Source organism: Vitis vinifera, chromosome 12 (assembly GCF_030704535.1).
Source record: "Vitis vinifera cultivar Pinot Noir 40024 chromosome 12, ASM3070453v1".
NCBI classification, from domain to species: domain Eukaryota; kingdom Viridiplantae; phylum Streptophyta; class Magnoliopsida; order Vitales; family Vitaceae; genus Vitis; species Vitis vinifera.
The window spans coordinates 12042923-12115011 of NC_081816.1; the positions used below are offsets into that span (position 1 = coordinate 12042923).

Below are 72089 nucleotides of genomic sequence, written 5' to 3' on the forward strand. Positions count from 1 at the left end.
CAAGACTATAAATTGTCATGATTCACCAATCTACTATACTGTATGAACTCTTAACCTTAAGAGGATATTGAGTTTGTGCTAAAATCAATAGAAGACTTTGATCTATGGGTGAGACCCTAAAGTGGTCATATACCCTATGGGTTGGGTCATTATTGATGGAGGTTGGTGACAATAAGTATTCTTAATAAAGGTGTCATAATATTTCATGAGATTGAGACAATGTGTCCCCTCAGGTGATCTAAAGGACGTGTGATCATGAAATCTGTGGCCACAGTAATTCCTTTAGTGGAATTTGACATATGCTCCTTAGAGATAAAGTATGTCAGTTGATCACATAATAAGTGGGATTTGTAACTCAAGTATTTGAAAGGTAATCTTAATAGGTGATAGCACTACCTTGTTACATTATGGACTTCAGTTCATGAGAAGTTTGTATGCAGTGGATACTAAGTCACGAAATTGAGCTTCATCTCGTTGCTATTTACATAAGGTACTGTAGTACAATTGATTCTCTTTAGTGGAATGTTGAATCAACTCCAAAATTAGATTATGAGAGAGCTAGTACTCCTATGGGTCCCAGTGATTCACACTCTAAGCTCATATACCATGATGACACAGTTTATGAGGGTTAGATTGACTTTAGGTTTATTTTTGTGCATTAAGACGTTTTGGTAATTATACAAGGTCGCATAGGGAATAAAGAACAAAGTTTTTGGATTTGTTTAATTGATTAATTAGATAACTCTTTGTGGTTAATTAATAAATTAGGACCCATTTTGGATTAGATTAAGTGACCTAAGCCTTGGTGGGCTCAAGTCACTTAAGCCTAGTGGGGGAGCCTTATAAATACCCCTTAGGGGTTAGGGTTTCCATCACTTTTTGATGTAAGAGTTGTCTTCCACCCCTAAAGAGAGAGAGAGAGCCTAGGATTCCTCCCTTCCAAAGCCCACACTTTGGAGTGCCAAGATTGTGGTTCGGGTCATCGGGCGAAAGATCTTGGGTGTATGAGACCTCCAAACTCTTCAAGCTTCATCTTCATCAGATGGATTTTGATTTAGGAACATGCAGATCTACATATGAGTTTCAAATCTCTAAATCTTAATTCTAAAATGGTTTTGAAGCCATTATTTTCCACTATGTTGGATCTAGAGACCTCGAGGGATAGATGCATGCATCCTACAAAAGCCTTAGAGTGGGTAGGTTCTATCATGTTAGAATCCTTATAGGGTGGTGTGCTAACCCTATTTTGCAATTCTATGGTGAAATAAGAAAAAAAAAAGATTCTTGGAAGTATTTGTTTTGAGATCCATGACAACATAGTAATGTCAAATTTGAGTCAAAACTGGGATTATTTCTAGTAAGTTTCTTAAGGTAAATCACATATGGTTTTGAAGTTTAAGAAGTCAGGAATTTAATAATTCAAATGGTTTGTAATTCGGAGTTCAAGCAAGGGAGATATGACCATTTAAAGTAAGGTTGTACAAAGAGCATGTTGTTACGGGATTACATATGGGTCCAATTCCTTTTGGTTGTTTAGGCTCATTTTTTGTAGCAATTGGGCTTTTTAGGGTTTTTTTCAATTTTTATTGACCTTAATCTATGGTTGCAAGGCTATTTTTGTAATTTAAATTTTATCCTTTTTTTTAATTACCAAATATGCAATAGGATCCCTAAAGGCCATGAGAAATATTTTTATTTAATTATTCCCTTGTTTTTAGTATATGTTATCTTGATTAATTGCATATGTGACCTTAAGATATTTTGGCATTTTTAATTGAAAATAAATTTTCATGCATTTTTCAAAATTGGAAAACTTATTTAAATTGGAATGTACATGGTTAGGAAATTTTATTTTAAGAAAAGATAAATTGGAAAATGATTAAGAGCTTTCTTTCCTTTTTAAAATTAATTCTTAGAGATTTTAATTTTATTTAAAATCTTCTTAAATCTTTAAGATATGTAAGAATAAAATCTTTCTTTTAAGGAAAAACTCTCATTTTTTCAAATTTTTTAAAATAATATTTTTCCTATTTTGCACAAGATTTTGATTTAAAGAAAATAAGTTAATTTTGAAAATTCATAATAGATAATTTAATAATTAAGAAGTTACCAAAATAAGTGTTAAAACATAAAGAAAATTATTTTGGTATTCTTAGTAAATTTTTATAAAAAAATTTCAAGATTATTTATTTAAATTGGTTATTACTATTAAGAATGTTATTCCTTTTGGAGCTATCTACTTCTTTCTAGGATAAGTGGTCCTACAGGCTCTCTCCCCCTAAGAGAACGAGAACTACACCTATATATATGGTCCTCTAGGCTCTCTTCCCCTGAGAAAATGATGAAACCGTTCTATATGAATATAGATAGTTCAAGGGTAAGGAATAAGGTAGCAATTCTTTTAGCATAGGAGTTTCGGTTTAAAAAATAAATAATGGATTTGGAAAATCTCATGATAGAGAATTTATAATAAGAAGGATTGCCAAAATATTTTTGGAAACTTTTAGTAATTTAATGGAGATATAAAATATTTTAAAAATATTTTCCAAAATGGATTGTTTAATTCCTTTTAAGTAAATAAATATTTTTGGAAATTTTTCATAGAGAATATTTTATTCATTAAGGAATTACTAAAAAGTTATGTTTTTTGTAATATTTAATGGACTAAATTATTCTAAAATTTTCATGGGAATATTTATTAGATTCAAAAGGTGTAAGGATAAGAAAGTAAATTTTTGAGGAATTTTGATATGAGAAGCTAAAGTTCCTTTCTTAGATAAGGCACTCTCAAGATTTTCAAGATCTCATAAATTGATAGTTTCCTTATTACACTAGAGTTTCCAATTTGGAAAATAAATATTTTGGAATTTTTATTAGAAATAATTTATTATTACCAAAACGCTTAGTAATTTTATGGAAATAAATTTCTTTGAAACATTTCTTAGATAAAATATTTATTAATTGAATTTGTGTAAGAGAAGGAAAATTCATTCTCCTATTACACTAGGTTTTCAATTAAGAAATAAATATTTTTGGAAATTCTCATAGTAGATAATTATTTATTAGGGTAACTACTAATGTTTTAAAATACTCTTATTTATTTCAAAAGATTAAGTGGGAGAGGGTCTTTAGCAAACCCACGACTTCTATTGTCGAGCCCATCTTGATTTGAGTTCATCACCACTCCTACGATGGGTTAACTTTAAGAATCAAGAGATATAGACTCTCCACATGGATGAGACTAGATATGCCTGCAGTGGAAGCGACCACCCCCGCAGTAGGGTTCCTTACTTGGTAACAATGATAGTTCAAGGACAATGGTTATACACTAGACATTGGATATGATGTGGTTGAATTGCATGACTTAAAAGGTATGTTAATCTTACTTTTAGATACCTTTATGGTTAAGGTGGGAAGATCAATCTGAGATGGTCTCTAACTAGTAATAAGGTCATAACCTACCCTACGTAAGCTTGATTCTTATAATACTAGGAAACCTTGCAAAATGACATGTAGGGAAAAACCCTAGTGAAGGAAAAATAGTAGAATATTCTTTTGGACTGCTATGATTGCCTTGTTAAAAACCTTGCCAATAAAACCTAATGTGACAAAACCTGGACAAAAGGAAAAAAAGTATAGTGTAGTGATATTCTTGTCAATTAGCTCCCTCTCATGTTGACATAATTATATTTTCTCTAATATCTCGGGATGAAGATCTTTAAGTCGACGCATTTCAATATTATATATGAGCTACTTGAGTGTTGCAGTTGACAATGCCTTTGTGAATAAGTTTGTTAAATTGTCACTTGATTTTACTCGTTGAATAATAATTTCACCACTTTTCTAGAGTTTATGAATGTAAGAGAATTTGGGCAATATATGCTTAATTTTATGACCCTTAATACATCCTTTTTTAATTTGTGTTATGCATGCAATATTATCATCATAGAGTATTGTCAAATTGTCTTTAATGGAAGATAGTCCTCATGATTCTCAAATATATTGGATTACAAATTTCAACCACATATATTTTCGACTTACTTCATGGATTGCAAGTATTTCTGAACAATTTAAAGAAGCAGCTACCATTGTCTGTTCTATTAATCACCATAATATTATAGTATTACCATAGGTAAACATATATCATGTTTTAGACCTAGCCTTATGAGGATTTAAAAGATAATCAATATCTACATATCCAAATAGTTCTGATTTCACTCCTTTTACATAAAATAAACTCATATCCATGCTTCCACAAAGATAATGCAATATTAAAATATCAATGATTATAAGCTTCTAGTTTGATTATATAAAATATGACTTACATAGCTTTTGGTTATGAAGTAATAGTCAATAAAGATTGTTTTCATAACTTTTGGTTATAAAAAATTTTCTTCGTAGCTTCTGACTACTAGAAAATTAAAATATCTACAATTACAAGCTTCTAGCTTGATTATATAAAATATGACTTACATAACTTTTGGCTATGGGATAAAGTAAATAAAAATTATAATAATAAAAATAGAATACAAGGACATATCAACTTTTATATTTGGTTTGAAGAAAATAAGGCTACATACTTATAAGAAATCTAATAGATTAATTTTTCTCTTTTTCTATGTACCCGAAGTGTCATGTTGATAATGTGTTGTAAAATATAAGAATTGGAAGAAGAGAAAAAAAAAAAAAAAAAAGAGAATAACTTAATTATTGTATCTCTTTATTAATTCATAAACCCTTATTTATAGGCTAAGGGATAATACCAACATGGTAAGAGTGTAAACATGGTAATAGTGTTGTCACCCACAAACTGCCATAAATATTTATAACATATTATGATATTTGAAATAATAAACATTTTTTCTAATAAATCAATTTGTCTATTTCTTATGCATTAATTATGTATATTCTTATAAGTTGCTTTTACAATTACCTTAGTGTTAGGGTTGATCGTGTTAATCGTTAACTTGAGGTTAGCTCAAATTAAGAAACATTCAATCCAATCTCTAACCTAAGGTGCTCAATCCAAGTTCAACCCAACCTTATTTTTCTAAACTTGAGTTAAATTCGAGTCGGTCAAGTTAAACTTGGATTAGTCAGATTGAACTTGGGTTGATTGGTTGATTAGGTTACATGATTCAAAATCCGTCCCTGGTGGTTTTTTTTTTTTTTTTTTTTAAAAAGAAGAAGATTTTTTTTTTTTAATTTTTTTTATGTTTACCAAAATTTAAATAGTAAATAAAACAAAATTTCAAGATAATAAAAAAAAGTAAAAATAAATTTATATATCTTTCTAAAAAAATAAAAAAGTATATGCTATAATTTTATTTTTTTTTAAAAATCTAAAATATGAATATTATTGCATAGGATATAAACGTTATAAACATTAAATCAAGTTTGGGTTGTTCGAATCTTGACTCAAACCCAACCCAAATTAAGTTTGGGTAGAGAAAACTTAACTAAAATTCAACCAAGTATTGAAAATATTTGCCTAAATCTACCCAAACATCTTGTTGGATTTGTTGTTAAGTCAGACCAACTTGCCGAAGTTGTACCCCTACTTGGTGTACATTTGTAGTATTCTTTTATGATATCCACAATTTATTAGTTAGTTCCCTTCATTGATTTAATAAAGACCTATTTAGGACTTTGTAGATGTATCTTTATGATACATTTTCGATAAGTAATTTACACTTAATTTTCACATATTTTGTTTTTCCTTCGAAAAGGAGTCATTAGGGTTTTATTTCTTAAAATAAATATAACTGACGAAGTCTTAACTTTTTCAAAAATAATTTTTTCTCCAATAAAAAACAAGTATTGTCATCGAATGACATACATGAAAAATGCAAGTCCATATATATATATATATATATATATATTATTAAAATTATATTATCATTAAAAAAAATATTTTTAAGAGCTTGGATCAATTTTTATTCCACTGATATTTTTTATCTAAAATTTTATCGGCATGTTTTGAGGCATCCTGATTATCCATAAAATTTAATCATAGATGTATTCGTAAAAATCTATATTTTTGTAGTTGATCATTAGTAGCCATTGAGATTGAAAAATGTATAGAGAAAAGACTCCTAATTTAAAAAAAATGAAAGAATGTTTGAAGTTTGAAAGTAGAAGGGGGTGCTTTTAAAAAATTAGAAGATTGTCTGGCCTCTACGAATCCAAGAGTAATAAATAAGCGAGCCACCATAGCAAATCCTGATTTGAAAAGGAGAAGAATAAAAGAGGCGGTGACGCACTCTACTGGTCCATCTACTCTTTCCTTTCTTTTGAGCCTCTGTCCGAAAACCCTAGCCTCTCTACCAAGGCCCCAAGGCCAACCTTTCTACGATTCAAAGTCAGGTCTGAGTCTGTCATCGTTCTATATCTCCTCTTCGTCTTCTAAATCTTCTGTTTTTCATTACTTTTTCCTCTCAACATCAAGTTTAGTATTTCAATTTTCGCACCACATTTTTCTTTGAAGCTATAATAAAGACTGATATTTGGGAAAATTCAGGGGCTTTTTGGGATGGCTTGCATGTCATTGAACAGCATTGGGACTCGTGGATTAAGAACTCTCCACAATCTTCATCTGTCTTCAAAGCCATTCCTACCAAGTAACTGCAGCATCTTTGGAACTTCATCATCTTTCATTGCAGGAGCTTCCATTTCCACAAAAAATCGCCCTATTCCTTGGGAACTTCGCCATTTCAGTGGCTCCGCAGCTTCTTTATCAACGCCATTCCAATTTCATTCTGTCTCAGTGAAAGCAGAACAATCTGACATTGCCTCTGGTAACCAAAATCCTAATTTTTCTAATGGTATTTACTTTATTGTGGGTTTGTGATTAAGGATATTATCCCCATTAAATTGCTTTATGCCTTTTGTGAATTAGTTGTACTGTGGGTTTTGTTTTTTCCTTTTTCCTTTTTATTTTTTATTGGGCCATCATGGGGTTTTGTTAGAATTTACCCTTCTCTTTTGATGCTGTGTTTGAAACTTGCTTGAGCTTGATTGTGCTTAGGTTTATATATTTTTGTTTTTTGTTTTTTTTTTTGGGTGGAATCAAGGAAATACTTTCTTTCAAAGTTAACAGTGTCTTTATTGTTGTGATTTTTTTTTATATTATTAGTCTTACTTGTTTCTGTCCTTTTTTTTTAAAAAAAAAAAAAAAATTCACCATTTTCCTGCATTTGATGTTGAAGTGAAACTGCATTTGGTCACAGTTTCCTATGATGAATTTGGCGTTAGCTCCCATACAAATTATGCAAATGGTTTTGGTTTTTGTGATCTTTTTCCAATTTGAACACTTTAAATTGAAATTTTTTTGGGATAAGAGCCCTTCAGTTAGGCTAATTTGGAACAAAATTTTCAGTTGTTGGGAATGTTGGATTCGGAGTGTATGAACACAGCATAAAAATTATTCATTCAACCCACCCATAGATCATAGTATTTAAAAATTGTACCTTGATTTGAAGGCAGAAGATGTGTTTTGGTTGAGCTGTTTCAATAACCAAGGATCATCCTCCTCAAGACTATTATTTCATACACAAAATTGTGTGTGGGCTACCTCCTTGAGCAAAGATTTTGTTTCTCCACATCATCCATTAGTTAAAGATGTCAGTCTGGTACATTTTGTTACTCCTAAATGTCAGTTAAGAGTTTAACTGCATTGTTGGTCTTCTAGCCTTTATTTAGATTTTTTTTATTTATTTATCGGCATACACAAAAGATATCAAGAACACCTAGCAAAGAGACACACCAAAGTACACAAGATGTATACAAAGGGTGCCAAGACTCCTAGCTTTACTTGCTCAAGGCTAACCAGACTGGATTTTCTTTCACTGAAATATGAAATTCATGATCCTTATTACCCCTTGTGAGCTGGGGAATGAGGCCATTATACTTATACAAGGCAAACAATGCAAGATTAATGTTAGATTTAACTTGCTTCCTCGTTCACCAGCGAATTCTCCCACATATTTAATGATATATTAATTTGCTCTAAATTCTTTTCAAGCATAGGCAAAGCATTCACAGAGGGGATACCCTAGTCTTTTTGTAATAGAATATAACTTATGAAAGTGAGTTTAGAATGCCATAATTTCTTTCCGTTTGACTGTGAAATACATAGAAAGGTGGCTAGATCCAACTATTTCATGGTTCATACTAATTTTGTATGAGTAACTACACAATATATTGAGTTGACTGTGAATCCAACTTCTAGTATTTCAATGTATGCATTGCGAAAGTGGATCAATCACCTAATCAAGCATTTCCCCTCGTCATTGGATCATTTGAAAGCTATTGAATTTTTTCAGAGTTGCATGTTTGATTCTCACATTAAAGAAAATATCTAGAATTGTTGGGAAGGAAATGTCTAGACTTGTGCCATATTGGAGGCTTGTTATTGTGGCAATTCCTATTTCCCTTCCAAGTGAATGTAGTTGTACCCGTTCACCTGGCATAGCCAACTCCTTTCTTAACCTGTTATACTTCCATGATGATGTTCTGCACATGCACTTATTTATTGCTTTTTAATCTGCTGGTATCGTTCGAGATTTATTCTTTACTATAGCGTATTAGATGGCTAAATAAGGTTCTGAATAGAAAATTCAGTGAGGCTGTTGGTTTGATGATGCACATTTTATTGGCACTTAGAGAAAATTTACTCAGAAGGGGCTGAATTCAGTCAGAGGAACATTATTGACAGTGAATGCAAAACATGCTCAGCAGTAGAGACTTTAAAATATTTCAACACTTCTAGCTTTTGTTCTACTCTGTTGTCTATCCAAACTTCCAGAAGATTTAGACAGGCTGGGCTATGATTCAATTCATTGTTTGTTAACACTTGCGTAATGCAGATCTGTATTTGGATGTAACCTGACAACAAATCCTAAATTTCAAAGACAAAGCAGGTCTCCTTTTAAAAATCCATGACACCTGGAGTTAGAAATTTAAATCCCATATCAAATTGAGGCATCTAAACACAAGCTTGTGGCTATGCTAGGAATAAGTAATTTTGAGGCTTGAAAGCTATGTGTTAGGCTGTAGCTAAAACTATCAAAATTGTTGTTAAAGTGTCTCTTCCTTTGCATATGCATGCATTTGTTTTGTTCTTTACAAATGGGTATACTCTTTTTTTTTTTTTTTTTAATCAATAAAACTTTGGAATATTGATTCAAGATTCATTGTATCTGATTATTCTCTTAAACATATGAGACAGTGTAACAGTTGGTTTCATGGCTTATTCACTTGTTCATGCTTCATCATTCATTGATCCATCTCTATTTATTGGCTCTGTTGAAGATAGGGTGGTTGTGCTGGTCATTGGCAGTGGCGGAAGGGAACATGCTCTATGCTATGCCTTGAAGCGATCTCCCTCTTGTGATGCAGTCTTCTGTGCACCTGGAAATGCTGGGATTTCCAACTCAGGAGATGCCACTTGTATTTCAGACCTTGACATCTCTGACAGCTCAGCAGTGATCTCCTTCTGCCATAAATGGGGAGTAGGACTAGTTGTTGTGGGGCCAGAGGCTCCTCTTGTTGCAGGTCTCTCAAATGATCTAGTTAAGGCTGGAATACCCAGTTTTGGCCCTTCATCGGAAGCTGCTGCGTTAGAAGGTTCCAAGAACTTCATGAAGAATTTGTGTGACAAATATGGGATTCCCACTGCTAAGGTCTGTCTGTTTATTTTGATCTCAGTTACACAAGTGTGATGATTCCTTCCTTTTGTGCCCCCCCTTTTTTTTATTTATGAAAATCAGAGCATGTTTGCTTGTTGCTGGCATTTTTATCATGAATATGAGTATGTCAGCTTGCTTCTATCAGTTTTGATCTTAGTAAGGAGATGATGGGTATCATTTTCTTCTCTCTTTGTTTTTTAGACTTTAGTACCCACAGCGATTGCTTTCGGTTTCATATTACCGGAAAGTTAGTGCGCTGCCTTAGTGCCTGTGTAGGTGTCAGAAAGCAATTTACTGTAATTAGGCTATAAGACTTTAGATTCTCCATGACTAGAATGTTATTTAGAGTGCGTTTGACAGTGATTTTAGGAAGTGTTTCTAATCTTTCTAATGCTTGAAAAATAAAAATTTTAAAGTATTAGACAGGGTTGAAATACTTCCTAGAATCACTGTCAAACGCACTCTTAGATTTAATCTTTAGTCAAAGAGACTGATTCTCTAACTACAATCCTGGACTGAGGTTAATTCTGGTGGTAGGGATCTCTTCTGGACTTTATTAGCAGTTTCAGAAGCATTGTGAGGTAGTGAGCTTTGGACCCTCTTTTCTCCTTCTCTTCACCTTCTGTATTACATTTTGCTTGGGGCAGTCCAAGACTCCAATTCTATTCCATCTTTTTAGATTGTGATCCCCCTGGTGCTCTTTTGGTATATTATCTTTGCATATAAAAAGGTCCATTCTAATTAATCCTTGACTAAGTGATTTTCCTCACTCCATTTTTCTCAAATTAACATTTATTTGCTTTATCATTTATATGTCAGCGCATCCCCATAAAACACTCCTTACTAATGCTTTAATTGATTGCTGCAGTATCAAACTTTTACAGACCCTGCTGCTGCAAAGCAGTATATTCAAGAGCAAGGGGCACCAATTGTTATAAAGGCGGATGGATTGGCTGCTGGAAAAGGAGTTATTGTTGCTATGACATTGGATGAGGCATACGAAGCTGTTGACTTGATGCTTGTCAAAGGTGCTTTTGGTTCAGCTGGTTCCCAGGTCATTGTTGAAGAATTTCTGGAGGGAGAAGAAGCATCCTTTTTTGCTCTGGTTGATGGAGAGAATGCCATACCTCTAGAATCTGCTCAGGACCACAAACGAGTTGGTGATGGTGATACAGGGCCCAATACTGGTGGGATGGGGGCATACTCTCCAGCACCCATCATAACAGAAGAACTTCAGTCTTTGGTCATGAAATCCATAATTATCCCTACAGTAAAAGGAATGGCAGCAGAAGGTTGTAGGTTTGTTGGAGTTTTGTATGCTGGGCTCATGATTGAGAAGAAGTCTGGATTACCTAAGCTAATCGAGTATAATGTGCGATTTGGAGATCCAGAGTGCCAGGTTAGTCATTGATACTTGACTCATGATAAAGCATATATTCTAAGTATAGTCATAGCACATCAGCTGACCATTTGATCCATGTGAGGGACTGAACCTGTTGGCATATGCTATTCTCTTGAGAACTTAATCTTACACATGAACGGTTATGAATTTGGTTTCTTTCTGTGTACGTTGGTGCCATCAAATGGTTATTAGGATTTCTGAACGGTTAAGAATTTGGTTTCAGTCTGTATGTTGGAATATTGGAATAGAGAATGGGAATGGGAAGTCAATTCCATTCCCATTCTTTATGTGTTTGGATTGGTCTTTAGAATGGGAATAGGAATAAAAAAATTGATTAGCATGAAAATCAAATCTCACTCTCACTAGGATTTTGATTCCGCTCTCCTACATGGAATTGAGATTTACCATCATCACCATCCTAGTTCTGCTCCTATTCTCACATACCAAATGCACCCTACATGTCTTTTTTCTCTTGGGATTGGGGTTGGTGGGTGGGTTGTTGCATACTCAGTCTACATGCTTTGAAAATGCATTTGCATGACCTTGTGTAAATGACAACCAATGGAGAATTGAAGTATATAGACCATTGGCATAATTTTTCTTGATAAATGATGGTGTATGCATTGTGTTATTAGGTTGATGGCCCGTTTATTTTTATTTATTTATTTATTTTCATGATTCCCAGGTGCTAATGATTCGGCTGGAGTCTGATCTGGCCCAAGTTCTGCTTGCAGCTTGTAAAGGAGAGTTAAGTGGGGTATCTCTGAACTGGTCCCCAGGGTCTGCCATGGTGGTGGTAATGGCAAGTAAAGGCTACCCTGGGTCCTATGAGAAGGGAACTGTGATTTCCAATCTTGACGAAGCAGAGCTTGTTGCTCCATCTGTCAAGGTGTTTCATGCTGGAACAAATCTCGACTCAGATGGCAACTTCATTGCTGTTGGGGGTCGCGTTCTGGGAGTTACTGCCAAGGGGAAAAATCTTGAAGAGGCACGGGAGAGAGCCTACCGAGCCGTTGAGGAAATCAACTGGCCAGGAGGGTTCTACCGCCGAGATATTGGTTGGAGAGCGCTTCCTCGCGGCCAATTTGCTACAAAATTGTGAAACTGGTTCCTTTACTTGGAATTTTGGGGAATAATAATGATGGTGGCAAATTGAGAAACAAAAAATGCTTAATGTATTAGCAGAGTAAAATAGAATTGGGTCTCAAAAGAAATTGATTCTACTAAAAAGAACAACACCACTTGAAATGAAGAATTCAGCAACTTCTCAGAAACATGATTATGAGAATGAATGTGGCTGCCACACTCATTTATTATAAGAAAGAGAGATCTGGAAAGAAGTTGTTTTCTTCTTGTGTGGATGCCTTGTGTTCGCAGAGCCTTAACGAGTTTTTTCCTTTCTCAATTCTATCGAGGAAGCTCCTTCATGACATGCTATTCTGTAGCCCTGGGTATAGGCTCCATGAGCTGCTTTGCATTGAAACATTCAATTATGGCACACTGCAACATGCCATTCTAAATATACTTGAAAGCAAATATTAAAGATGTAGAGACGTTCAACTTCTAATCTAATGAGATTAGTTCAAACTTCATCCAAGAACCCAGTTTGACAATACTTGAAAACAATTATAGTAAAATACTTGGATCGCCATATTCTCGAGCAAGATATAACAGGCTAACAGCCTCATTCTTTCAGTTTGGCATTCAGCTTTCACTTTACATCAATCCAAATGCAAAATCATATCTAAAACAAAACATATCAAATGTTATACTTTTTATTATTATTGAATGAAGAAAACAAAATAGAGGTTAGGGTGTTGTTTGTTTTTTTTAATTTTCTAATGAAATCAACTTGCCTTCAAATTTTAAATCGTTTGTTTTTTATTTTTATTTTTTTAACTTATGATTTATTTCTTAAATTTTTTTACTAAATAGAAAAAATCAAATATCTTAACTTTATCTAAATGCTAAAAATAACGTATTGATTTTTCTTTACTTATTAATACTTAATAGAAATAAGATATTAAAAAAACAAACTTAATACTTAACACTATTAAGGATTATTTAGTTTTAAGTTCTATGTAGAATTAAGTCAAATACAAAACACCACCTAAGGGCATGTCAGTTCAGCAAAGAACAAAATTTGCAAGTCAGGAAGACCACATCATTATCCAAGTATCATCTTCTTGGATCATTCTGATAGTTGCTCACTGCAGCATTCCTCATGCACTCTTCTCCCTGCACAATCACACCAAGAAATAAATTTTAGTGTTGCTTCATCAATCCATGACAGGAGAATGTTCAAAGCCCCATCTTTTCTTCTGGGGTCTGCCACTACAAAAATAGATAAATAACTAGTCATTCCTGCCAGCCATTAAACTGTTCAGCTTCAATCATATTTAAACTTCCTTTTCCAGAAAATGTAACAATTTTTTTTTGTTTACTCTGTCACAAGTTTCACATACCTTCACTTCACAAACGGCACCCCAGAAGGCACCAGTTGTGCATATTCCTCATACTCTGACCCAAAAAACTGCCTCAGGAAAAACTCCTCATATGGTATTCGTTTATAAAAGAAGTGCCAGACGATAATTGCAAATGCAATTGTGGAGATGGGATTACAGAGCATTATCTGAGTGCCAACAGACCATATGAGAAAACCAGAATATCCTGGGTGACGTATATATCTATAGATTCCATGAGTTACCAATTTGTGATCCTCTTCATGATAAACCTTGATAAGATGAGTGAAGGACCGCCCAGCTGTTAAAATTGCTGTTTTCCTTATGATTTCCCCAATTACAACCATTGCAAGGCCTGAGTTGCTTATCCACCAAATTTCCTTTAACCCGGGAAATAAAACAATTTCAGCAAAGTACTCCAGCAGTGAACAAACCATTGCCAGCAAATAAGCTTTACTGATCAAAAGAGACTTGAGAGTTACATTCGACCTTCCATGAATGTTGACTGCAATGACATATTCAGAACTGTGAAAGAAAATTATCGCCAAAAACATTTGAGATAACTGTCTGCAAGCTGTGTAGCTGAAGTTTTCTGTCATTTTTGTCAATTAAGCAAATCAATTTTACTCTGATGGACTATAATGAGATATGGAGTATCAAGCTCTCACTGAGGGACAAGGATGAAGAAAATTTCTGGGGTTTACTTCAGACCTGAAAATACTTTAGAGCTGTACAATGACAATACTAAAAGGTGGGCCTTCAAGTCACCATAAAGATGCTTCAAGAATGTCATTTCCTGCAAAAGAGAGATCTAGTTTAGGATCTAGAGAACTGTGCATAAATTGTTAAGACATATTGCTGGAAGCTTTTAAATCAGTCCTGACATGGAATGAACAAAGTAGGCAGCTCAAAAACACTTGCTATTAGAGGAAGAGTGCGTTTGGTAGTGCTTCTACAATACGTTTCTAGCCTTCCTAATACTTGAACAATAAAAATTTTTAAGTGTTAAAAAGATTAAAAACACTTTCTAAAATCACTGCCAAACGGGCTCGAAGAGTGTGTTTGGCAATGATTCTAACAAGTGTTTCTAGCATCTTTAATAATTGAAAGATAAAAATTTTGAAGTGTTAGAAAGACTAGAAACAGTTCCTAAAATCACTGCCAAACACGATTCTAGCATCTTTAATACTTGAAAGATAAAAATTTTCAAGTATTAGAAAGGCTAGAAACACTTCCTAAAATTATTGCTAAACACATTCGAAATCTATGTGATCACTCAATAACATGCTTATCCTCTTTCTACAAAAAAGAAAAAAAAATGCCTAAAAGTCACATCATTGCTAAATTTTTTAGATCAGTTAGGAAAATCTATATTTGGAAACACTTCCCTTTATTTCAAATTGATGAGTTTACACCAAAAACATGCTTATTAGCATTTCTTAAACGAGAACATGTGCCTGTTGTAGAAACAATAACATTTTTTCTTGAACTTAAGCAAGACAGGTGATCACCAAAGTTTGATTTCCATTGAACTTATTGAAATTGATAACCTGGTGACACCCATGAGTGTTTGCTTGCTTTATATCAGCCTAATCATCTACAAAGTGGGATAGATTGAAGATGTTGGTAACCTAGCTAAAATGGGAAAGATTAAATTGAAAGGTGTTTCAAACGTGATGGATGATGAATCCTAACCAACAAACTGAAAATTATTTGCTCAACAGTCAAGAAATGATATCAACAATATAAGCTTATTTAAAGTAAGAATGCCAAGATGGATGAGATGTACCAGAAGAGAAGGCAAAACTGGGAAAAAACACATTCATATGAACTGAAAGCTAATAACAATTGAGGACAATACTGAAGACAATTGGTTGAGATGGTTTTGGTCATGCCCAACTAAGATAAAAAAATGCTAGAATTATAAAGTTTCATACTGAAGGGACTACAAGCATAGCATTAAACAGTAGGATGGCTCAATTAAAGTGTTCTCCAAGATTGAGAATTTGATGCATGCATGATTCAAGAAGATGATTCATGAACATCAGCTTGAATCAATCAATGGTATCTAATAAGTCCCCTGCTGTTCACAACAGTGCCTTGACTTTCAATATAAATTGACCGATCAAGATGTGGGAGGGCTGAATTGGATAGATATCCAGCTCAAAAATCTTAGACATATCCATCTAAAATGAACCCTAAATCTAAATCCAAATCCAAATCCAAATCCAAATGCAACCATGAAAATAGTAGTGATACATCTACATTCCATGCAGAATCAAACAACAATTTACCCTAATAATATTTGCATTGAATCGGATACCACCCAACAGAATCTTGAAAAAGTTCAGTGAAGAAGATAAAAGGACTAAGATAGCATTACTCTGCCACCTGATGTAAATGGAAGGGTTTGACGTTCAAATCAACCACACCGAAGTTTTTCATCAAATAATTTTCTGGGTTTTTCTTCAAGCACTTTGAAAAGCACCATTCAAACGCTAAATTTTCAGGGTGTATCATCAAAGAACTAAAACCAAAGAAAACTCAATCACGATCAGAAATACACATAGCATCACCAGCCAACAAAATTCATTTGATTCAAAAGGGAAACAAACAAAATCTAACAATTTTAACTCGAAACATGAAAGAAACACCTCACCTTCTCCTTCCAAATCTCAAAAAAAAGAAAAAAAAAAACTTGGGTTAGGGTTTGAACGCAAACCCCATCGAGGAGAGAGCAGAGACGGGTTTCAGGTTAAATCCGAATCCAAACTGGGGATTGATTTGCACTCATCCCAAATACACACTAAAGTAGTAAAGTGTGCGGATATATAGGAATCAACTTCACTGATTATTTTTAGTCAAAAAATTATTAATCATAAGCCGTTACGGACGTTAGAAATTTAGAGACTCTTGGTGTATGATAAAAATAGAAAACTATTTTTAAAGATTTCTAATTTTGTTTCCACATTGTTATTTGAAAATAATTTTCAAAAATAAATTAAAATAGACAAACTTTTGGCACACAAGTAGAAGTTTTCTAAATTTAAAAAATTTGGATATATATAAAAATTTTTAAAAATTACAAAAAGTAAAATTGAATATGATATTATTCTCTTTCTCCCTTCATAATCTAATACTAGTATCATAAATCTTAAAATATAATATTCCTTTAAATTACTTGTACTTTTCTAAATTTTTTTAAACTTTTCTAAAATTTTTTATTAAGAAAATAAATTTCAAATCAAACTAATAAATAAAATTTATTAATTTTCAAAAATTATTTGAAACTCAAAAATTGATTTAATTAATACTAAAAAAATTATGGAACTCAATAACTTTATATATATATATATATATATATATATATATATATATATTTTGTTAGACAAATAAACTTCAAATTAAACAATACTTAATACATTGAATTAATCGAGTATATTAATTTTTAAAAATAATTTAAAACTCAAATAATAAACCAATTAATATTAGAAATTTATGAATAAAAAATAGTTTATAACAACTTTATTGTTTCTCTTTTATATAGAATTTTTTTTTTATATATTTTTTTCTCTAGTCAAATGAACTTCAAAGTAAACAAAACTTAATGCATTGAATTTATTAACGAATCTAATAATTTTTAAAAATAATTTAAAATTCAAAGTAAACCAATTAATACAAAAAAAATTTAGACAAAAATTGGTTGCGACTTTATTGTTTTTCTTTTATATAGAATCATTATTTTGTTTAACTCTTTTTTACTAGGCAAATGAATACCAAATTAAACAAGACTAGTAATTTTTATTTTTTTTATTCTTTTACGATAGATTCATTAATGAGTCTAATAATTTTTAAAAATAATTTAAAGCTCAAATAATGATACAATCAATACTAGAGATTTATAGGCAAAAAAGTCTAAAATGACTATTGTTTTTCTTTAACATAGAATCATTATTTTCTATTTTTTTAACTAAGCAAATAAATTACAAATTAAACAAAACTTACTATGTTGGATTTATTAACGAGTCTAGTAATTTTTAAAAATAATTTGAAATTCAAATAGTAAACTCATTAATACCATAAATTTATGGACAAAAATCATTAGATCATAATGACTTTTTTTTTTCTTTTTTTTTTTGTTGCACATCTTTATATTTTTGTAAATTTTCTCACTATAAGGATGAACTTCAAATCAAGTGATACTTTGTAATGAATTTATTAATGGGCTTAACAATTTTTAAAAATAATTTAGAACTTGAAAAATAGATCCAATCATTAAAAAAAAAAAAAGATTAAAATTGATATATTATTAGTCATGACTTTACTGTTTCTCTCATACACACAAATACATATTTTGAATTTAGGTAAATAAATAAGACATAATTAATAATATTCTTTAATGAATTTTAAAATTTTTAAGAATAATTTTGAATTCAAAAAATTGATTAAATTAGTTGTAGATCAAATCAAAGCATTCTAAAATGTTATGTACATGCAATAAAAAACTTGACTTATTTACATATTAAAAAATTTAAACTTTATTCATTCTTAATAATATAAAAAAAATATGAAGATTGTAGGAAATCTTCATATTACCTTTTGAAAAATCCAGGATCCAATAAAAAATTGTTTCACTGTTCAATTCTTCACCCTAGGTCGCGAATGGAACCATTGTCAAATCGGGAACTATTTCGTTTCACAACACAAAAACCGTTCACCTACTCTATAGAGAACTTTTCTTTTTAAGTTCTCTAGTTTGAGAGAGAGCGAGATATATATAGTGGGATGGTTTCTGGGCAATTTATATTAGTTTCAACTCCCCGAAATTGCTCACCCAGATCTCTAATTTGTTGGATTGGGTTGGGTCAGCTTGACTTGGGCACCCACCTAACTCCAACATCTCTCACTTGCACAAAATGAGTTTATACAACCAATCAATAATTAAGCAAGTCCATTCTCTTAGGATTTTTAAGGTGATTCATACAAGCAAATGGGTCATGTGACCATGCGAGCACATCTACAATTTTGAGAGCTTATAAAGTTATGTACCTGTTAAGGATACATAATAGCATAAGCCCAAAATTATGAGTGAACAATTATAATCATGTCTCATTGTACCCCAGATTTATTTAGTTACATTTTAATGTATAGACTTAATCCCTTAAAGCTGCATACTACACAACATTATAAATGTATTCACAACTATATTAGCTACAAAAACAATATAATCGGTTGACCGTGAACACATCTTTATCAATGTAACTAAAAAAAAAATCGTGTAAACTTATGTCTTTTAGATTCAAATTAATTGCTTGCCCAATATGTCCCATAAGGATAAATTATTTTAGTTCTGTTAGAAACATACCAAAGTAGTAACATTAATTTGTCACCTCAAAACATAGCCAAAAATACAAAGAGTACAATAGTGGGCTATTATAATTGTACTAAACACTAAGGATCTCACACAGTGAGAATGTAAGGATGAATCGCTCACTTTCCTTATTAGCCACTTTCAAACACATGTATATGAAAATACATGTTATGATGGTTTCTCTTCACTTAGAGAGTGTATGTCAAATTACCACTATATAGACCTCAACTAAGAGCTTCATACCAATAACTCGTTTGAGTTTCACATCTATGGTTCTCCTAAAACCTTTTTTGTTAAAACTCAAGTCTAGTTCAAACAAGCAAATGTAGTTGTGGGCGATTACATTCGGTCAATATGTCATTTATTATTGACCTCATCTTGATGCTTAATTAAAGTGACACTTATTATCTTTGTATACTTTTTGCTAATTTATCATTATCAGTATACCATGTCTCATCCCAACTCATAAAGCATTGATTGGGGCGATTGCTCATGTGAGAGAGCCAACCTCTGCCTGTTGACATACATTTAAGAGCATATATGCATAAGTACCATGTACATACTCAATGATATGAATAACGAATACTCATTTCATTTGATCATTAACAAAATATCTTATATCCAATCAATAATGATCCATGTCATATAATCAACATAAATTATAACCTACGCAATCCTAATGACGTTACATGTACAAAAAATATGTCTCTCGAAATGGATTTTGTGAATGGATCAACAACCATCTCACATGTAGGTAAATATTTCAGGATCACATCATTTTGTGCAATGATATCTCTTATAAAATTATCCTTAGTATCTATATGCTTAGTCCTTCTATGATATTTCAGGTCCTTTACATAAGCGATTGCAACTTGACTGTCACTATAGACTGTTGTTGGCCCAAAAACATCCTTGACTATTCCTAAGCTTTTCAAAAATCATCTCAACCATACAACTTCTTGTGTTGCAGCTGAACAAGCAATAAATTTAGCTTCCATGGTTGATAAAGCTATACAAGTGTGTTTCTTGCTTCTCAATGAGATAACACCATTGTTAAGCAAGAATATATATATCTATATATATATATCCAAATGCTAATTTACGCTCATCTAGATCACCTACCCAATTGGCATCTGAATAACCCACCAAACGCAATTTTTTGCCTTGATAACAAAGAGAATAGTCCTTTGTGCCTTTTAGATTCCTAAGAATGCTCTTTATTGCTTTCCAATGCATTATTCTAGGATTTTCTAGGTAAAGACTAACCATCTTAACAACATAGTAGATGTCCAGTCTTGTGCACATTGTAGCATACATTAGACTCCAAACAACATTGGAGTAGGAAACATTACTCATTTTCTTTTTTTCTTCTGGAGTCTTTTGACTCATTTCTTTGCTTAAGTTTTCACCTCTTGCAAATGGAGTGTCAATGGGATTGCAATCTTGCATGTTAAATCATTCAAAGATTTTCTTAATATAGTGTTCTTGTGAAAGAGCCACTAGTTTGTTAGAACGATCTATATAGATCTTTACTCCAAGAATATAAGATGCTTCTCCCATATCTTTCATCTCAAAATTAAATGATAACCATCTTTTAATGGTTTGAACAAACTCCAAATTATTTCCAGCTATAAGTATATCATCCACGTATAAAGATAATAACACATATTTATCTTTAGTTGTATAATGTAAACACAATGGTTCTCATCAATCATTGTGAAATCATACGAAGGTATTGCATAATGAAATCTCAAGTACCACTATTTGGATGATTGCTTAAAGCCATAAGTCGATCGATTTAACTTGCACACTTTGCGCTCTTGGCCTTGGATAATGAAACCTACTGGTTGTTCCATATAGATTTCTTCATCCAATTCTCCATTAAGGAAAGTTGTTTTAACATCCATTTGGAATAACTCTAAATCCATATGAGCTACAATAGCTAGAATGAAGCCAATTGAGGTAAACCTAACTACTAGAGAGAAAGTTTCCTCATAGTTTATACCCTCTTGTTGGGTATACCCTTTAGCAACTAATCGAGCTTTATAATTTTTAATGGATCCATCTACCATTCGTTTTATTTTAAAAACTCATTTGTTCCCAATAGTTTTTTAATCTAAAGGCAGATCAACCAAGTCACAGACTTGATTTTTTCACATTGACTCCAATTACTCTTCCATTGTTTTTCTCTATTCATCCTTAGTTGGACAAGTAAAAGCCTTTTGAACTAACTTATGCTCAACATCAACATACTGAGTAACAATATGAACTCCCCCTTCAATCTCAAATCATTGTCGAGGAATAATTTGTCGACAACTTTTTCTCAACATCGACTCTTTTATTGTACTTGTTATAGGTACTAGTTCACTTCCACTAGGTTCAAGCATCAATTATTGTTTGAGTGTAGATCTTATGTCAAGATCCATTATTTCATAAAGATATAAATCTATATCAATTTGATTCGTACGTGGGAAATCATCTTCTAAAAATGTAACATCTTGTGATTTTAATTCAATTACTATTCCATCTTCATGCTCACCTATCAACACATAACCATTAGAGTGTTCACTGTATCTTATAAAGATAAATTTCCTTATTCTATGACCTAATTTTCCATATTTATGAGAAGGATTGTGAATATAAGTCATCGACCCCTACAGTTGCAAATTGGTAAGATTAGGCTTTTGATTATTCCATAACTCATATGGAGTAGATGCAATAATAGCCTTTGAGGGTACTCAATTAAGTACATAAGTAGCAGTTAACAATGCATCTTCCCAATATGAAATGGGAAGATTTGCTTGAGCCATCATTGACCTAACCATGTCTAACCATGTTCTATTCCTAATCTTAGAAACTCTATTTTGTTGTAGAGTCCCTAGAATAGTGAGTTGTCTACTAATACCCTTTTCATCACATAAATTTTTAAATTATTCTAACAGTATTCTCTACCTCAGTTTGTTCTTAATGTTTTAGTTTTTTTATCCAACTGATTCTCAACTAAATTAATGTAGTGTCTAAATTAATCTAATACTTATGATTTATGAGAAATCAGATAAACATGACCATAACGAGTAAATTCATCTATAAATGTGATGAAGTACAAGGCGTCATGCCTTGCTCTAACATTCATAAGACCATAGATGTCAGAATGGATCAATTGCAATGGTATTTCAGCTCTAACTCCTTTTCCGAATGGTTTTCTTATTGTCGTACTAGCGAGATAGTATTCAAAAGTTGGGACATCAATTTTAGTGAATTGACCTAGTAGATTTTCTCTAGCTAGTCTATTCATTCTTTCTTGTCCAAATGCCCAAGTCCAGCATGTCATATGCTCACATTATCACATGTATAGAAGTAGTCATCAACGAATAATAACTATCATTAGTATTAGACAATACATAATTATCAATGTTAAGAACCATAAAACCATTTAGAATAAATCAAAAACCATAGTATGTTGTTCCCAAATACAACTCCATTACCTAATCATAAAAATTCAAATTGAAACCTAAACCAAGAAGGACTAACACAAAGACCAAATTTCATCGAATATCCGAAGCATAAAGAACATCATGTAAGAAGGGTATGTTCTCTGTGTAATTCCAATTTACATGTTCCAGTACCCTTGACCTCAACTTTGGAGTTGTTTCCTACATAGATCCATCTTATATCGAAACTAATTCATCGAAACTCTACATATGCTACTCGGTTTCTAGCTGAGATCTGATGACTGCCTCAACTTTTGCTCATTAGTGAGGACATGTCTAGATGTTTTAAGCTCTCTTATGATTCTTTTCATCTCCTTGAGATGTTGTTTCATTGTATGGTTCGGTCGCATCTTATATTTTCCAAATTTCATTTCAAGTTATCTCAACTTTGTACCTGAAAGTCTACCATACTTTTCTTTTAGAGCTTCCCACATCTCTTGAGTAGTTTGGTATACCTCATACTCAATTAAGAGATAATCTTACATACAACTTAACAACTTAATGTGAGCTAAAGGATTTTTTTTCTTCCAAGCCACATAAGCTTCCTAATCTCTTCTATGTTGGGCAAAGTTCCCTTGTTTAGGTTCTTACATGATATGATTAAGTGTTTCAAGAGCCTCTTGCTCTTCAAGGATATACTAAACCTTGCGATGCCAAATCTCATAATTATCACCATCTAGTTTCTCACCCATATTTAGTTCTACTATGATGTTCTTAGTTGCAGTCGACATATTCAACTACATAGAGATATTGCACAAATTTTATAAGTTGGTACTTTTACGAATATCGATACTCATACTTGCTCTAATTATCTTTTAATGTGTAATAACCTTAATGACAATTCACTATGTTCCCAATCAGATTCTATATACAATTTTAATTATTACGAATTAGAAATAATCTATGCAAGCATTACTATATATATAATTTATTTAGGCAATAAATTACATATATTTTCTTCAACCTAAAACTTCCCACTCAATGAAATAATATAGTACAACTAGCATGTGTTGACAATATATTTATAAAGAACTAAAGACATGTGAATAAAAAAGATATACTTATTCATCAATGAGATAAATATACATGTCATGTCTTGCATATCAAAATATTTACATTTGGTGTACAAAACATAAAATAAAATGTAATATATAGAAGAAAAACTAATCTTCTCTCTTGAAGCTAAAAAAAAAACAATATTTGGATTATACACAGTGTCTTCTATAACTTTAGAAGTTGTTTTCAATAACCATAACCCTTTAAGATTTTTATGCCTAATAGAATTTGAAAACCTCACACTTTGTAAGTTATGAGAAATAGAAAGCATTGTTGTTTGTCTAATGACATTCTTCACAAAACATATTTGCCAATGTTCCTTAAAAAGAGCTACTAAATCACAAAAAGACTTATGTGTGAAACCTTGAGGCCCTTCTTGGACGAATTCTCATATATTTTCTAAAACTTTGGCCTCAGGTTCTATTAATGACATTTGTCAAATTCATTTTTAATAGCCCGACTGAAAATATATTCCACTTCCAAACTCTTGATCATCTTAACCACATGATCCACATGTTCATTTATAGAATGGCTAAGGTCCCTCTTATAATTCATAAGCGTATCTAAAAATAGCCAAGGTCCTTTATCCCTTAATACTCTCCTAGTTCTCTTCATTCGTACCATTTTGTACCTGACAAAAAAATTTAATTTAATTTTAATGAGTAACATATACTCATACTTTAATTAAATATTTGAACAAATAAAAAATTTAATTAGAAGGACACAATTATATATATATATATATATATGTGTGTGTGTGTGTGTTTTATTGTCCCTCATTATTTTTATTATTATTATTTTATGAACAAATCAACATTCATCATTTTGACTAAAGAATCATGTTAGATACCAAGTCTTTAGTCATGGTCTAACTATACCAAAAGGTAATAATTATATTTGAAAGTGTTGGTATTCTAGTGCTAATAAGGAACTCCTTACATAGGAAAGACTCAGGCGCGAATCCTGGGTGTAGCATCATATTCAAAAAATTTATATTTTATTATCTAAGGAGTCCACAGTGTCATATATATATATATATCCCATAATCTACATTTTATTTCATTTTTATTGGATATTATTTGGATTATCCACTAGTGGCATGGTAGGGGTGGACTCCTGGGCAGGTTCTGTGGGATTATAGTGTCATCTATATATATATATATATATATATATCTACATTTTATTTCATTTTTATTGGGGGTGGACTCCTGGGCAGGTTCTGTGGGATTATAGTGTCATCTCATCATTTAAAAAAAAAAATTATATTATCCAATTTCCATTTTATTGGATATTATCTGCATTATCGGATATTACTAATAAACTGCATTATTAGATACTATCTTCTTTGCATTTAATCGCAGATATCCAATTTTCACGTGCATCCACTACATCCACCATTTTTTTTTAATTTTTTTTTACTACATCCACCATTTTTATTTTTTATTTTTTATTTTTTTATTTATTATCTTATTTTATTTAAGTGAACATTGTTCTTTCTAGAAACAAATCATAATAGGAAATAATTTTCTTTTCGGAAACAAATAAAAAATGAGCATGAAACAAATGAAAACGCTTTGATACCAATGTAGGAAATCTTCAGATTACCTTTTGAAAAATCTAGGATCCAATAAAAAATTGTTTCAGCATTCAATTCTTCACCCCAGGTCGTGAATGGAACCACAGTCAAATTGGGAACCACTTCATTTCATAGCACAAAAACATTTAAGAACTTTTCTTTTTAAGTTCTCTCCATCTTTCTTTTATGAGAAAATAAAAGTGAGCTAGAGAGTTCAAGAGAGCGATAGCGAGACCTTTATATATATATATATACATTTAGTGGGGTGGTTTTTGGGCAGTTTCAACTCCCAGAAACTGCTCCCCCCAGATATCTAATTTGTTGGATCGAGTTGGGTCAGCTTGACTTGAGCACCCACCCAACTCCAACAAAGATGTTAATATCCTTATGTTTCTAGCATATACTAAAATAGTTTTTTTTTTTTATTAAAAAAATTATTATTTATGATTTTATTACAATATTATTATTCATGTTTTACTAAAAATTATTTTTTAAATTTATTTGTAATTTAAAAAATTATTTTCATTTCTAATAAGAATTAAATTAAATTTATATTACATAAATTGAATTTTCAAGTATATATACATATATATATAAACAACTTATCCAAACATCTTTTTTTGTTTTTTATTTTTAAAAACACATGCCAAACACCCTTAACCCTTATTTTTATTAAAAAAAAATAAAATTAGAAAATGGTTTTTTTATTCTTTAACTTAAAAACAATTTTTAAAAACAAGTTTAAGAAAATATGGCCAAACAAGGCCTTATTTATCTAATTTTACCATTTTTTGTTTTTAAAAACTAAAAAATAATAATAATAAGGTTTGTTTAATAATGCTTTCTATACTTGTCTATAAATTAGTTGCTTTTAAGTTATAAAATAATAAATAAAAAAAATTGTTAGTATTCCATTAAAAAATAAGGGTATTTGATAAATTATTTTTCAAAATTCAAAAAAAAAAAAGAACTCTTTCAATAAATTGTTTTTTTGTAAAAAAAAAAATGTAAATTCAATTTATATAATATTAATTAAATTTAATTCAAATCTTATTAAAAGTTTACAAATAAAATAATAAATAAATAATTTTTAATAAAATGTAAATAAAAAATATTATAATAAAAAATAAATTATATACTTTTATAAAAAAATATTATTTTAAGAGATATTATAAAAATATGGTATTATTATCTTCATAGAGACATAATTGATTTTTTTATTAAAAATAAAATATATTAATTTAAAAATAATAATGATTAATAATATCTTATTTGTAAATAAACCAAGTTTAATATTTTAATATGAAAATAAACCAAGATTTTCATTACATGTATGTATTTAGTACACAATTATGGAGAAAATAGTTTGAACTAGTTTTGATTTAGTTTGCAAGTTATTAGGTTAGTTTTTAAATTTAAAATTATTCTTAAAAACTAGAAAAATCATTTAAAATTTTAAAGCATTAAATCTTTGCATAGGATCCTCTTCGGCTTTTATGTTCTTCATGCTCCTTTGTGGTTGACTTACTATTCAACTTTGACATTGACTTTTAAGTCACTTTTGGAGGGTTTTTTTGGATCCATGGTGTGACTTTAGCAATACCCTAGGTCCTTCTCCCTTTTGTTTTTATAAATTCCCAAGGTTCGTTTTAGGAGTGTTCTTATTTTAATTTTTATTTTTTTCAAGTTTAGGTTTGGTTTAAGAGGGTTTTTAAAGATAATTGAGCTTTGGGGGAGATGAAGACAAGTGTCCAAATCTCTACAATTCTTTGTCCTATAAAAAAGGGTTTTAGGAGTTTATTAGAGATTTTTTTTTTTTTGAGGGTTTTGGATAAGGGATACTCTGTCAAAATTGAGAGAATAGGAAGAAAAGCTCTTTTGGAAAGATTCTTAACTTGGAAGCTTACTTGAAAAACATGTTTGGTCACTTGTGATAAGAAACTTTGTAAGTATAACTTAATTTCATTTTTTTTATCTCTCATTTACTTTACTTTCCTTTTTTCTTTTGGTTCTTTGAGGATATGTATTTGTTGAGTGTGGATATTAGAGGCCACACATTGGATTGTTGGTTATTTATTCCAAATCTATGGTTCTTCTCTCATTTTCTTGATTCTCCTTGATTGTTTGAGGGATTGCTAAATCTTTGATTTATCTTACTATACAATGGTTTTAAAGTTTGGTTTGATTTGATTTTTACCTCTTATGAGTTTTTTTTTTTTTTTTTTTTTTTTTTTTTTTTTTAAGGCCATTCACCACTTATAAGATGAGGCTTTGTTAGGATTTAGAGTCCTTATTTTCTTTTAATTTTCTCTTTTTGGGAATTCGGTTTTCCTCTTTATTTTAATGATTTTTTGAATGCCTTTTTGATTAATTTTGAGAGCCACAAGTGTTTATTTATTTGCCAAAGTGATTTTTTTTATGGAAAATAACTTTTGAGGCATCTTTTAGTTTTTTTTTTTTTTTTTTCCCCCTTTCAAATTTGATTGTAAAGCTGATTTTCAAACCCTCTATGGTTGAGATTTCAAGTATTCTTAATGGTCTTTTTCATAACTAAGGTCAAACCTCCTTCCATAAGCTTTGATCTCACTATTATGCTTGATAAAATTGATAGATGTTCTCTTAGTCTTAATGGGTTTTTAAAAAAGTTTTTTCAAACTAACATTTAATAGACCATTTTTAACCTTTTTGAATTTCATGGTCAATTGGGGTTTGAAATTATGGTCATTTAGATTCAACAATGGGTATTGTGTTCCATGATATATAATGGATGCTTTCATATGATAATATCCTTATCTATAGGTATTTTTTTGTGAATTCAACACTTTTTTTTTGTCACGTGTGAGTGTTAATTTGACTATTCATGCCTCTTATGAGTTCAAATTCATACTCATTTGAGGGTTGAGAAGGAGTGAATGCCCTATGGATTTGTACATGACTCATTCTTTTACCTTATAATACTCATTTTTCAAACCAATGATTTTCAGATTTTATTGATTTTTGGGACAAATTAATCTAAAAAAATTCAATTTAATGAGATCATTTATGATCCTCATTAGTTTCTTTCTATGATCTTTAAAGGGTTGGGGATATGAGTTAGTCCATGAAAAATAATTTGGGCATTGGTAAAGCTCATATTCTTAATATTCAAAAATCGCTCACTTGCTGACTTGCTTTTAACCCTTGAGATATTTTTATAAATTCAAACTCCTTGACTTGTCCTAAAATATTTTTGAGACTTGGATGATGTTTTAGACTTCTTAAATGTATCAAAGAATTTTAATTTTTGATTTTTTTGATTTTATTTTTTATTTTAAAAAAATAAGGCCATCTCCAATCTTGTTGAGTAAATTGGTTTTTCCAAGTGTCAAGATTCTATCTACCTGTGAATTTTTTTTTATAAATCAATTATAGCTCAAAGGTTTAAAACTGTTTTTTAGCTTTGATTTCATTCAAAAATCATTTTTCAAATTTAAGAATTAGTTTCATTTTTTTTTTTTACTTATTGTGCTAACTTGAATCTAGTGTCATGAAATGTTCTTTGAAATATGGGTTAATTGGTGAATGTTTAAGCTTCATAAAAAATTTTAATGTGTTGTAGATACTTTTGACGAGTTCTACAATTTATGTTTTTATTTTATCTCACCTCTATACTTGTCAAACAATTCCACGTTTGCATGACTTGTTATTTTGCTTTATTTTTTAGCAATAATATGTTTAATGAAATATGAGATAACTAGTGAATGCTTAAACACTTTAGGCTTTTAGATTATATTGTAGACATTTTGAAGATGTTGTAATTTTTTTATTTTTTTTAATCTCATCTCTAACTATTTTATTAAGATTTATTTCGTAAGTACCTACTTGTTGTTTAATTTCTATATATCTTGTATAAACTTTCTAATTGAGTCTCTGTTTACATACTTCTAACCTCCTTTAACTCTTGGTTTGTATTGTAGACATCTTGTATATATTAGAAAAACCTTCCTTTATATTATATCTCCTCTCTAGCTATTTCAATTATACATACTTGTTGTCCTAATTTGACCCTTGTGTATGTTTAGTGTATCTTAGCTCGCTTTGATGCTAGATTAGTCATCTTTGCTTCTTGATTTTAATTATTTATATTTTGTATAGATTTTTTTGGCTCTTGTTTTGTCATTATATCTCTTATTTGCTTATGAATTAACCCTCTCTTTCTATGTAAGTGTGCTTTCCTATTTTGGGTATTATTGAGGTACACTTCCTCGTTTTCTTCATTTATTCCTTTGATATGCATGTCATGCTTTGAATATTTGTTATCTTTTTCTCTCTATCACCATTACCTTATTGTATATTCTTGTTATTTTCGTATTTTGGTATCCATTGATCTATTAGTCAATTGTTTTAGTTTCCTTCACTTGTTTGGTAAAGAGGGCTTAGAGATATTTTACCTTATAGTACCTTCCCAAGACCTAGACTCAATTTTTATAGACATTTTTTTTTCTCAAAATGAGTCACTCTTAGTGTTTTATTTCTTATTTTTGTAAATAAACAAAAATAAGAGGCAACTTTAACTTCTTTTCAAACATCAATTTTTCACAATATAAAAACCAATCTAGCCATCGAATGAGGATGCATATGAAAAATGCTAGTGTACAACCTCATTAGATGAGAAAATTCATAAAATATAGTTATATGCATAAGGAAAATAATGAAGTTATAACTCATTGTATAACAATATTGATTTATTATTTCTGATAATGATTGGATATGTTTTCTAGTACCAAATTATTTTTAAAACTTATTAAATTCATTAATAAATTAAACACATTAAGTTTAATGTTATTAGAAGTCAATTTTTCTATAAAGAAAACTTACAAAAATATAAGAGAAAATAATTAATTTATTTTAAATCAATTTTAGTCTATGACTTTCTAGTAGTAAGTTTGTTGTTTTTTAAATTCTAAATTATTTAAAAAAATAATAGGCTTGTTACCAAATTCAACGTACTAGGTCTTGTTCAATTTGAAATTTATTTGTTTAGTGAGAAAATTCAAAAAACATGGTTCTACACAAAAAGAGAAACAATAAAGTTATTTTAAACCAATTTATGGTATAAAATGGTCATTATTTGAGTTTCAACTCATTAAAAAAACTATTAGACTTGTTATGGAATTAAAAGCATTAAATCTTGTTTGATTTAGAGTTTATTTGTCTAGTTAAAAAATTTGTAAAGTATATGATTTTTAATATAATTAGATGTGTTTTTTAATACCATTTAGAGTTTATTTGTAAAATTGTATCTATCAGATATGGTTTCATTTGGAGATTATTTGTAAAATTTCATTTAAAGTCTTTTTGCTTAATAAAAAAAATTAGAGAAATTAAAATGAATAAAAAAAAAACAATTGTAATTGAGGAAAAAAAATATATTTTAAGATTTTCAATATTGGTTGGTGGAAAGAGAGTGAAAAAAAATTGTATTCTACTTTATTTTCTATTTATATTTTTTAAGGTTTTTTTTTATTTCTCCATGTATTAAAAAAATAAGTTAAAATAACAAGTAATTGGGCCCATAAGATTTTAAAATAGTTTTTTTGTAGCCTTTTTAAATCAGACAAATCTAAAGCTTTTGTTTTTCATTGCTTCTCCTTCTCAACATCAAGTTTAGTATTTCAATTTTCACACCACATTTTTCTTTGAAGCTATAATAAAGACTGATGTTTGGGAAAATTTAGGGTCTTTTTGGGATGGCTTGCATGTCATTGAATAGCATTGGGACTTTTGGATTAAGAACTCTCCACAATCTTCATCTGTCTTCAAAGCCATTCCTACCAAATAACTGTAGCATATTTGGAACTTCATCATCTTTCCTTGCAGGAGCTTCCATTTCCACAAAAAAATTACCATATTCCTTAGGAATTTCGCCATTTTGGTGGCTCTACAACCTCTTTATCAACATCATTCCAATTTCATTATGTCTCAATGAAAGTAAAACAATTTGTGATGAATATTAAGATTTCCAATTACCTTCTGAAATGTCCAAGATCCAGATTGGTTGTTTCACCAGCAAAATTTCTTGCCTCAAGTCATGAATGAAACTATGAATACGAGAATCATTCGTATCTCACAGCATAAGAGCCTTAACCTTCGTTTCACAGAGAAAACTAGGAATAACTTCAAGAGATGACCTTTTTGTTTCTTTAGAAGAATTATATTCTTACTTTTTTTTGTTTCCTAGAGAGAAAAGAAAACATATTTCTTCTCTTTGTGGTTTTCAAGGAGAGATAAGCCAAAATATCTCTCTTTGGTTTTTTAGGAGAGAATTCTCACCGAGAGAGTTTTCACCCAGAGAGAGAAATAGAGAGAAATAAGATAATTAAAACTCCCAGAAACTGTTTCCTCATTTTCTCATTTATTTAGGTCAGGTCAGGTCAGCCCACTTGGGCACCCAAACCCAACTCTAACATCTCCCACTGACACAAGATAGGCTGAACTAGCCCAATCACTCATCCAAGTCCATTCTATTCCACTTTTGAAGGTCATTCATACAGGTAAATGGATCATGTGACTATGTGAGCACACTTGCAATTAAGGAGCTTTTAAACTTATGCACCTGTTAAGGATACATAATAATTCAACCTATATATATATATATATATATATATATATATATATATGAGTGAGCAATAATAATCATATCTCGCTATACCCCAACTTATTTAGTTACATTTTAATGTATACACTTAATCCCTCGAAGTTGTATATCATCCAACATTATAAATGCATTCATAATTATATCAACTACAAAAGCAATATAACTGATCAACCATGAACACATCTTTATCAATGTAACTAAAAAAAGTCTTCCTTATGAGCTCATGCCTTTTAGATCCAAATTAACTGATTGCCCAATATGTCTCATAAGGATAAAATATTTCATTTTCGTCGGAAACATACCAAAGTAGCAACATTAGTTTGTCACCTCAAAACATGGTCAAAAGTAAAAAGAGTACAATATAGACTATTATAATTGTAATAAGCCCTAAGGATCTCACACAATGAGGATGTAAGGATTAATCACTCACTTTCCTTATTAGTCACATTCAAACACATGTAGTATGAAATACATGTTATGGTGGTTTCTCTTTACTTAAAGAGTGTATGTCAAACTACCACCATACGAACCTCAACTAAGAACTTCACACTAGTAACTTGTTTGAGTTTTGCATCTATGGTTTTCCTTAAACCTTTTACACTAAAACTCAAGTCTGGTACAAACAGGCAAATGTAATTATGGGTGATTACATTCAGTCAAGATGTCATTTACTATAAACCTCATCTTGACACTTAATCAAGGCGACACTCATCATCTCTTGTATACTTTTCACTCATTTATCAACATTACTATACTGTGTCTCATCCCAACTCATAAACGTATTGATTGGGGTGGTTGCTCGTGTGAGAGAGCCAACCTCTGCCTATTGACATCCTTATATATGTAAGTACCAATTACATATTCAATTATATGAATAACAAATATTCATATCATTTTATCATGTATAAAGTATCTTATATCTAATCAATAATGATCCATAACATATGATCCACATAGATCATAACCTACACAATCCCAATGACTTTACATGTACAAAAAAACATGTTTCTTATAATGGATTTTGTGAATGGATCAACAACCATTTCACATATAGGTAAATATTCAGGATCATTTTCTCTTTGTGCAATAATATCTCTTTTAAAATTATTCTTTGTATCTAGATGTTTAATTTTTCCATGATATTTTGGATCATTTACATAAATGGTCTCAAATTGATTGTCACTTTAGATTGTCATTAGCTCAAAAACATCCTTGACTATTCTCAAGCTTTGCAAAAATCTTTTCAACCATACAACTTCTTATATTACAACTGAATGAACAGTAAATTCAGCTTTGATGGTTAACAAAGCTATACAAGTTTGTTTCTTGCTTTTCCATAATCTGGCACCATTATTAAGCAATAATGTGTATCTAAATGTTGATTTGTGCTCATCTAGATCACTTGCCCAAACGACATGTGAGTAACCCACAAGCATAATTATTTGCCTTGATAACAAAAGGAATAATCCACAATGCCTATTAGATACCGAAGAATTCTCTTTATTATTTTCCAATGCATCATTCTAGTATTTTTCGTGGTAATGACTCACCATCCCAACAACATAGGAGATATATATAGTCTTGTACACATCGCAACATACATTAGACACCTAACAACATTGAAATAGGGAACATTAGTTATTTTTTTCTTTTTTGAGTCTTTGGACCCATTTCTTTACTTAGGCTTTCACCTCTTACAAATGGAGTGTCAATGGGATTACAATCTTGCATATTAAATCATTCAAGGATATTCTTAATATAGTGCTCTTATAAAAGAGTCGCTAGTTTGTGAGAACGATCACTATGGATCTTTACTCCAAGAATGTAAAATGCTTCTCCCATATCTTTCATCTCAAAAGCAGATGACAACCATCTTGAAATGGTTTATACAAACTCCAAATCATTTCTGGTTATAAGTATATCATCCATGTATAAAGATAGTAACATATATTTATCTTTATTTCGCTTAATATAAACACAATGGTCCTCATCAATCATTGCGAAAACATACAAAGTTATTGCACAATGAAATCTTAAGTGCTTTTGTCTGGATGATTGTTTAAGGCCATAAATCAATCAATTTAACTTACACACTTTGTGCGATTGGCCTTGGATAATGAAATCCACTGGTTATTCCATATAGATTTCGTCATTCAACTCTCCATTAAGGAAAGTTGTCTTAACATCCATTTAGTGTAACTCTAAATCTATACGAGCTACTAAAGCTAGAATGAGGCGAATTGAGGCAAACCTAACTACTAGATAGATCGTTTCCTCATTGTCTATACCCTCTTGTTGGGTATACCCTTTAGCCACTAATCGAGCTTTATAATTTTCAATGGATCCATCTGCCTTTCATTTTATTTTTAAGAACTCATTTGTTCCTAATAGCTTTTCAATCTGAAGGCAGATCAACCAAGTCTTAGACTTGATTCTTTCGCATCCACTCCAATTCTTCTTCCATTGTTTTTCTTCATTTATCCTTAGTTGGACAAGTAAGAGTCTTTTGAATTTTAGGCTTAGCATCATCATATTGAGTGAAAATATGAACTTCCCCTTCAATATCAAATCATCATCGAGGAATAATTTATTGAGAACTTTTTCTCGACATCGACTCTTTTACTATACTTGCTACAAGTACTAGTTCACTCCTACTCTATTCAAGCATCAATTGTTATTCGGGTATGAATCTTATGTTGTAAATTCCTATCAATTTCACCCATATGTGGGAAATCACCATCTAAGAACGTGACATCTCGTGATTCTAATTTAGTTACTATTCTATCTACATGCTCACCTATGAACACATACACTTTAGAGTGTTCATTGCATCTTATAAAGATACATTTCCTTCCTCTATGACTTAATTTTCCATATTTATGAGAAGGATTGTGAACATAAGCCACTGACCTTCAAGGTCGCAAATTGTTAGGATCAGGCTTTCGATTATTCCATAACCCATATGAAGTAATGAAACAAACTTTAAGGGTACTTGGATAAGAACATGAGAAGTAGTCAACTATGTGTCTCCCCAATATGAAATAGGAGGATTGGATTGAGCCACCATTGATCTAACCATGTATAACAACATTCTATTCCTATTTTTAACAAAAACATTTTGTTGTGGAGTCCTTGGAATAGTCTATTGTGTACCAATACCCTTTTCATCACATAAATCTTTAAATTGTTCTGATAGATATTCTTTACCCCGGTCTATTCTTTATGATCATTTTGTCTAACTGATTCTCAACTAAATTAATGTAGCGTCTGAAACAATCTAATGTTTTTGACTTATGAGAAATCAGATAAACATAACTGTAACAAGCAAAGTCATCTATAAGCGTGATGAATTATAAGGCCTAATACCTTGCTTGAACACACATAGGATCACAAATGTAAAAACCGGATCAATTGCAATGATGTTTTAGTTCTAGTTCATTTTCTGAATGGTTTTCTTATAGTTTTATTAGCTAGACAATATTCACAAGTTGGCATATCAATTTTAGTGAATTGACTAAGAAGATTTTCTCTAGCTAGTCTATTCATTCTTTCTTGTCCAATATGCCCAAGTCTAGCATGCCATATGATCACATGATAACATGCATTTCTAGAAGTAGTCATCAATGAATAAAAATTATCATTAGAACTAGACAACACATAGTTATCAATGTCAAGAACTATAAAACCATTCAAAATAAATCCAGAACCAAAGTATGTTGTTCCCAAATACAACTCCATTACTGAATCATGAAAATTTAAATTGAAACCTAAACCAAGAAGGACTAACATAGAGACCAAATTTTGTCAAATATTCGAAATATAAATAACATCATGTAGGAATAGGGTATATTCTCTACACAACTCCAATTTACACGTTTTAACACCCTTGACCTCAACTTTAAAGTTGTTTTCTACATAGATTCATTTTGTATTGAAACTAATTTGTCGAAAGTTTACATATGCTCCTTGGTCTCTAGCTATATGGTTAGTGGGGGACTAAGTCTAGTTTGACTAAGTGCACTCATGAGTAAAGTGACCTTAGTTGCCATAATTATAACATTTGAACTTGCTATTATCCTTCTTATCACGCTTAAATTTCTTGTGTGTCTCAATTTTTTCTTTCTTTGAAGCATCATCAGATCTCTTATTCTTCTTAAAGAATTTTCTATTACTCTTAAAGCCAAAAGTTTTTGCGAGAACCGGATTAAGCTACATGAGCTTGTTCATTAGGCCTAGCAACCATAAGTCACTTGACTTCCAATTCAAGATGGCAAACTATATCATCAAAGGTCTTGACACTCTTATCATGTGTTATATTCACCACCATATGTTCATAGCTCTTTGGTAGAGATTTGATGACCACATCAACTTGTTGCTCATCATTGAAGACACATCTGGATGTCTTAAGCTCTCTTATCATTCTTTTCATCTCCTTAAGATGTTGTTTCATTGTATGGTTCGGTCACATCTTATAATTTTCAAATTTCAGTACAAGTTCTCTCAACTTAGTAGCTGGAAGTTCACCATACTTTTCCTTTAGAGCATGCCACATTTCATGAGCAGTTTGGTAAACCTCATACTCAATCAAGAAATCATCTTATATACAGTTTAACAATGTAATGCGAGTTAAAGAACTCTTTTTCTTCCAAGCCATATAAGCCTCCTGATCTCTTCTATGTTAAGCAGAGTTTCCTTGTTTAGGTTCTTACATGACATGATTCAATGTATCAAGAGTTTCTCTCTCTTCAAGGATATACTGAACTTTGCGATACCAAATCTTGTAATTATCGTCATTCAGTTTCTCACATTTGTTTAATTATACTATGATGTTCCTAGTTGTAGTCGATATATTCAACTACTTAAAGATATTTCACAATCTTATTAATCGGTACTTTTATGGATATTGATACTTTTACCTGCTTTAATCATCTTCTAATGTGTAATAACCTTAAATTGCAATAGAAATGAAAGTTCACTATGTTTCCAATCAACTCCTATATACAATTTTAATTATTAAAAATTAGAAATAATCTATGCAAGTATTTCTAATTTTAGGCAAGAAATTACTTAAGTTTCTTTTTAGCCTAAAACCTCCCACTCCATAATATATATAGATACAACTAGCATGTATCAATAACATATACAAAAGAATTAAAGATATGCATGTACATAAAAGATATACTTATTTTTAAAACGATAAATATTCATGTCATATCTTGAATATAAGATATTTACATTTCATGTACAAAGCATAAACAAAGTATGTAGAAAAATAACTAATCTTCTCTGTTAAAGTTAAAAGGAAGAACAATATTAGGATTATTCGTAATATCTTCCATAACTCTAAATGTTGCTTTCAATAACCATAGTCTTTTATGAATATATATATATATATATATATATATATATATATATATATATATATATATATATATATATATATATATATATATATATATATATATATATATATATATCTAGCCTAGTTGGTAGAGTACAAGACTTTTATACCTATGGTAAAGAGATCAAGCCTCTTTATAGACAATCCATTCTCTCTTTTTATTTTTTTCACTGAGTAACAAATACTAATATTTAAGACCCTTTTTTGTTAATAGTCTAATTATATTTGAACTTGAAATAGGAGAGGGTATCAAAGCTCGAACTTGGGTCTCAAGTGAGCATGAGAAAGGTTCTAACCAACAACACTAATTCAACTTTGATGTTAATAAGTAGATTAAAACATATTTAACTTTTTGTATCATTATTACTTTTTTTTAAAAAAAAAAATCCTAGAAAAAAATATTCCACTTTATTTGTCTTGGAGAAGGGTTTTTTTGGAACCATAACCAGAAAATGTGGCTCTTGTCTTTTCCTATATATATATTTTTTATTGTCCATTTGAATTTCGTCTAAGACTCCTAGAGTCGGTGCACTTTGCACTTATTTTTTCTCCTTATCTTTTTCCTTTTTTTTTTATGTCGAATAATATCCAAAATCATATTATCCCAAATTTTTTGTTTATTTATTTACTTTTTTGTAGAATAAAGTCAAACAAAAAAATTTATTTTTAAATTTAGAAATTGTGTTTTTTTGGAACCATAACCAGAAAACATTTCTTTCTCTGCTTATTTCTTTTTCAAAGAAAACGAAAAATGTTCTTCTTCTTTTGAAACAGAGAGAAAAAAAAAAAGCCAGAAAACAACCTAATAGGGCTTTGATACCAATGATGAATAATAAGATTTCTGATTACCTTCTGAAATGCCCAAGATCCATATTGGTTGTTTCACTAGTCAAATTTCTCGCCTCAAGTCATGAATGAAACTACGAATACTAGAATCATTCATTTATTACAGCACAAAAGTCTTAACCTTCGTTTCACAGAGAAAACAAAATAACTTTAAGAGAAAGAACTTTTTGTTTCTTTAGAAGAATTATATTCTTACTCTTTTTGTTTCCTGGAGAGAGAAGACAACATATTTCTTCTCTTTGTGGTTTTCAGAGAGAAAGGAGCCAAAATATCTTTCTCTGGTTTTTCAGGAGAGAATTCTCACCAAAAGAGTTTTCACCCAGAGAGAGAAAAATAAGATAATTAATTTTTTTTTTTAATAGTGGCAGTTTTTGGGTAGTTATAAAACTCCCAAAAACTACTCCCCCATTTTCTAATTTATTTGGGTCGGGTTAAGTCAAGTGAGCCCACTTGGGCACCCAAACCCAACTCCAACAATCTGACATTGCCTCTAGTAACCAAAATCCTAATTTTTTTAATGGTATTTACTTTATTGTGGGTTTGTGATTAAGGATATTATCCCCATTAAAAGGGTTTACGCCTTTTGTGAATTAGTTGTACTTTGGGTTTTTGTTTTTTCCTTTTTCCTTTTTCCTTTTTATTGGGCCATCATGGGGTTTTTTCAGAATTTATCCTTATCTTTTGATGTTGTGTTTGAAACTTGCTTGAGCTTGATTATGGTTAGGTTTATCTATTTTTGTTTTTCGTTTTTTTTGGGTGGAATCAAGGAAATATTTTCTTTCAAAGTTAACAGTGTCTTTATGGTTGTGATTTTTTTTTATATTATTAGTCTTACTTGTTTCTGTCCTTTTTTTTTTCAAAAAAAAAAATTCACCATTTTCCTGCATTTGATGTTGAAGTGAAACTGCATTTAGTCACAGTTTCCTATGATGAATTTGGCGTTAGCTCCTATACAAATTATGCAAATGGTTTTGGTTTTTGTGATCTTTTTCCAATTTGAACACTTTAAATTTAAAAACTTTTGGGGTAAGAGCCCTTCAGTTAGGCTAATTTGGAATAAATTTTTCAGTTGTTGGGAATGTTGGATTCGGAGTGTATGAACACAGCATAAAAATTATTCATTCAACCCACCCATAGATCATAGTATTTAAAAATCGTACCTTGATTTGAAGGCAGAAGATTTGTTTTGGTTGAGCTCCTTCAATAACCAAGGATCTTCCTCCTCAATACTATTATTTCATACACAAAATTGTGTGTGGGCTACCTCCTTGAGCAAAGATTTTGTTTCTCCACATCATCTATTAGTTAAAGATGTCAATCTGGTACATTTTGTTACTCCTAAATGTCAGTTAAGAGTTTAACTGCATTGTTGGTCTTCTAGCCTTTATTTAGGTTTTTTATTTTATTTTATTTATTTATTTATTTATCGGCATGCAAAAAAGATATTAAAAATGCCTAACAAAGAAACACACCAGAGTACACAAGATGTATACAAAGGGTGCCAAGACTCCTAGCTTTTATACTTGCTCAAGGCTAACCAGACTGGATTTTCTTTCACTAAAATATGAAATTCATGATCCTTATTAGGGAATGAGGCCATTATACTTATACGAGGCAAACAATGCAAGATTAATGTTAGATTTAACTTGCTTCCTCATTCTCCAGCAAATTCTCCCACATATTTAATGATTATATTAATTAGTTCATACTAATTTGTATGAGTAACTACACAATATATTGAGTTGACTGTTAATCCATCTTCTAGTATTTCAATGTATGCAGTGTGAAAGTGGATCAATCACCTGATCAATCATTTCCCCTTGTCATTGGATCATTTGAAAGCTATTGAATTCTTTCAAAGTTGCATGTTTGATTCTCACATTAAAGAAAATATCTAGAATTGTTGGGAAGGAAATGTCTAGACTTGTGCCATATTGGAGGCTTGTTTTTGTGGCTATTCCTATTTCCCTTCCAAGTGAATGTAGTTGTACCCGTTCACCTGGCATTGCCAACTCCTTTCTTAACCTGTTGTACTTCCATGATGATGTTCTGCACATGCACTTGTTTATTGCTTTTTAATCTGCTGGTATTGTTTGATATTTCTTCTTTACTAGAGCGTATTAGATGGCTAAATAAGGTTTCGAATAGAAAATTCAGTGAGGCTGTTGGTTTGATGATGCACATTTTATTGGCACTTAGAGAAAATTTACTCAGAAGGGGCTGAATTCAGTCAGAGGAACATTATTGACAGTGAATGCAAAACATGCTCAGTAGTAGAGACTTTAAAATATTTCAACACTTCTAGCTTTTGTTCTACTCTGTTGTCTATCCAAACTTCCAGAAGATTTAGACAGGCTGGGCTAAGATTCAATTCATTGTTTGTTAACACTTGCGTAATGCAGATCTGTTTTTGGATATAACCTGACGACAAGCCCTAAATTTCAAAGACAGAGCAGGTCTCCTTTTAAAAATCCATGACACCTGGAGTTAGAAATTGAGGCATCTTAACACAAGCTTGTGGTTATGCTAAGAATAAGTAATTTTGAGGCTTGAAAACTATCAAAATGGTTGTTAGAGTGTCTCTTCCTTTGCATATGCATGCATTTGTTTTGTTCTTTACAAAAGGGTATACTCTTTTTTTTTTTAATCAATAAAACTTTGGAATATTGATTCAAGATTCATTGTATCTGAATATTCTCTTAAACATATGAGAGACAGTGTAACAGTTGGTCTCATAGCTTATTCACTTGTTCATGCTTCATCATTCATTGATCCATCTCTATTTATTGGCTCCGTTGAAGATAGGGTGGTTGTTCTGGTCATTGGCAGTGGCGGAAGGGAACATGCTCTATGCTATGCCTTGAAGCGATCTCCCTCTTGTGATGCAGTCTTCTGTGCACCTGGAAATGCTGGGATTTCCAACTCAGGAGATGCCACTTGTATTTCAGACCTTGACATCTCTGACAGCTCAGCAGTGATCTCCTTCTGCTATAAATGGGGAGTAGGACTAGTTGTGGGGCCAGAGGCTCCTCTTGTTGCAGGTCTCTCAAATGATCTAGTTAAGGCTTGGAATACCCAGTTTTGGCCCTTCATCAGAAGCTGCTGCATTAGAAGGTTCCAAGAACTTCATGAAGAATTTGTGTGACAAATATGGGATTCCCACTGCTAAGATTTGTCTGTTTATTTTGATCTCAGTTACACAAGTGTGATGATTCCTTCCTTTTGTCCCCCCCCTTTTTTCTATTTATGAAAATCAGAGCATGTTTGCTTGTTGCTGGCATTTTTATCATGAATATGATATGTCAGCTTGCTTCTATCAGTTTTGATCTTAATAAGGAGATGATGGGTGTCATTTTCTTCTCTGTTTTTTAGACTTTAGTACCCACAGTGATTGCTTTCGGTTTCATATTACCAGAAAGTTAGTGTGCTGCCTTAGTGCCTGTGCTGGTGTCAGAAAGCAATTTGTTGTAATTAGACTATAAGACTTTAGATTCTCCATGACCAGAATGTTTTTTAGATTTAATCTTTAGTCAAAGAGACTGCTTCTCTAACTACAATCCTGGACTGAGGTTTATTCTGGTGGTAGGGATCTCTTATGGACTTTATTAGCAGTTTCAGAAGCATTGTGAGGTAGTGAGCTTTGGACCCTTTTTTCTCCTTCTCTTCTTCTTCTGTATTTCATTTTGCTTGGGGCAGTCCAAGACTCCAATTCTATTCTGTCTTCATAGATTGTGATCCCCCTGGTGCTCTTTTGGTATATTATCTTTACATATAAAAAAGATCCATTCTAATTAATCCTTGACTAAGTGACTGGCATGTCTTCCTCACTCCATTTTTCTCATATTAACATTTATTTGCTTTATCATTTATTTGTCAGCGCTTCTCCATAAAACACTCTTTACTAATGCTTTATTTGATTGCTGCAGTATCAAACATTTACAGACCCTGCTGCTGCAAAGCAGTATATTCAAGACCAAGGGGCACCAATTGTTATAAAGGCGGACAGATTGGCTGCTGGAAAAGGAGTTATTGTTGCTATGACATTGGATGAGGCATGCGAAGCTGTTGACTCAATGCTTGTCAAAGGTGCTTTTTGTTCAGCTGGTTCTCAGGTCATTGTTGAAGAATTTCTGGAAGGAGAAGAAGCATCCCTCTTTGCTCTGGTTGATGGAGAGAATGACATACCTCTAGAATCTGCTCAGGACCACAAACGAGTTGGTGATGGTGATACAGGGCTGAATACTGGTGGGATGGGAGCATACTGTCACGGACTTAGTTGTTTCCTAAGCTCGTGCGACACTTAGGCAAATCAAGACACTTGATCTTGCTAAGTCAGCCTTACCCCCGACACTTAGCTTGCTAGGCTAAGATGCTCACGACTCGGAAGCTTGAGAAGTTGTAGTAGGCAACTTTTAAAGAATGAAAGCTCTTATTACTCAAGGAAGCCTTTACAAGTGGTTGGAAGCTCACTTGCTTGGTGCCTTGGCCAAATGAGGCCCTCACCTATTTATAGGCACCAATGGAACTCTCTAGAACCTTAGAGGGTTCCTTACAATTCATGAATATTCTAGAATGTCCTACACTATTCTATGTACAAGCCTATATACAAGAGACTTCTAGATTTCTCTAGAAAGCTTTGGACCCTTCTCATGCCTTCTTCCATAGTGTAGAGTTGTGTGGACTTCTCTAGGCATTTCTAGAACCTTCAACACTCTTCCCACTAGTGGCTAAGTGTGGATGTCTCCAAGGGTCTCTAGAAGCTTCTCACCTCCTATATAAGCCATGGGGAGGGTCATTTGAAGCATCTTGTGACACTCTCCCCCACCTAAGCCGCAGACGTCCTCGTCGCGTCTTCTGCCCGAAACCGCTCAATCTGCTCCTGGAACTGCCATAGTGCATTTGCTGGCTCCCAGCTAGCCTCACTTTCTGGTAGTCCCTTCCATTTCACTAAGTACTCCGTAGTAGGAGGCACACCACGCCTTCTGATGATTCGGTCTGCAATGATGTGTTCCACTTCCTTGTCATAGGAGGTCACAACCGCTGTAGGTGCCCTCTTAGAAAGCCCTCGGCTTGGATCATCCTTGTCTTCGTGATATGGTTTCAAGTAACTCACGTGGAAGACAAGGTGAATCTTTAACCTTGGCGGTAACTCCACTTTGTAGGACACCTTGCCGACCTTTCCAAGTATAGGGAAGGGTCCTTCATACCTCCTCACAAGGCCCTTATGCATTGGCCTTAGGGATTTGAATTGTTGAGGAAGGAGCTTGACAAGCACCATGTCTCCGACCTTGTACTCCGTGTGACGTCGCTTCTTGTCAGCCCACATTTTCATTTTCTTAGCGGCCTTGTCCAAGTATGAGCGTCCTATGTCAGCTTGCTCATGCCACCCCTTCGCGAACTTCAAAGCCGCTGGACTTCTCCCCGTGTAGCCTATCGTTAGCGTGTGAGGAGTTAAGGGTTGCTGCCCTGTGGCTAGCTCGAACGGGCTCTTGTTGGTCGCCTCACTCCTTTGCAAGTTGTATGAGAACTGGGCTATATCTAGCAACTTAGCCCAATCCCTCTAGTTGGCACTCACAAAGTGCCTCAAGTACAACTCCAGCAAGGCGTTCACCCTCTCAGTCTGCCCATCTGTCTATGGGTGAAAGCTGGTGGAGAAGTGAAGCTCCGACCCATAAGCTTGAAGAGCTCCGTCCAAAATTTCCCAGTGAAACGCGGATCGCGATCACTGATAATATACTTAGGCAATCCCCAATACTTGACTACGTGCTTTAAGAATAGTCTTGCCGTCTCCTCCGCAGTGCAGTCAGTAGGGGCTGCTATGAAGGTCGCATATTTAGAGAACCTGTCCACTACCACTATGATAGAGCCGTTGTCCTCTGACTTGGGCAGCTCGATGATGAAGTCCATGGTGACGCTGTCCCATGGGTGCTCCGCTATTGGTAATGGTTCCAACAGGCCTCTAGGCTGTCGTTGCTCCACCTTGTCTTGTTGACACACAAGACAAGTTCTCACGTAGGCCTCAACCTCATCCCGTATTTGAGGCCAATAGTAAGCCGACTCGAGTAATGCCCTCGTGCGTCGTTGCCCTGGGTGCCCAGCCCACTTGGTGTCGTGGCACTCTTTAATTAGATTCCGTCTTATGTTTCCCCACTTAGGCACGTAGAGTCGTCTCCCCTTAGTGTAGAGTAGGCCATCCTCCACCCAAAACCGCTTAGTCTTCCCTTCATGAGCCAGGGCGATGAGGCTCTTGGCCACTGGATCATGTTGCAGTCCCTCCCTTAAAAGATCCATTATGTTTCCTTGGGGCTGACTTGTCATGGATGCTAATTCGGCTTTGCGGCTTAGGGCGTCGGCCACATGATTAGCACTTCCCGGCTTATACTCCAGGGTATAGTCGAACTCGGCCAGGAAGTCTTGCCACCTAGCTTGTTTAGGACTCAGCTTCTTCTGTGTCTGGAAGTAGCTAGTGGCCACATTGTCGGTCTTCACTATGAAGTGAGACCCTAGCAGATAGTGCCTCCAAGTGCGCAAGCAGTGGACGATAGCGGTCATCTCCTTTTCTTGCACCGTGTAACGCCTCTCCACGTCGTTTAGCTTGCGACTCTCAAATGCGATTGGGTGCCTTTCTTGCATAAGGACTCCCCCAATAGCGAAGTCTGAGGCATCTGTGTGTACCTCAAAGACCTTAGTGTGGTCGGGTAGTGCCAACACTGGCTCTTCAGTCACAGCCTTCTTCAGGTCCTCAAAGGCTTGTTGGCACCTTTCATCCCATTCCCATGCCTTATTCTTCTTAAGAAGATCAGTGAGTGGAGCAGCCCTTCCCGAATAACTCTTGATGAACCGCCGGTAATAATTAATTAAACAAAGGAAAGATCTGAGTTGAGGTACCTTGGTTGGTGGATCCCACTCTTGGATGGCTTTCACCTTGCTATCATCCATCATTAGTTTGCCATCTCTGATGCGATGCCCTAGGAAGCTCACTTCCTCCTTAGCAAACGAGCACTTCTCCTTCTTCACGTATAGCTTGTTATGCCTCAAGATCTTAAAGACCTTCCTCAAGTGCTCTTCATGCTCCTTTAGAGTGTTACTATAGATGACTATGTCATCCAAGTACACCACCACGAACTTGTCCAAGTATGGGTGGAAGATCTTTTTCATGAGGGTGCAAAACGTTGCTGGGGCATTGGTGAGTCCGAAAGGCATCACTAAGAACTCATATGAGCCATACCTGGTCACACATGTAGTCTTTGGCTCATCTCCCTCCGCAATCCTGACTTGGTAGTAGCCTGACCTTAAGTCCAGCTTCGTGAAGTACCTTGTCCTTCCAAGTTGATCGAACAAGTCAGCAATGAGCGGGATGGGATACTTGTTCTTCACCGTCACCTTGTTGAGTGCCCGGTAATCTATGCACATTCGTAGGGACCCATCATGCTTCTTCTGAAATAGAACCGGCGCGCCATAGGGAGCCTTGGATGGTTGGATGAACCCCGCATCTAGCAACTCCTTGAGTTGTCTCCTTAGCTCCTCCAACTCGGGTGGTGCCATCCTATATGGCCCCATAGCAGGGGGCTTGGCTCCCGGCTCCAACTCAATCTTATGATCTTCCCCTCTCCTAGGAGGAAGTCTCTTGGGTAACTCGGGCGGCATTACGTCCTTGAATTCATCAAGGACCCCCTCAATTTCCTTAGGCATGGGTTCTCCCGACCCATCATCCTTCTCTTCCTTCAGGGTGGCGAGGTAGGTCACCTCTTCCCTCTTTAACCCCTTCTTTACTTGCATAGCGGGTAACATAGGGGTCTTGAGCGTACCTTCATTGACCGTAGGGACCATGCACGACTTCTCCTCCTCTAGGATAACCATTGAGCGTAGGAAAGGTAGTGGCACGGCCTTGACCTTCTGTAGGAAGTCCATTCCTAGCACCATCTTGAAGTCGTCCATGGGTGCCACTGTGAAGTCGACCCTTCCTTCCCACGAGCCGATGTGCATAGTCACCCCACGAGCTACTCCATGTGATGGCTTAGCGGCTGAATTGACTGCCTTGAGCCATCCTCCTTCCTTGGATGCTTGGAGCTCCAGCCTTCTTGCCTCATCCTCCGAGACAAAGTTGTGAGTGGCACCTGTGTCCACCAGGGCCTTGGTGGCCTTCCCATTCACAAGGGCCTCCACATACATCAACCCTTTGCTTTGAGGCGTTTTAGGCATCGGCTTGGCCTTAAGGGCATTTAGGAGCTGCAATGATCCCATCTTAGCATCGCCTTCTTGCTCATTTTCCTCGATCATAGCATTTAAGGCCTTCCTCTTAGGGCAGTCCCGTGCCCAGTACGGACCATCGCACAGGAAGCAATTGGTCCTAGGCGTGAACTCCTTTCGCTTGTCCTTGCCTTTGCCATCCTTGCCACTAGGGCCTTTGCTTGATCTTTCTTTAGAGGTATGGCCTTGCGACCTCTTGTCTCCCCCACCTTTGGCCTAGTTACCCTTGGATGGTGGCTTGGGCTTGGAGGAGTCTCCCCTTCTATAATCTACTAAGGACTCGGCTACTGCCATGGCCGTGGCTAGGTCTTGGACACCACGTCTCCTCAACTCTTGCTCGGCCCAACTTTGCAAGTTGTCCATGAAGTTGAATAGTAGCTCCTCCTCAACCATGTTAGGTATCTCAAGCATAAGAGTAGAGAATTCTTTGACATACTCACGGATCGAGCCTGTGTGCTTGAGACGCTTCAAACTCTTCCTTGCTAGGTAAGCCACGTCTTCGGGATAGAATTGCCTCTTGATTTCTCTCTTAAAGGCATCCCATGTGTCTATGGTGCACGTCCCTCTCTCTATGTCGGCAAATCGTTGACGCCACCATAGAGTAGCATTATCAGTGAGGTAAAGGGTCGCGGTGCGTACCTTAGTGGCTTCATCTGTCAATGCAATTGCCTCAAAGTAACGTTCCATGTGCCACAAGAAGTTATCTAGCTCCTTGGCATCCCTCTTGCCACTAAACGTGTGTGGCTTGGGCACCTCCACCCTTGGTGCCTCATGAGTGGCCATGACTCGTGCTGATACAACGGTCTTATAGATGGCCAACTCTTGTCGAATCTCTTGGTCTCGGGCCTCCACTCGTGCAGTCAAGGCCTCCATCCTTGACTCCACACTAGCAAACATGCTCATGACCTTGTCTTGGAAGGGCATGAACTCCTCGTGTGACACCGGCTGAACTTGCGAGACCAGCACCCCCTCGCGAAGGTCTTGGATCTGCTCCCTTAGATCCTCTAAGCCCTTCTCCATGCCTTACTTGATCAAGTCCACCCCTTCCTGGGTGTCTGCCATGGCTAGCTCCACCTTGGCTAACCTTGCCTCCATGTTGGCAACAACATCACGAGATGTATCCTTCTTACCTCTGCCCCTGCCCCGTGCAGTAGGCTCGGCCTCCCTCCCACGGGTTTGTTCGCTAGTCTCCTCCACGTTAGAGCCCGACATGCTTCCCTTATGCCCAATTCGTAGCCACGCTCTGATACCACTTGTCACGGACTTAGTTGTTTCCTAAGCTCGTGCGGCACTTAGGCAAATCAAGACACTTGATCTTGCTAAGTCAGCCTTACCCCCGACACTTAGCTTGCTAGGCTAAGATGCTCACGACTCGGAAGCTTGAGAAGTTGTAGTAGGCAACTTTTAAAGAATGGAAGCTCTTATTACTCAAGGAAGCCTTTACAAGTGGTTGGAAGCTCACTTGCTTGGTGCCTTGGCCAAATGAGGCCCTCACCTATTTATAGGCACCAATGGAACTCTCTAGAACCTTGGAGGGTTCCTTACAATTCATGAATATTCTAGAATGTCCTACACTATTCTATGTACAAGCCTATATACAAGAGACTTCTAGATTTCTCTAGAAAGCTTTGGACCCTTCTCATGCCTTCTTCCATAGTGTAGAGTTGTGTGGACTTCTCTAGGCATTTCTAGAACCTTCAACACTCTTCCCACTAGTGGCTAAGTGTGGATGTCTCCAAGGGTCTCTAGAAGCTTCTCACCTCCTATATAAGCCATGGGGAGGATCATTTGAAGCATCTTGTGACAATACTCTCCAGCACCCATCATAACAGAAGAACTTCAGTCTTTGGTCTTGAGAAGAAGGTTGTAGGTTTGTTGGGGTTTTGTATGCTGGGCTCATGATTGAGAAGAAGTCTGGATTACCTAAGCTAATCGAGTATAATGTGCGATTTGGAGATCCAGAGTGCCAGGTTAGTCATTGATACTTGACTCATGATAAAGCATATACTCTAGGTATAGTCATAGCACATTAGCTGACCATTTGATCTATGTGAGGGACTGAACATGTTGCCATATGCTATTCTCTTGAGAACTTAATCTTACACATGAATTGTTATGAATTTGGTTTCTTTCTGTGTATGTTGGTGCCATCAAATGGTTATTAGGATTTTTGATCAGTTAAGAATTTGGTTTCATTTTGTATGTTGGAATATTGGAATAGAGAATGGGAATGGGAAGTCAATTCTGTTCCCATTCATCATGTGTTCGGATTGGTCTCTAGAATGGGAATAGAAATAAAAAAATTGATTAGTATAAAAATAAAATCTCACTCTCACTAGGATTTTGATTCCACTCTGCTACATAGGATTGTGATTTACCTTCATCACCATCCTAGTTCTGCTCCTATTCTCACATACCAAATGCACCCTACATGTCTTTTTCTCTTGGGATTGGGGTTGGTGGGTGGGTTGTTGCATACTCAGTCTAGATGCTTTGGAAATGCATTTGCATGACCTTGTGTAAATGACAACCAATGGAGAATTGAAGTATAGACCATTGGCATAATGTATGTTGATAAATGATGATGTATGCATTGTGTTATTAGGTTGATGGCCCATTTATTTTCATAATTTGTTGATAAACTCCTATTCTATAGCTCTGGTTATAGGCTCCATGAGTTGTGTCGGATTGAAGTTTATACTCAATTATGGCACACTGCAACATTTCATTCTAAATATACTTGAAAGCAAATATTAAAGATGTAGAGACATTCAACTTCTAACTCATGATTTATTTCTTAAATTTTTTTACTGAATAGAAAAAGTCAAATATTTTAACTTTTTCTGAATGCTAAAAATAACTATAGACCCTCTATTTTGTCCTTCTTGCACATGTCCTATTATGTGTTCATTTGGTACTTTACAACAGCTCCTTGGTAGCCCATTGCTACTCATACTACTTACTTTTTTTTAGTCACCTTGGAGACTTTGGTTGAGGGATTCATCTAACCCCATTGTGACTCTTAGCAACCCTAATTTAGACTTAAGTTTTTCCTTCCTTTTTATGATAGCTTTTAGGTGCACTTTTAAGACACATTAGGCCTACCTAGGTCACTTAGACACACTTGGCCTATTAAGTACCACCTTAGGTCCATCTAGGTTCACTTAGGCTCATTTAAGTTACTTAGACTCATTTGGACACCCTTAGGCCCCTTAAGACTCATTAGGCCCATCTAGGTCACTTAGGCACATTTGGCCCATTAGACATTTTTAATATGATTTGAATGACTTGCATGGTTGCATGGCTTGTGTGGCTTAGTTTTTATTAATTTATTTATTTTTATTATTATAATCACTTGTTTATTTACATTATTATAATCACTTGTTTATTTTTATTTGTTATCTTCCTTTTTAGATTATTTTTTCTTATTTTTTTAATTAACTTATTTATTTATTATTGTTTTATCGTTTTCTAATTTATTTAATTATTTATTTATTCATTCAATTATTTAATTTAATAAATTTCATGCTTTTGTAAGGAAACTTACCATTGGAGTTTAAGGAATGTGAGACTCTACTTGGAAGATGTTTTAGGGGAGTTTGAAATTTTGAGGATTGGTTTTGGTAAGGAAGATACGGAAGATGGGAGAAAGAAGGAAAAACAAGAGACCATTATTGGAGAAGGGATTCACATAGGCTACCACCAAAAAGTTTCCAAGGAGATCAGGGGTTTTTTTTTTTGTTTTTGGTGAGAAGAAGGCTTGTGCAGAAGGGAAACAAGAGGAAAAAGCTAAGGGATGAGCGTTCTCCAAGGCTGTCATTGACACACAGGTTATGTAATGAGCGGGTTTTTTTTAGCCACGTTGGAAATTCTAGTTTGAAAAGTCTTCTTTTGAATGGTGGTTGAAGAGTAAAAAAGAAAAGTGTTTGGGGAACACATGTTAATTTTGGATTGGTGAAATTTGAATTATTTTGTTGGTCAACTAAGCAAGTTGAAAATTTTGTGCCACGTCAACCTTATGGTAGAAAATTTCTTAGGATTTTAGAAATTGAAAATTTTCAGAAACGAAAATGAAAATTGAATTAATTAAAATTAATTAGAATTAATTAAGTAAAAATTAAACTAAATTGCTTATTAATAAAATTGAGAAAAAATAAATTTTGGGTTGGTGCTTAATAAATTAATTTGTGTGTTGTAAAAAAAATGAAAAATGAAATGAATTGGAAATGAAACAAAGCAAATGGAAATAAAAGAAAAAGAAAATTAATTCAAATGGGCTTTTGGGAGTGGGTCGTAACTGTGGATGGGTTAAAGGCCAAGAAAGGGGGTTGTGGTGGCTAGTGGCTAAATTAAAGAATAAGGAAAAAAAAAAGGAAAGGAGTTAAAAAGTGACAGAAGGGGGAGAGAGCCTTGGTGACTGTGGGAGAAGTCATCCCACCGGAACTTTGGCCGGCCATTTGGACGGCCGAACGACGTATGTTTCTCCTGAAATTTTGAGGTGTTCTACTTGACGAGAAGAACGATTCTACAGTGGCCGATTGTGATTTTAACGGTCGGATTCTTAGATCAGTGGTAGGAGAACCTAACCCTAAAACTTTAATTAAATGCATTTTTCCTTAGAAAAAATTGTAAATCTTGTCATTGTGAGTTAAGTAGGTAATATTAGTGCTATAGGAATTTTTTTGGATGATTTGGAATTTTTTTGGAATTTTTGTAATTTCGGGAATTTCTTTTTGGTTGATAAATAATTGTTTTAGGTTGTTGAAAATTATTGAAATTGTTGAAAAATTCCGAAATTGTGGTAAAATTCCAAATTTATTAATATGTGAATTTTTGAGAATTTGTTGGACAATTTTCGAAAATTTTATTGTGGAAAATTTATTATTTTCAAATATTAGAAATTATTAGAATTGTTGGAAAATTCCGAAATTGTGGTATAATTTCAAATTTATTTATATGCGAATTTTTGAGAATTTGTTGGAATATTTTCAAAAAATTTTATTGTGGAAAATTTATTATTTTCGAATATGGGAAATTATTAGAATTGTTGAAAAATTCTGAAATTGTGGTATAATTTCAAATTTATTGATATGTGAATTTTTGAGAATTTGTTGGAATTGTTGGGAGATTTTGGGATTTGTGGCATGATTGTAATTCCAATGATATTGGTGATATATGAATGAGAGTAATTAACCTCATGGCATTCATTAGCATCATGGTTGTGTGAAAAAATGATAAAAAGTGTAAAAAGTGTATGAAATAGAAACAAAGAAAGAAAAAAAAATGAAATAATGATGAAAAGTAAAAGCCCATATGAGGCGAATTAAGAAGTGAGAGAGATCCTTAGGGTGAAAGACCCAAAAGTTTACCTCGGGAAGACTTCGAATGAGAAGTGTATTTGGGTACGGACGCGTATCCTTCGGTGAAAACCCGAAAATGACAATGCATTGTATGACTGTGTGTCACACGTTCATATGCATTTCATTTAATTGTTGACTATTGTGGAATTGTGTATAATTATAGACATTAATGTATGTGGCTTGATCAATGTTGTTGAAATGCTTCTTTTGTGTTCTTTGAAACTTAGTAATCCCTATTATCTCTTGGGTATTAGGCACCCTACTGAGCAATGTGGAATGCTCACCCTTTCCTTTTTACATCTTTTTAGATGCAGATATCACTCCTGAGGATCCACATGTGGGGTAGGGAGGACTTCAGGATGCTCCTGGAGCGGCCTAGTAGAGCGTATTGTATTTATTGTGTTTGTAGTATTGGGACTTTTTTTAGTAAACTGTGAACTATGGATTCGTAATGAGACCCTAATTTGATTAAGTTGTTTAATTATGAACTTTTATTTTTGGACTCTAATGATAATTAATATATCTTGTTGCTTTTGAGAAGTGTTTGGGATATTATTAGTTGGTGAGAACTCTAGTGTGATGTATGTGTAGAAAAAAAAATCAGAGTGTTTTGGTTGACTGCCAGTGTGGAATAGGAGGAACCCTTAGAGTCAAACCTTTGACTTGGGGTCATGGGCCAAATTTTGGGTCACCTGGAATTTGGGTCGTGACAACGTGGTATCATAGCCAAGGTTGCAATAATACCTTGAGGTCGGTGTTTGTGAGTGTTTGTGTGTATTGTTATGTTTTGTTATGTTATGATTTTTTTGTATGTGTTAGCTAACGAGCTGATTATTAATTGAATTATTTAATTGTTGATTCTTGATGTTTGAAAAACCTTGTTTGAGATTGTGTGAAAGTGAAAGTTTTGATAGTTGTTGAAGTTGCTAAATGGTTACATTTGAATTTGTTTTGCTCACCTTGGAAGTGTGGTTGAATTAGGGTTTGTTCAATTTGAAATGGCTGGAATGACTAAAAGAGGAAGATCTGAGAGAGATGAGGAGTTGGATTCGGTAAGAGAAGAACTCCGAGAAGTAAGAAGGGAGTTGAAAGAGACTACCCAGTTGATGAGAGGCTAGGGTTCCAGGAGGTCTAGAGGTACCCAGGGCCAAAAGGTTTCAGATCACTCGCATAAGAGGAGCCGCTCTAAGAGGCTAGTAATGAGCCAGATGGAGGCGATGAAGAGATTCATGGTGATGCAACCTCCATCTTTTAATGGAGAGCCCAATGCAGAAGCAGCTGAGCATTGGTTGAGGAGGATGAAAAGAACTCTGGTGGGGTTGTACATACCTAAGAAAATGAGGGTAAGTTTCGTGGCATACATGCTTGTTGACAAAGCTGATTTTTGGTGTGAATCAATGAAAAGAGTGTATGATACTAAGGTTATGACCTGGGAGGAATTTGAGAGAATCTTCCTAGGCAAGTATTTTGGAGAGGCAGCTAAGCATGCTAAGAGGATGGAGTTTGAGCACCTCATCCAAGGAACCATGTCGGTGCCAAAGTATGAGTCATGCTTTTGGGAGTTGTCCAGATTCGCCTTGGGGATGATTAGTGAGGAAGGAAAAAATGCTAGGAGGTTCCAGTAGGGGTTGAGGCCTGCTATTTAGAATAGATTAGTCCCACTGACAATAAGGGACTATTCTGAGTTGGTCAAGAGGGCTTTGTTAGTGGAGCAGGACATTGAGGAAACCAACTAAATTCGGGAGCAAAAGGGGGATAGAAAAATGAAACAAAGAATGGGGGAAAGTTCCCAAAGGAGATCCCAGGGCTTGCAGTAGAGGCAGAGGAGTCAACAGTTTGAGGGGCATTCTTCGTTCTATGTAGGAGGTGAGTAGAGTGCTCAAAGGGTGGCTACTGCTAGAGTATGTTATGGTTGTGGAGCTGTAGACCACTTATGGAGGGCTTGCCCATTGCGGGGCACACAACAGACTCAACCTTAGTCTCAAGGAGGTTCCCACCAGTAGCCGGTAGTGCTTTTCCAGTCCTCTCTGTTTCAGTTGCCTTACTATTAGATGTCACATTTACCCCCAGTAGCGTAGGGAGCCAGGACAGCTACCATGAGTAGTCAGACCCATTCTTCTTAGGGGTCGAATGCTACAGATGGGAGGAAGCAGGCAGCAAGAAGAGTTTTTGTCTTGACTCCAACAGAGCCAGAGGAAGACGTCCTTTAGGTGGAAGGTATGATTTTGGTATATAGTACTTGGGTGCGTGTTTTGTTTGATATTGGTGCAACTCATTCTTTCATTTCTGCATCTTGTGCTAATGCATTGGGGTTAAAAACGGAAAGAGTAGAAAATTTGTTACTTATCGAGTCCCCTATGGGTACGAATTCTAGAGTTTATAGAATATGCAAGGGGTACGTTATTACCTTGGCGGATATAGCACTTAAGGTGGATTTGAGGGTTTTGGACATGACTGGGTATGATGTTATCTTAGGAATGGATTGGTTAACGGTGTATAGAGCGTTTATTGATTGTCATTGTCGCAGGATAATATTTTGTCTGCCAGATGGATTTGAGGTTTGCTTTGTTGGTGAGAAGTGTGTTGGTTTGCTTTTTTCGTAGTCCGATCTTTGCTATTAGTACGTGTTGAGGAATGGATCAATAAATTTCTTAGCTTGCCTTCGTAGTAAGGAGAAAGCCCAGAAGGACATTACAGAAATTCCAGTAGTGAGAAAGTTCCAAGATGTATTCCTAGATGAGTTACTAGGTTTACCACCACATAGAGAGTTTGATTTCTCTATTGAAGTCTACCCAGGAACAGATCCTATTTCAGTATCCCCCTATAGGATGGCTCTTCTTGAGTTGAAGGAGTTGAAAAACTCAGTTGGAGGAATTGCTAAGGGTTTTATTCGTCTGAGTACATCGCCATGGAGAGCCCTAGTGTTGTTTTTGAAGAAGAAGGACGATACCTTGAGATTGTGTATTGACTATAGGAAGTTGAATATAATTACTGTGAAGAATAAGTATCCTCTTCCAATGATAAATGACTTGTTTGATCAGTTGAAGGGTGCAAAGTATTTTAGCAAGATTGACTTGAGAACTGGGTATCATCAATTGAGGGTTAGGGAAGAAGATGTTCTTAAAACTGTTTTTAGAACGAGATATGGGCATTATGAATTCTTAGTCATGCCTTTTGGGTTAATTAATGCCCCCGCTGCTTTCATGGATTTAATGAACATAATATTTTATGCTTACTTGGATCATTTTGTGATTGTCTTTGTGGATGACATTTTGATTTACTCAAGGAGTTTTGAAGAGCATAAGCAGCATTTGGTGACCACCCTTAGAACTTTAAGAAGACATCAGTTGTATGGGAAGTTGGACAAAAGTGAGTTTTGGCTTACTAAAGTGAATTTCTTAGGCCATGTGGTTTATGAGGCAGGAATAGTAATGGACCATTCCAAGGTGGAAGCTGTGCAGGAATGGCAAAGGCCTACTAATGTATTTGAGGTTAGAAGTTTCTTGGGGTTGGCTGGATATTATAGGAGGTTTGTGGAAGACTTCTTTAGGATTGCAACACCAATGACTCAATTGACTAGAAAATGAGTGAAGTTTGAATGGAAGGAGGAGTGTGAGAATGCTTTCCAGGAGTTGAAGCGGAAATTGACCACTGCCCGAGTGTTGACTACTCCTATTAGTGGAGAGTTGTTTACGGTTATTGTGATGCTTCTACAGTGGGGCTAGGGTGTATGCTAATGCAGCAAGGCAAGGTGGTAGCTTATGCCTCAAGACAATTAAAGCAACATGAGCGGAATTATACAGCACATGATTTGAAGCTTGTAGTAGTGGTGTTTGCCTTTAAGACTTGGAGACACTATTTTTATGGAGAGAAGTTTGAGGTGTACTCTGATCACAAGAGTTTGAAATACATTTTCACTCAAAAGGATTTGAACTCTAGGCAGAGGAGATGGATGGAGACATTGGAAGATTATGATTTTGCTCTTCATTACCATCCTGGAAAGGCGAATGTTGTAGCAGATGCCTTGAGTAGGAAGAGCTTTGGCTAATTGTCTAGCTTAGGGTTGAGAGAGTTTGAGATCCATGCAGTTATTGAGGATTTTGAGCTATGTCTTGGTTGGAAAGGGCAAGGTCCATGCTTGTACAGTATATCGGCTAGACCAATGTATATCCAAAGAATACTGGAGGCCCAAGTTCGTGATGAGTTTTTAGAAAAGATTAAGGCCCAGTTGGTAGCTAGTGAAGTAGATGAAAATTGGTCTATGCATGAAGATAGAAGTGTGAGTTTTAAAGGAAGATTATGTGTGCCAAGAGATGTGGAGTTGAGGAATGAATTTCTAGCAGATGCTCATAAGGCAAAGTATACCATCCACCTTGGGAATACCAAGATGTATCAAGACTTAAAGAGACAGTTCTGGCGGAGTGGGATGAAAAGAGATATTGCTCAGTTTGTAGCCAACTGTCAGATTTGTCAGCAAGTGAAGGTTGAACACTAGAGGCCTGTAGGGCTGTTGCAACCTTTACCTATACCTGAGTGGATGTGGGATCATATCACTATGGACTTTGTGATAAGGTTGCCAAGAACTAAAAACAAAAAAAATGGAGTTTGGGTGATTGTGGGCCATCTTACTAAGTCAGCTCATTTTCTAACCATGAAGACTACTGATTCCATGAACTCTTTGGCTAAGTTGTATATACAAGAGATTGTAAGATTGCATAGGATACCTTTGTCTATAATGTTTAATAGGGACCCTAAGTTTACTTCTTAGTTTTGACAGAGTTTACAAAGGGTTTTGGGCATCCATTGAACTTTAGCACTGCTTTTCACCCTCAAACAGATGGTCAATCAAAAAGAGTGATTCAAATCTTAGAAGACATGTTAAAGGCTTGTGTTTTGGACTTTGGAGGAAATTGGGCAAATTACTTACCTTTGGAAAAGTTTGCTTATAATAACAGTTACCAATCTAGTATTGGCATGGCACCTCATGAAGCACTCTATGGAAGACCTTGTAGATCACCCTTGTGTTGGATAGAGTTGGGTGAGAGTCGTTTGTTGGGACCTGAGATTGTCCAAGAGACTACAGAAAAGATACAACTCATCAAGGAAAAGCTTAAGATAGCCCAAGATAGGTAGAAAGGCTATGCAGACTAAATGAGAAGGCCCTTAGAGTTTGAGGAAGAGGATTGAGTGTTTGTAAAAGTGTCCCCTCGAAGGGGCATATTTCGATTTAGGAAAAAGAGGAAGTTAGCTCCTAGATTTGTGGGACCATTTTAGATTGATAAGAGAGTTGGCCCAGTGGCATACAAGCTAATCTTGCCTCAACAGTTGTCCCTTGTGCATGATGTCTTCCATGTGTAGATGCTAAGGAAGTGTACTCCAGATCCAACTTAGGTAGTGGACTTGCAAGATGTTCAGATTAGTGAAGATACTTCTTATGTGGAGGAACCTTTACAAATTCTAGAGGTTGGAGAACATAGGTTCAGAAACAAGGTAATTCTCGCAGTCAAGGTGTGGTGGCAACACCATGGGACAGAAGAAGCCACTTGGGAACTTGAGGAAGAAATGAGATAGCACTATCTGCAACTCTTCTTTATTTTTTAAGATAAGGTTGTTTAAGTTTTGAGACGAAATTTCTTTTAGGAGGGTAGGATGTAATGACCGGGTTTTTTTTTTTTTTTGCCACGTTGGAAATTCTAGTTTGAAAAGTCTTCTTTTGAGTGATGGTTGAAAAGTAAAAAAGAAAAGTGTTTAGGAAACACGTGTTAATTTTGGATTGGCGAAATTCGAATTATTTTGTTGGTCAACTAAGTGAGTTGAAAATTTTATGTCACATCAGCCTTATGGTGGAAAATTTCTTAGGATTTTAGAAATTGAAAATTTTCAGAAACGAAAAATGAAAATGAAAATGAAAAGTGAATTAATTAAAATTAATTAGAATTAATTAAGTAAAAATTAAATTAAACTGCTTATTAATAAAATTAAGAAAAAATAAATTTTGGGTTGGTGCTTAATAAATTAATTTGTGTGTTGTAAAAATAATGAAAAATGAAATGAATTGGAAATGAAACAAAACAAATGGAAATAAAAGAAAAAGAAAATTAATTCAAATGGGCTTTTGGGAGTTGGGCCGTAACTGTGGATGGGTTAAAGGCCAAGAAAAGGGGCTTATGGTGGCTGGTGGCTAAATTAAAGAAAAATTAAAAAAAATTAAAAAGAAAAAGAAAAAAGGAAAGGCGTTAAAAAGTGGCAGAAGGGGGAGAGAGCCTCGGCGACGGTGGGAGAAGTCATCCCACCGGAACTTTGGCCGGCCATTTGGACGGCCGAACGACGTCCGTTTCACCTAAAAATTTAAGGCGATGTTCTACTCAACGAGATGAACGATTCTACGGTGGTTGATCGTGATTTTAACGATCGGATTCTTAGATCTATGGTAGGGAAACCTAACCCTAAAACTTTAATTAAAAAAAAGGAAAGGCGTTAAAAAGTGGTAGAAGGGGGAGAGAGCCTCGGCGACGGTGGGAGAAGTCATCCCACCGGAACTTTGGCCGGCCATTTGGACGGCCGAACGACGTCCGTTTCACCTAAAAATTTAAGGCGATGTTCTACTCAACGAGATGAACGATTCTACGGTGGTTGATCGTGATTTTAACGATCGGATTCTTAGATCTATGGTAGGGAAACCTAACCCTAAAACTTTAATTAAATGTGTTTTTCCTTCGAAAAAAATTATAAATCTTGTCATTATGAGTTAAGTGGGTAATATTAGTATTGTGGCAATTTTTTTGGATGATTTGGAATTTTTTAAATTTCGGGAATTTCTTTTTGGTTGATGAGTAATTGTTTTGGGTTGTTAAAAATTATTGGACTTGTTGGAAAATTCTGAAATTGTGGTAAAATTCCAAATTTATTAATATGTGAATTTTTGAGAATTTGTTGGAATATTTTCAAAAAATTTATTGTGGAAAATTTATTATTTTCAAATATTGAAAAATTATTAGAATTGTTGAAAATTTCCGAAATTGTGATATAATTTCAAATTTATTAATATGTGAATTTTTAAGAATTTGTTGGAATATTTAAAAAAAAAATTTTTTTTGAAAAATTTATTATTTTCGGATATTGGAAATTATTAGAATTGTTGGAAAATTCTAAAATTGTGGTATAATTTCAAATTTATTGACATGTGAATTTTTGAGAATTTGTTGGAATTGTTGGGAGATTTTGGGATTTGTGGCATGATTGTAATTCCAATGATATTGATGATATATAAATGAGAGTAATTAACCTCATGACATTCATTTGCATCATGGTTGTGTGAAGAAATGATAAAAATTGTGAAAAGTGTATGAAATGGAAAAAAAAAAAGAAAAAAAAAATAGTGATGAAAAGTAAAAGCCCATGTGAGGCGAATTAAGAAGGGAGAGAGATCCCTAGGGTGAAAGACCCAAAAGTTTACCCCGGGAAGACTTTGAATGGAGAGTGTATTTGGATGCAGACGCGTATCCTTTAATGAAAGCCTGAGAATAACAGTGCATTGTATGATTGTGTGTCACACGTTCATATGCATTTCATTTAATTGTTTAATATTGTGGAATTGTGTATAATTATAGAGATTAATGTATGTGGCTTGATCAATGTTGTTGAAATGCTCATTTTATGTTTTTTGAAACTTAGTAATCCTCATTATCCCTTGGGTGTTAGGCACCCTACTGAGTAATGTGGAATGTTCACCCCTTCCTTTTTACATCTTTTTAGATGTAGATATCACTCCTGAGGATCCACATGTGGGGTAGGGAGGACTTCAAGATGCTCCCGGAGCTGCTTAGTGGAGCGTATTGTATTTATTGTGTTTGTGGTATTGGGACTTGTTTTAGTAAATTGTGAACCATGTATTTGTAATGAGACCCTAATTTGATTAAGTTGTTTAATTATGAACTTTTATTTTTGAATTGTAATGATAATTAATATATTTTGTTGCTTTTGAGTAGTGTTTAGGATATTGTTAGTTGGTGAAAATTTTAGTGTGATGTATGTGTAGAAAAAAAATTCAGAGTGTTTTGGTTGACTACCAGCGTGGAATAGGGGGAATCCTTAGGGTCAAACCTTTGACATGGGGTCACGGGCCAAATTTTGGGTCACTTGGAATTTGAGTCGTGACAAGTTAGGAAGGAATGGGACTGGGTTTTGAGGAGAGGTGATTCTGAGCATGGGAGGAGAGATACCCACCGTGACTTTGGTGAGGGGCAGCGACTAGTGGTGTTGGGAGGAGGCTCATTCACTTTCACCGTCTCGCCCAAATTGCAAATTTGCAATACTAGAGGGGAGGAGATAGAGAAGAATCAGATCTGACCCGATCAAACTTGAATTTCTTCTCTCATAGACCATACCATCTTTTGTGACGCAAAGAGCGATAAAGTTGAAGTCTTTCTTTTGTATTGTGAGGGCAAGAGAACGGTGTCGTACTTCAATTTGCGCCCTTTCGAAGTGTTGTTGATGAGGCCTTCTGGCATAGATTATCGTCATTGAAACTCAACAAACTGGGCATTGATGATTCCCCAATTTCAATCACCGGTTTCTATGCGCCATGCTCGCGTTCTCAAGTATCAAATCATTTAACTCTTCTTGTTGAATCATTGCCTCCTAAACCAAGTGAGCAATCATCAACTCCGCCAATAAGTCGTGGGAACAAGAATAGATGCTCTGTTCTACGCATCCTTTATAACACAAATACATTGGAGAGCTTCTATGCCCTTGATAAACAAAGTTTTCTAAAAGCTAAAGCAGAGAAGACTTGGAATGACGTTCATTCTGGAAAAGCAGAGAAGGACAGTTCTGTACTCTCAAGGTTCCTTCTTATCTCATTTGCGGATCTAAAAAATGGAGCTTCCATTATTGGTTTGCTTTCCCTACTTTGGTGCTTGACCCTCCAGCAACCTTGGTTGATTTGAAGCCAGCTTCGCAATGGTTCAGCCTAGAAGAGGCAGGGGTAGAGTCAGTGTCAACAGCCTGTAATGAGTGGAGTAACTCAAAGCTCCACAGCTGATGTGCCATTCTTTCTAGTCAGTATAGCTTCAAACTCACGTGCTACCATTAGGCATCTAAAAGACTAGGAAGCCTGTCAAGAGGATGGCCATAGGTTGCTGTTTGGTTTTTATGACCCATGTCATCTTCCAAAAAATCCCGGTTGGCCTCTGCGCAATTTCCTTGTAGTTATTTATTCAAGATGGAATATAAAAAAGGTTCAGTTTTATGTTATCGAGAGAACCGTGGATTCGCGGATCTGGGGTTATCCCTTGTTGGCGAAGCACAGATTTCGACTTTCCAGAATGGAGGGATGAGTTGCATGTTCCTAATGCAGTGGGATGAGAGCTTAGCAAAGGGAAGATTGGTGATGGTAGTATCCCCAAGGAAAGCGATAAATCTGTTCAGGAATTTCTCTTGGCTTCACTTCGTGCACTAGACAAGCTGCCTGTGAATCTCCACTCACCTACATATTGGGCTGGGATAACCCATGCAATAATTTTCATTCATATATAGAAGAGCACCACGTACCCACATGGAAGGATAATGTTGCCAGTCTATAATCTCCATGGGTTGCAGCTAGATTCTGCAAACATAGTAGCCACACATTCTAAAAGCAATAAGCACCATTTAATCTCCACCACCCATTTTCAAGAATGACAGGCACCATGGGATTTCTTTTTCTCCATCATGTATGGAATGGCTGGCAACTTGGAGAGCATAAAAGGCACACACAGCCTGCTTGTGGGGGAGACGCATCGATGGGTTTTTTTAAATCTTCATGCACAATAGGCATAAAAAACCATGGCTGCCACTTTCTGAAAACAATCACCATGCAGCCGCACGATTTTAGGAATTAAAAGAACACGTAGCCAACATGGAGATAAATACATGGAGAGCACACGCACAGGCCATGGGCATGGAGGACACCATGCACAATTTTTTTTTTCTCAAAAAGGAATGGTTGCACCATTTGATCCTAAAACCTCACGCATCCATGAAAAGAAAAAGCACACGCACCATTGAAAATATTGGAATATCATGACCGCTAGTGGAGATTTTGGAACACAGATTTTGGAGGGCAGCGGGAGACTCCATTCGGTCGCCAATATAGAAGCACATTGCCGCCATTCATCCTTTAGCCTTGCAGACGCTCCATCCGCACCATCCATTGAGAAGCCTTATAGTCGCATCACACAAAAGAATCTTAAAAAAGGTAAGTTAAAATTCTTTAGTTTAGTTTTTGATTCTTTGTTTTAGTTTGAAAAAGTCAGAATTTTATTAGTTTAATTAATCATGTTAGATAAATTTCATGTTTTTAATTTGGATTTAGTTTAGTTATAATTTATTCTTTAGTTTGGAATAGTTGATGATTTTAATTTATTAGTTTAATTAATCATGTTAGAAAAAGTTAATATTTTTAATTTCGATTTAGTTTAGTTATAATTTATTCTATAGTTTGGATGTGTTTTTTTATTTTAATTCAATTATTTAATTAAACCTCTTAGGTAAATATCTTGTTTTTAATTCCAATTCAGTTTAGTTTTAATTTACTTGTTTACTTATTTATTTTAGTTTAGATGTGTTTGAAATTTTAATCCTTGATTGGTTTTTATCTTAGTTCATGCACTTCTTGAATTCTAGATGTTAGTCTTGGTTAATATTTTTGTTAGTTTGTTTGATTTGAAAGTTATTAGTTTGTTGCCTTAGTGATTGTTGGTCAAATCCCTTTTTTGAAGGCCATTGGAAACCCATGAAGGTTAGCCCTACTCTCACCAATTTAGTCAGCTTGGTTGTATTAAATTTTTTTTTTGTCATTTTATTTTCTTTTGGATTGCCTATGTTTGATCCTTGAGTATTGTTGTTTGTAAATGATTTCTTTCCTTTTAAGAAGAAACATTTTCTCAAAATGTTCCTCATTAAAATGCATTTCAAAAGTTCATTTAGAGTCCTTATAATCAAAATCTCATTTTCTTAAATAACATGCAACCATGTTTTGACCGGTTTGCATTTTTCTCAGTTTTCAATAAAAAAACTATGGTTTTGAGTAAGACATGAACTCAAGCTTGTGGTCTCAAACAAATAGGATAATTCTAGGCTAGATTCGTGTATATCAATTGGGGAATTGGTGGAGCCTTTACATAAAAGAATCTCTTCAAAACTCATATTTGTTATCACCTTTGCTACTTGTTGTAATCATATTTATCTATTTTTTAGGAATTATATACAAGATGTATGTGATAATTGATGATTTCGTATACTTTGATCATTTTTGCTATGCTAATTAGATAACAAGTATGCTAGGATTTCATTATTTTATTATTTATTATTAAACCCTTTATGTCTAATGGAAGCACGTTACAAGTTACCTATGTTATTCAAGTACGCTTCTTACCTTTGTATCTTAATTCCATAAATTATGTATTGTTGTATACATGATTGTTATGTATTGCTTCGTATGCGATTGTCAACCTATTCAACATATCTTTTTTATTGTTTGTTTAGCTTGCCATGTTTGATTAAGAGACTAGAGTAAAATACATGTGTATTTTATTTTCCAAACTAACCATTGATTTCTTATGATAACGCTTAAGAAGCAGTTCAGATACACACTTTAAATCTTCTTTATGATTTATGATTGGTTTTCTTGTTTGACATACTATTTGTTGAAATCACCTAACCTACCTAGGTATCTATAATCAACCAATTAATTACCTCATTCCCCTCAACTCAGTCAGTAGAGACCTTTGTAGGGCTTAGAGGAGTGCTACCTTTTAGAGGTACCTTCCTAATAGATAATCTGATCCCCGAACCTAGACTCGAGTTTTTCAAAGACACGCTTTTCCAAAAACTATGGAGTCACTTCTTTAGGGTTTTCTTTCTTGTTTTATTTTCCCTTTTAAAATAAAATAAAATAAGCGGCGACTCCGACTTTTCCAAAACTAATTTTTCACCATATAAAAATGAGTTTCGCCATTGAATGGGACGCACGTGAAAAATGCATGTCCACAATAATATATTGGTTTTTCTTTACTTCTTAATACTTAATAGAAATAAGATACTAAAAAAACAAACTTAATACTTAACACTAATAAGAAATATTTAATTTTAAGAGAATTAAGTCAAAAAAACAAAACACCACTTAGGGCATGTCAGTTCAGCAAAGAACAAAATTTGTAAGTCAGGAAGACCACATCATTATCTAAGTATCGTCTTCTTGGATCAATCTGATAGATGTTCACTGCAACATTCCTCATGCAACCTTCTCCCTGCACCATCACACCATGAAACTAATTTTAGTGCTGCTTCATCAATCCATGACAGGAGAATGCTCAAAGCCCCATCTTTTCTTCTGGGGTCTGCCACTACAAAAATAGATAAATAACTAGTCATTCCTGCCAGCCATTAAACCGTTCAGCTTCAAACATATTTAAACTTCAAAATGTAACATTTTTTTTGTTTACTCTGTTACAAGTTTCACATACCTTCACTTCACAAACGGCAATCCAGAAGGCACCAGTTGTGCATATTCCTCATACTCCGACCCAAAAAACTGCCTCAGGAAAGACTCCTCATATAGTATTCGTTCATAAAAGAAGTGCCAGACGATAATTGCAAATGCAATTGTGCAGATGGGATTACAGAGCATTATCTGAGTGCCAACATACCATATGAAAAAACCAGAATATCCCGGGTGACGCATATATCCATAGATTCCATGAGTTACCAATTTGTGATCCTCTTCATAACGAACCCTGATAACAAGAGTGAAGGCCCGCCCAGCTGTTAAAATTGCTGTTTTCCTTATGATTTCCCCAATTACAACCATTGCAAGGCCTGAGTTGCTTATCCACCAAATTTCCTTCAACCCAGGAAATAAAACAATTTCAACTAAGTACTCCAGCAGTGAACAAACCATTTCCAGCAAATAAACTTTACTGATCAAAATAGACTTGCGAGTTACATTAGACCTTCCATGAATGGTGACTGCAATGACATATTCAGAACTGTGAAAGAAAAGTACTGCGAAGAACATTTCAGATAACTGTCTGCAAGCTGTGTAGCTGAAGTTTTCTGTCATTTTTGTCAATTAAGCAAATCAATTTCTCTGTGATGGATTATAATGAGATATGGAGTATCAAGCTATCTCACTGAGGGACTAGGATGAAGAAACTTTCTGGGGTTTACTTCAGATCTGAAAATAATTTAGAGCTGTACAGCGACAATACTAAGAGGTGGGCCTTCAAGTCACCACAAAGATGCTTCAAGAATGACATTTCCTGCAAACGAGAGATCTAGTTTAGGATCTAGAGAACTTTGCATAAATTGTTAAGACATATTGCTGGAAGCTTTTAAATCAGTCCTGACATGGAATAAACAAAGTAGGCAGCTCAAAAACACTTGCTACTAGATGAAATCTATGTGATCACTCAATAACATGCCTTATCCTCTTTCTACAAAAATGAAAAAAAAAATGCCTAAAATGGGATAGATTGATAACCTGGTGATACCCATGAGTGTCTGCTTTCTTTATATCGGTGTCTAATCATCTACAAAGTGGGATAGATTGAAGATGTTGGTAACCTAGCTACAATGGGAAAGATTAAATTGAAAGGTGTTTCAAACCTGATGGATGATGAATCCTAACCAACAAACTGAAAATTATTTGCTCAACAGTCAAGAAATGATATCCACAATATAAGCCTATTTAAATTAAGAATGCCAAGATGTATGAGATGTACCAGAAGAGAAGGCAAAACTGGGGAAAAAAACACATTCATATGAACTGAAAGCTAACAACAATTGAGGACAATACTGAAGACAATTGGTTGACATGGTTTTGGTCATGCCCAACTAAGATAAAGTTTCATTCTGAAGGCGCTACAAGCATAGCATTAAACAGTAGGATGGCTCAACGAAAGTGTTCTCCAAGACTGAGAATTTGATGCAGATATGATTCAAGAAGATGACTCATGAACATCAGCCTGAATCAATCAATGGTGTCTAATAAGTCCCCTGCTCTTCACAACAGTGCCTTGACTTTCAATATAAATTGACCGATCAAAATTTCATTTGATTCAAAAGGGAAACAAACAAAATCTAACAATCCCAACTCGAAATATGAAACAAACACCTCACCTTCTACTTCCAAATCTCAAAAAATGGAAAAAAAATTGCTTGGGTTAGGGTTTGAACGCAAACCCCATCGAGGAGAGAGCAGAGATGGGTTTCAGGTTAAATCCGAATCCAAACTGGGGATTGATTTGCACTCATCCCAAATACACACTAAAGTAGTAAAGTGTGCGGATATATAGGAATCAACTTCACTGATTATTTTTGTCGAAAAATTATTAATCATAAGCCATTACCGACGTTAGAAATCTAGAGCCTCTTGGCGTATGACAAAAATAGAAAACTATTTTTAAAAATTCCTAATTTTGTTTGGACATAGTTATTTTAAAACAATTTTTAAAAATAAACAATAATATTTAAAACACAATTAAAAGTTAGTTTTACCAATTTTAAATAAGGAAATTATAGAAAAAATTTAAAAAATTCATAAAAAAAACAAGTAAAATTGAACATGATATGATTCTCTTTCTCCCTCCATAATTTAATACCAATATCATAAATCTTAAAATATTATATTCTTTTAAATTACACAGAATTTTTTTATATATTTTATATTTTTTTTAAAAAGTATTAAGAAAATAAATTTCAAATCAAACTGATAAATAAAATTTATTAATTTTTAAAAATAATTTGAAACTCAAAAATAGATTTAATTAATATTAAAAAGTTATGGAACTCAATAACTTTGCATATATATTGTTAGGCAAATAAACTTCAAATTAAGCAATACTTGATATGTTAAATTAGCAAGTCTATTAATTTTTAAAAATAATTTAAAACTCAAAGCAAACCAATTAATACCAGAAATTTTTGGAAAAAAAATTGATCTAAAACGACTTTATTGTTTTTCTTTTATATAGAATCATTATTTTGTTAATTCTTTTTCACGAGAGAAATGAACTCCAAATTAAACAAAACTGGTAATTTTTATTCTTTTGCATTAACTTCATTAATGAGTCTAGTAATTTTTAAAAATAAGTTAAAACTCAAATAATGATGCAATCAATACTAAAGATTTATGGACAAAAAAGGTCTAAAATGACTATTGTTTTTCTTCAACATAGAATCATTATTATTATTATTATTTAACCAAGCAAATAAATTTCAAATTAAACAAAACTTATTATATTGGATTCATTAACAAGTCTAGTAATTTTTAAAAATAATTTAAAACTTAAATAATAAACTCATTAATACTAGAAATTTATGGATAAAAATTATTAGTCCATAATAACTCTTTTTTGTTTTGTTTTTTGCACATAGTTATATTTTTATAAATTTTCCCACTATAAAAAAGAACTTCAAATCAAGTGATACTTTGTAATGAATTTATTAATAAGCTTAAGAATTTTTAAAAATAATTTAGAACTCAAAAAATAGATCCAATCATTAAAAAAATAATATATCAAAATTGAAATATCATTAGTAGTAACTTTACCGTTTCTCTCATGCACACAAATACATATTTTGAATTTAGGTAAATAAATTATAAATTAAATAAGACATAATTAATAATATTCTTTAATGAATTTTTTAATTTTTAAGAATAATTTTGAATTCAAAAAATTGATTAAATTAATTGCATATCAAATCAAAATATTCTAAAATATTATACACATGAAATAAAAAACTTGACTCATTTACATGTTAAAAAAGTTAAACTTTATTAAAAAATTTATGAAAATTGTAGGAAATCTTTGAATTGCCTTTTGAAAAATCCAGGATCCAATAAAAAAATTGTTTCATCGTTCAATTCTTCTTCCCAAGTTGTGAATGGAACCATAGTCAAATCGAGAACCACTTTGTTTCACAGCACAAAAACCTTTCACCTACTCTTCAAAAACTTTTCTTTTTAAGTTATCTCTGTATTTCTTTTCAAAGAAAATAAAAGTAACCCAGAGAGTTCGAGAGACTTATATATATGTGTGTGTGTGTGTTTAGTGGAGTGGTTTATGGGCAGTTTCTAGCAATTCCAACTCCCAGCAAATACTCCCCCCAGATCTCTAATTTGTTGGATTGGGTTGGGTCAACCAGACTTGGGCACCCACCCAACTCCAACATCTTCCACTTGCACAAGATGAGTTGATATAGTTGACCAATAATTATCCAAGTCCATTCTCTTAGCCTTTTTAAGGTGATTCATACAAGCAAATGGGTCGTGTGACCATACGAGCACATCTACAATTTTGAGAGCTTATAAAGTTATGTAGGTTCTAGGGATACATAATAGCTTAACCCCAAAATTATGAGTGAACAATTATAATCATGTCTCATTGTACCCCAGATTTATTTAGTTACATTTTAATGTATATACTTAATCCCTTAAAGTTGCTTATTACAAAATATTATAAATGTATTCACAATTATATTAGCTACAAAAGCAATATAACCGGTCGACTATAAACACATCTTTATTAATGTAATTCAAAAAAAATATCTCTTTTAAACTCATGTTTTTTATATTCAAATTAATCGTTTGTCCAATATGTCCCATAAGGATAAATTATTTTATTTCTATCTGAAACATGCCAAAGTAGCATAACTAATTTGTCACCTCAAAACATAGCAAAAAATATAAATAGTACAATAGAGGGCTATTATAATTGTAATAAGCCCTAAGGATATCACACAGTGAGAATGTAGGGATTAATCACTCACTTTCCTTATTAGTCACTTTCAAACACCTATAATATGAAATACATGCTATGGTGGTTTCTCTTCACATAGAGAGTGAATTTGTAGACCCTCCCTCCATTTTGTCCCTTTAGTACATGTCTTTAAGTTCACTTCCAGTATTCCACAGTGTTTCTTTGATGGCTCATTACTACTCGTATAACTTACCTTTTTTGAGCCACTTTGGAGACTTTGGTTGAGGGGTTTATCCAGTTCCACATTATGACATTGGTTGCCCTTTAAGTTTAGACTAGGCTTCACTTATGTGCACTTTAGGTTAGCCTTAGTTAACCCACCTAGTCACCCGACCCGTATAGGTATACCCGATCTATTAGGCACTACCTTAGGCTTATTTAGACATCTCAGGCCCGTCTAGGTTCACCTAGGCCCATTTAGACACTTTAAGCCCATTTAGGCACGATTGGCCCATTAGACATTCTTAGCAGGACTTGTTTGAATGCCTAAAAGATTAAAGTGACTTTAGACACTTAGGTATGAAAGTGGTAATGAACGCCTAATTGAGAAAGTCGCTATGAACACTTAACTGAGAAAATGCCTTTGTACACCTTAGTGAGAAAGTGACTTTGAATGCCTAACTAAGGAAGTGGCTCTATACGCCTAAGTGAGATAGTGGCTCTGAATAAAATAACCGAGAAAGTGGCTTAGAATGCTTAAGTGAGAAAGTGACTCTAAACGCCTATGTGAGAAAGTGACTCTAAACTCCTAGCTAAGAAAGCCTCTCTAAACACCTAACTGATAAAGTGGCTTTAAACGCGTGAGTGAAAAAGTGGATCTGAACACCTAAGTGAGAAATTCCCTCTAAATGACTAACTAAGAAAGTGGCTTTGAATGTGTAACAAAGAAAATGACTTTGAACGCCTAACTGAGAAAGTCCTTTTGAATGGGTAACCTAGACACTAGCTCTGAATGCCTAAGTGAGAAAGTGGTTATACACGCCTAACTAAGAAAGAGGCTCTTAATGCTTAACTGAGAAAGTGGCCTTGGACGCCTAAGTGAGAAACTGACTCTAAACCCCTAATTGTGAAAGTGGCTTTGAAGGCCTAAGTGAGAAAGTGGCTTTGAAGGCCTAAGTGAGAAAGTAGATCTGAACGCCTAAATAAGAATGGGGCTTTAACCACCTGATTAAAAAACTGGCTCTAAATGCCTAACTGAGAAAGTGGCTCTTAATGACTAAGAATGAAAGTGGCTATGAACGCCTAATTGAGAAGGTGGCTCTGAATGCCTAACTGCAGTTAGACATTTAGAGCCACTTTCTCACTTTCACATTAAGAGCTACTATCTGGGTTAGGTGTTATAAGAGACTTTCTTAGTTAGGAGTTAAGAGTCACTTTCTCACTTAAGTGTCAAAGCCACTTTCTCAATTGGGCATTCACTGCCACTTTCTAACTTGGGGTCTTAAGAGTCATTTTCTTGGTGACACATTTAAAGGCAACTTCTTAGTTAGGCGTTCAGAGTCACTTTCTCATTTAGGCGTTCGAAGTCACATTCTCATTTAGGTATTATGAGTCTCTTTCTCACATAGCCATTCAGAGCTACTTTCTCAGTTAGGTGTTTAGGGTTACTTTCTCACTTCTGTGTTCAAAGCCAAATTCTCAATTAGATGTCCAGAGCAATTTTCTTAGTTAGGAGTTTTAAGCCACTTTCTCACATTTGTGTTCAAAGCCAATTTCTCACTTATGCGTTCAGAGCCACTTTTTCACTTAAGCGTTCAAAGCCATTTTCTTTGTTAGGTGTTCAAGGCCACTTTTTCACTTAGGCATTGAGAACCACTTTGTTAGTTAGGCGTTCAAAGATATTTTTTCAATTAGGCATTCATAGCAGCCTTCTCATTTAGGAGTTCAGAGCCACTTTCTCAGTTATAATTTTAAGCCACTCTATCAGTTAGGTGTATGAGCCAATTTTTGAGTTAGGCGTTCAAAGCCACTTTCTCACTTAGGTGTACAAAGTCACTTTCTCAGTTAAGCGTTCATAGCCTCTTTTTGAATTAGGCGTTCTTAACCACTTTTGTACTTACGCCTTAGGAGCCACTTTCATAGTTAGGTTTTTAGAGCCAGCCAGTTACTCAACCAAGCATTCAGAGCCACTTTCTCACTTAGGTGTTCAAAGCGACTTTCCCAATAAAGGGTTGAGAGTTAGTTTCATACTTTGGCATCCAAGGCCACTTTCTCAATTAGGCATTAAGAGCCACTTTCTAAGTGAGGCATGTAGTGCCACTTTCGCACATAGGCTTTTAGACCCCTTTCCTCAGTTAGGTGTTTAGAGCTACATTCTCATGCATGGGTTTAAAGCCACTTTCTCAGTTAGGCCTTTAGAGTTACTTTATCAATTAGGTGTTTGGAGCCACTTTCTCAATTAGGCGTTCAAAGCCACTTTCTCACTTAGGAATCCAAATTCACTTTCTTAGTTAGGCGTTGAGGGCCACTTTCACACTTAGGGGTTTAGAGCCATATTCTTAGTTAGGCGTTAGAAATGACTTTCTTAGTTATGTGTTCTAAGCCACTTTCTCACATAGGAATTTAGAACCACTCTCTTATTTAGGCATTCAGGGCCACTTTCTCAATTAGGCGTTCAAGGACATTTTCTTAGTTAGGCGTTTAGAGCCACTTTCTTACTTAGGTGTATAGAGCCACTTACTCAATTTGGCATTCAATAAGACTTTCTCAATTAGCCATTCAGAGCCACTTTATCACTTGTGAAGTTCAGAACCACATTCTCAGTTAGGTGTTGATCCACTTTATTAGTTATCATTTAGAGCCACTCTATTAGTTAAGCATTCAAAGCCACTTTCTCAGTTAGGCGTCCAGATTCCTTACAACCACCTAATTGATTGCCCTGTTTGCCACAACATTGAAGTATTACTACAATTTTCCATTGTCATTAGAGCAAAATAATTTCGATTGCCATGGAGTTAAGATCTTTTGGAAGCTCTGAGTACTCCCTAAACTTCTTAAGAATTGGAACATATGCCTCAATAAGAGATACGACTCATCAGGTAAACTTTCCTGCATAAAAATATATCCATAGGATGATATAAAAAAAATGATCATTTGCTCCCTACCAACCATAACGATGTTTTCTTTGGGAAATCAATTGGCTCTTAAAGCTCCTAAATGACAAGCAATTCGAGTATAACCTAGGGGTCATATTTCTCTATGTTGGTAATTGAAACCTGTGTCATGACACATACATATGCTCGGTGCATTTGTTAATCCGAAAATCATGACCAAACCCCTCATATAATACATGAAGATTTAATCTTTATTCAATATTCTTTAATAAACAACTCATCAACTCATCTTTTAAGGTCTACATACTCCATGCAATGTGTATGGTACATCAATAAATTAGGGAAAGAAGAATCTAAAGCTAGATTAATTGCATTTGGTAGGTTTGCATAATTGACAATTCATACCATAGTTTATTATTGGGAGTCAAGTTGCTAGAATCAACCAATAGCTGTTGCACTTCTTTTGCCACTTTCACAATCTGTTTTGGGATGGATCCTATTACACCTTCTACAATTTTTGAGTCGCGAGCATCTTAGCGTAGCAAGCTAAGCATTGGGAGTAAGGCTGACTTAGCAAGATCAAGTGTCTTGACTTATCTAAGTGCCGCACAAGCTTAGTAAACGACTAAGTTCTTGACATTATGCTCCAAAGTGTTGAGACAGTTTAGAGGGTGACATGATGGTTGACAAGAT

At 34.2% G+C, this 72089-nt stretch overlaps 5 protein-coding genes across 10 annotated transcripts; 3 read left to right on the forward strand and 2 right to left on the reverse strand.

The window, feature by feature from the left end:
- Nucleotides 1-6125: 6125 nt before the first annotated feature.
- Nucleotides 6126-12440, forward strand: LOC100252684 (phosphoribosylamine--glycine ligase). Of its 2 annotated transcripts, none has more exons than XM_010647098.3 (5): nt 6126-6366; nt 6521-6797; nt 9313-9683; nt 10558-11088; nt 11777-12440. In XM_010647098.3, the coding sequence occupies exons 2-5, from the start codon at nt 6533-6535 to the stop codon at nt 12191-12193; spliced, it is 1584 nt and encodes a 527-aa protein (XP_010645400.1). In that variant the 5' UTR covers nt 6126-6366; nt 6521-6532; the 3' UTR covers nt 12194-12440. The 2 variants fall into 2 exon arrangements, with proteins under 2 accessions (XP_010645400.1, XP_010645401.1); XM_010647099.3 differs by having other exon boundaries at nt 6214-6372.
- A 674-nt stretch (nt 12441-13114) lies between these two features.
- LOC100245637 (protein-S-isoprenylcysteine O-methyltransferase B) lies at nt 13115-15938 on the reverse strand. Its single transcript, XM_059741035.1, has 4 exons — nt 15848-15938; nt 14265-14349; nt 13557-14145; nt 13115-13329 (listed from the first exon to the last, which is right to left on the reverse strand). Exons 2-3 carry the CDS (start codon nt 14344-14346, stop codon nt 13559-13561), a joined length of 669 nt encoding a protein of 222 aa, XP_059597018.1. The 5' UTR covers nt 14347-14349; nt 15848-15938; the 3' UTR covers nt 13115-13329; nt 13557-13558.
- A 24700-nt stretch (nt 15939-40638) lies between these two features.
- Nucleotides 40639-42235, forward strand: LOC100247583 (phosphoribosylamine--glycine ligase, chloroplastic-like). Its single transcript, XM_059740928.1, has 3 exons — nt 40639-40972; nt 41028-41134; nt 41858-42235. Exons 1-3 carry the CDS (start codon nt 40639-40641, stop codon nt 42233-42235), a joined length of 819 nt encoding a protein of 272 aa, XP_059596911.1.
- A 10505-nt stretch (nt 42236-52740) lies between these two features.
- Nucleotides 52741-53166, forward strand: LOC104877873 (uncharacterized). The gene has a single exon (XM_010647105.1). It carries the CDS (start codon nt 52741-52743, stop codon nt 53164-53166), a length of 426 nt encoding a protein of 141 aa, XP_010645407.1.
- A 10474-nt stretch (nt 53167-63640) lies between these two features.
- Nucleotides 63641-65926, reverse strand: LOC100267959 (protein-S-isoprenylcysteine O-methyltransferase B). Of its 5 annotated transcripts, XR_009467041.1 has the most exons (4): nt 65702-65926; nt 64534-64842; nt 64048-64424; nt 63641-63927 (listed from the first exon to the last, which is right to left on the reverse strand). XR_009467041.1 is itself a non-coding variant. In XM_010647097.3 (3 exons), exon 2 carries the CDS (start codon nt 64641-64643, stop codon nt 64050-64052), a length of 594 nt encoding a protein of 197 aa, XP_010645399.1. In that variant the 5' UTR covers nt 64644-64842; nt 65702-65924; the 3' UTR covers nt 63641-63831; nt 64048-64049. The 5 variants fall into 5 exon arrangements, 4 of the variants coding, with proteins under 4 accessions (XP_010645399.1, XP_010645396.1, XP_002273539.1 ...); XM_010647097.3 differs by having other exon boundaries at nt 63641-63831; nt 64048-64842; nt 65702-65924; XM_010647094.3 differs by having other exon boundaries at nt 63641-63921; nt 64048-64842; nt 65702-65924.
- Nucleotides 65927-72089: the final 6163 nt, after the last annotated feature.

What these genes read in the sequence shown, in the direction of transcription:
- LOC100252684 (XM_010647098.3), top strand. Translation starts at nt 6,533, where the DNA reads ATGGCTTGCATGTCATTGAACAGCATTGGGACTCGTGGATTAAGAACT. An exon ending in ACAATCTGACATTGCCTCTG is followed by an intron (nt 6,798 to 9,312) that starts GTAACCAAAATC and finishes GCTCTGTTGAAG; the next exon opens with ATAGGGTGGTTGTGCTGGTC. An exon ending in TTGGAGATCCAGAGTGCCAG is followed by an intron (nt 11,089 to 11,776) that starts GTTAGTCATTGA and finishes CATGATTCCCAG; the next exon opens with GTGCTAATGATTCGGCTGGA.
- LOC100245637 (XM_059741035.1), bottom strand. Translation starts at nt 14,346, where the DNA reads ATGACATTCTTGAAGCATCTTTATGGTGACTTGAAGGCCCACCTTTTA. An exon ending in CAGCTCTAAAGTATTTTCAG is followed by an intron (nt 14,146 to 14,264) that starts GTCTGAAGTAAA and finishes CAAAAATGACAG; the next exon opens with AAAACTTCAGCTACACAGCT.
- LOC100247583 (XM_059740928.1), top strand. Translation starts at nt 40,639, where the DNA reads ATGAGAGACAGTGTAACAGTTGGTCTCATAGCTTATTCACTTGTTCAT. An exon ending in AGAGGCTCCTCTTGTTGCAG is followed by an intron (nt 40,973 to 41,027) that starts GTCTCTCAAATG and finishes GCCCTTCATCAG; the next exon opens with AAGCTGCTGCATTAGAAGGT. An exon ending in TTTTGATCTCAGTTACACAA is followed by an intron (nt 41,135 to 41,857) that starts GTGTGATGATTC and finishes TGATTGCTGCAG; the next exon opens with TATCAAACATTTACAGACCC.
- LOC104877873 (XM_010647105.1), top strand. Translation starts at nt 52,741, where the DNA reads ATGAGCCAGATGGAGGCGATGAAGAGATTCATGGTGATGCAACCTCCA.
- LOC100267959 (XM_010647097.3), bottom strand. Translation starts at nt 64,643, where the DNA reads ATGACAGAAAACTTCAGCTACACAGCTTGCAGACAGTTATCTGAAATG.